This window comes from Hesperophylax consimilis, chromosome 21 (assembly GCF_061612785.1).
Source record: "Hesperophylax consimilis isolate HC1 chromosome 21, BYU_Hcon_1.0, whole genome shotgun sequence".
Taxonomy (NCBI): domain Eukaryota; kingdom Metazoa; phylum Arthropoda; class Insecta; order Trichoptera; family Limnephilidae; genus Hesperophylax; species Hesperophylax consimilis.
Window position 1 is genome coordinate 22529404 of NC_142856.1, and position 72089 is coordinate 22601492.

Genomic DNA, 72089 nt, shown 5'->3' on the forward strand with positions numbered 1-72089 from the left:
CATCCTCAAAGGAGACCTCAAAGGAGATGACGAGGAGGAAGGTGGGAGAGTACCTAGCTATTCAGATATAACCAAACACTAATTGTAAAATAGTGCAAATTAATTTTAGTAAAATTTATTTGAACCCGCGACCTTCGGATTGCTAGTCGAGAGCCACCTCAAGTAGTTTGATATGTTTGGTGACTTAGCAGGAGTGCCCGGGTTTATGGGGTGAGGTTTGTTCGGTTCTTGGCGGCGGATGCGCTTGCCTACCAAATGCGTGGTGGGCCGGATCGATTAATCCTCTTTCAACGCATCGCCTTGCAACGCAGTAGGAGACTTGGATTCTTATGTTTATCACTCGAACACACTGACCCCCAGATTACTACCCACCCATCATACCTATTTCCTTCCCAGAACTCACTCTCATTCCTTTCTTTCAAAATACCCCCAACACAGCATTCACAAAGATGACATAGGCCTTGAGGGTTACGATTTTCCTTAGGGCCTCCTGTGTGGAGACGATGTAAAAAAATACAAAAAATAAACAACTTTCTCGCTAAATCGTTGGCGGTGACTAATGGTAGGGGTATTGGTTATCTTATAAATGGTTCCCGGGGCGGCGGTACACATAATTGTAATAGTTCTCGAGGGCTCTGATGTACAGACATTATGGCTCCTGTTGATTGACGAACATATACTAAAACATCGTTGGTTGGAATCGGTGCTTGAAATGACTTTAGCCATGTTTAGTAAAAAACAAATTGGAATTAATTTTTCAGCAATTTCAATTTAAAATTTGAAAGATTAAATTCTCACCAATCTAATCGCCGCAATTTTAATAGGCACATATTATGGATATTACGCTTTGTTTCAACTTAATCATTACAAGAAACTTACGTCGGGAGAGATGGTAAAAGATACATTATAATAAAATTTGATTCAATCAATGTTCAAAACTTCTCTTATAAAATGACTTACACAAATCTCACCCCATGAACCCGGGCACCCCTGCTAAGTCACGAAACGTAGTAAATGATGCATTAAAGTTACATTTTTGTTTAATCAAGTTCAAAAGGTTTTTTAAGCATGGATTTGACGTTTGCGAAAGTTCCATTTCAATATAAATACGCGTGAGGCAGTCTATCCTCTTTAAGTACAGAGTCATTTTCATAGAATATGGATGTTCTAACGGAATCTAAAAAGTACCACAACGCGCGCGAAATTGGCGGTTACAAGTTACAACACATACAAGCGGTCAAGTTTGTCTGAAATATATAGATCAACAAAATAAATCGTGTAAAATGTATATGCGACCGAAAAATGGGCGTGGCTTACAGCTAAATCTCGATGACACAAGTTGATCTGTAGGGATTTACATATGTATGCCAGCTTGGGTAATGGATCAACATATCCGGGGTGGATCAACAAATGCAAACGGATCAACATATACCTGGCGTACCGTCGCGCGAGATCAACATAGTACGAGAGGGGATAAATATATATATATATATATATATATATGTGTATATATTATAATATTATATAAATATAATATTATTATTATTATATTGTAATATTATTATAATATATATATATATATATATAAATATATAAAAGCTTTTATGAGTGGAAGGGGGTGCATGGACCAGATCTTCTCATTGCGTATGCTCACCGAGAAGTTTCTGGCAAAAAACCTGAAACTTTTCTGTGCCTTTGTAGATCTACAAAAAGCATACGACCGAGTCGACAGGAAAAAGCTATGGAAGGTGTTGTCCAAGTATGGAGTGAATGCGAATCTGACTCAGGCAATTGCGTCTCTATATGAGGGAAGCGTTGCATGTGTTAGGGTGAACGGTGGTTTTACGGAGTGGTTTGATATCACAAAAGGTGTTAAACAAGGCTGCGTAATGTCACCGTGGTTATTCAATCTATACATGGATAATTGTATGCAAGAATTGAAAGATGTGGGATTGGGCGCGAATTTGAGTAATCTGAAAGTATGTTGCCTGTTGTATGCTGATGATGCGGTGCTGATTGCTAATAGTATGGATGATCTGCAGTCTCTCGTGTCTAGGATGAACGAAGTATGCGTGAAGAATGAGTTAATGATGAATGTAAGTAAGTCTAAAGTAATGGTGTTTGAAAGAGAAAGTACGAAAACAGTGTGCAATATAGTTGTGAATGAGAAATACTTGGAGCAGGTGGATGAATTTGTGTATTTAGGAAGCATGTTTACGAGAGATGGGAAGGCTGACAGAGATATTGAAAGAAGAGTAAATGCAGGTAACTCCATTAATGGAGGACTGAACGCAGTTTTTTTTTTTTTTTTTTTTTTTTTTATAGTGAATACCTCACAAGAGTCCCAACTGCTCCCGTCTGGAGCCAGTGAGACTATGGCATCCCCAATTGGGGAATGTTGTGAGGCTGAAGGTAAGTGGGGAAGGGAAAGAGGAAGGTGGGGAAGTACCTGGCTATTCAGATCTAGTCACTAAACACGGCTAAAGCCATTTGGAGCAACGTTTCAATTCTGAATGGTGGTCTTACACCAGGGCGATACTGGTAGTATCTTCCACTCTGGAACGTGCCGCAAATATACTATATATTATTTAAATTAATTAATTGTGAAATAACACAAATTAATCAAATAAAATTTATTTGCGCACGCCGGGTTCGAACCCGCGACCTTCGGAATGGTAGTCCAATGCGTTACCACTGGACTATGCCGGCCGTCAGTTGGCGCTAACAAAAAATTGTCCAAAGAAGCGAAGTTAGCAGTCCACAATGGAGTGCTGGTACCTACCCTGATGTATGGAAGTGAGGCATGGAACTGGCAAAGAAAGGATGAAAGTAGATTGAATGCTGTTGAAATGAGATCCCTGAGGCGTATGTGTGGTAAAACCATGTATGATCGTGTGAGGAATGTGGATATCCGCAAAGAGTGCAAGGCTGATGTAAGCGTAATGAGTAAGATCAAGAAAGGGACGCTTAGATGGTTTGGGCATGTAGAGCGAATGAGCGAAGAAAGGAGTGTAAGGAGAATATACGATGCAAATGTGAATGGTAGCAGAAGTCGGGGACGCCCGAGGAAGACATGGCACGACCAAGTGAATCAGATACTTGAGTCGGGCCATGTCAAGAGTCAGAACAATAGAAGAGTATGTATGAGACGATGTATGAATGTGAATGAGGCAAGGAGTGTGTGCCAAGACCGAGTTGTTTGGCGGTCCGTCCTCTCTGCCTACCCCTGCGGGGAAACGGCGTGATGGTTTGTTAGTTAGTTAGTTAGTTATAAATATATATATATATATTTTTTATTTTTATTTTTTTATATGCGTCATGTATTTTTTATCAGGAGATTTTTTCAATGTGGATGAGAGTTTCAGGCGAACAATTATTGCTTATAAAAATATATTTTATTTTTATTTTTTTTTATTTTTTATTACAAGATAATACATTACAAAATGATAACAAATTAATAATGTATTATTCCCAATGAGTTTATAAAACTCATTTCGGGAAAGACAACATTATAAAGGACAAGGCAAATAAATAAAATACATTAAAATAAATACATTAAAATAAATAAACGCAGGTGTTATTATGGAGTACCAGAGAAAGATTGTATTAGTCATTAATGAAACTGCTAAGGAAATATCTTTTAAGAGCTTTTGTCAATGTTTTTTTGTTAGTTGCCGGAAGTTTTAAATTACTAGGTAATGCGTTATATTGTTTGTGTGCAATGTATTGTAAGGAGTTAATTCCAAATTTGGTCGTGTAAGTAGATGATGATAAATGTATTTGATTTTGTGATCGTGTTTTGTGCTGGTGTATGTCAGAATTAAAGACTGGTTTAGTGTTGGTGTGTGAGGAGTGTTGAATTATTTGTAGAATGGCAGTTGTGATGTTATACTTTGGCAGGACTGTAAAAGGAAGTATTTGTGTCTGTGAGTATATATCTTTGACATGTGTATCCCATGGCAGATTATATATATTACGTATGGCTATATTTTGAATTACTTGTATTTCGGAACTTTTTTTTTTGGTAATGGTTCCCCAGATACTAACTAGATAACTCAGGTGGGAGTGGATCATAGCATAATATGTTGCACGCAGTAAAGATGTGGGGAGCACACCTTGGAGTCGATAAAGTACACCGGTTATCGGGGAAATTTTGGATTTTACATTCTCAACATGGGAGTTCCACGAGAGGTTAGAGTCTATGAGTAACCCCAAATATTTCGTTACTTGAACATGTTGTAGCTTTTCATTTCCAAGAATGATATTCATACCCATGTTATCTTTTTTTCCGAAAGTAAGGTAATGGGTTTTTTTAACATTGAGGCTTAATTTGTTTAATCGAAGCCATTTAGCCAGCTTTGCGAGATCTCTATTCATTAAAGCTTCAAGTTCCTTCAGATTTTTACAATGGTAGTAAATCACAGTATCATCAGCGTAAAGTTGAAGTTTTCCCGAGATGCCACATTTAGTTATATCATTGATGTATAGTAAGAAAAGTAGAGGTCCAAGAATCGAGCCCTGTGGCACTCCACATGTGATTTTTCCAACGTCGCTTAGGTTCCCTCCGTTATCGACAAGGCACAATCTATCAGCTAGGTAACTTCGGAGCAAATTTAAAGATTTCCCGACTATTCCCAAATGTTCCATTTTTTGTAGAAGTATTTCATGATCTACCGTATCAAAGGCTTTTTTCAGATCTATAAATATAGCTGCCACATATTCGCCCTGGTCTATGTACTGCTGAATGTTAGAAATGAAATCGAAGGTGGCACATTGGGTATTGGAGTTTTTCCGAAAGCCATATTGCTGTGGTGTTAGGATATCGTTGCTAGAGATGTATTTTATCAGTCTATCTTTGATAATTGACTCGAACACCTTTGAAAATACCGATAAAATCGATATTGGACGATAGTTAGAAATACACTTCTTGCAGTCTTCTTTAAAAATTGGTATAATTTTTGCTAGCTTTAACTGGTTTGGAAATATTCCCGAGTCTATGGAGAAGTTGATAAGTTGGGTTAGGTGCCCCGCTAGTTCTTCTTTACAGGTTTTAAGAATGCACGGTGTTACTCCATCGATTCCTGCCGCTGCATTTGACTTAAGTTTCGAGATGACCTTTATTACCTCATCCTTATTCGTCCTAGTCATATATAAGGATTGTCGTGCCTTTGGTTGTACATATATTGTATTACAGTCATCCGGGAATGATGGAATGGCAGCTGCCAATTTTTCTCCAACTGACAGGAAAAACTCATTAAAAGCCAACGCTATTTCACGGGGTTCCCTAATTTCACAATTATTTACGATGAGAGATTCAATTGTGTTGGTGGGTTTATGTACACGATTAGACAGAATTGAGTTAATGGTTTTCCAAGTTTTTCTTGGGTTAGTTAGGCTTTGTTGAAAGCTATTGATGTAATATTTGTTTTTCAGACTTCTCCTATAATTAGTTATCATGTTTCTTAGTTTATTTTTACGTATTGCAAGAGTAGTATTACCTGGGTCTTGTTTCCACTGCTTGTGAAGCTGGTTTCGTTCCTTGATTAGAAAATTAAGTTTAGAATCAAACCAAGGTGTATTTAGATGTTGCCGCCTTCCTGTTTTTACGTTGGGTGTAGTTTTACCTGCTTCTAATGCATTTTTGACATAATCATTAAAATCTTTGTAACCGTCTTCAGGTTTAGTTGAGTTGATAGCAAATTTGTTAGTCGCAATATAAGATTTTACCGCCATACTGTTGATGATAGGTTTAGTAAAGCTTGGTTTAGTTCTATTATTAAACCATTTTTTTAAATTATTCTTAAAGTCAACAATTAGTATATTGTGGTCACTAAGCGGGTCATCTATATTCGATATGGTTGTTAAAATGTTTTGTCTGTTTGATATAACGTGATCTATAATAGTGCTGCTTGTATCAGTGACTCTCGTGGGATATGATTTATTTTGTTTTTTCGTAGGAAGCAATCACTTTGTGGTTAGACATATTATATTAAATCAAATAAAACACTTTGTTTATTAACCACGACTTTATTATTATTACATCTACCGGTTTCGCTACGGTCGAGCTTCATCAGGATGTGAAATATAACTAAAAACTAAGACAGAGGTGATGCATATTTATAGGAAAACAGAGGGAGACAGAATATAATACATTATAAAAGTGGGAGGAGTCAAATATTACATAGGCATAGTGAATTGAAGATATATAATAACAATTAACATTTTTACATGAATTATACATATAATAATACATTTTAAAGACATAAGAAAAAGCATAAACTTATTATTTAAGAGTGGAAAGGATTCTGGGAAACAAGTTAAATATAGGACTATAGAATGTGTTTTTTTGATTAGATAAATTAACTTGTGTATTTAATAAATGGTCTGATAAGTTACTGTTTATAGATTTCCTGATTTCTAATGATTCTAAATTGTCTAACCTAATGCCTATACTATTTTTATGTAAGAGGCTAGTACCTGTTATTTTATCAAATCTATGGTCTGCTGATATTAAGTGGTTGGCGAGTTCCGAAAAACCTTTACCATTTAAACACCGTACATGTTCCTTCACTCTGGTGTTTACATTGCGCGATGTTTTACCTATGTAAAAGGCGGGACAATCACTACAGTTGAGTTTATAAATACCCGAATGGCTTAGTATGTCATCCTTGTCTTTAGTATTAATCAAAATTTTTCCTAGGGTATTGTTTGTATAAAAAGCAGGTTTAATATCTAAAGGAAGGTTCCTAACGCTTTGATTTGAAAAATTATTTATAAATAAAATCCTACGCCAGTGGTGAATAGGGGTGTTGATATTAATTGGCGGAATACTGCTATATAGAAATTTGTTTGTGGAAATATGTTTTTGTTTTTTATTAAGAATTTTATCAATTAAGGCCGAATCATAGCCATTATTTGCTGCTATTTGTTTTATTATTGATAATTCATTTGAGAAATTATTGGTAGATAGAGGGACGGAAATTAACCTATGTATCATTGAATGGAACGCTGCATGTTTATGGGAGATGGGATGATTAGAAGTATTGTGGATGGTTATGTCTGTGTAGGTCGGTTTTCGGTATATGTTAAATTCAATTCTATTATTTATCAGGGTGAGCGTGAGGTCTAGAAAATTTAGAGAAGCATTGACACCTACTTCTAGGGTAAACTGAATTTGGGTATGGAAAGAATTTAAAAGCTGGAGGAAGATATTTAACTGTCGATCCGTACCTGACCAAATACAAAATATGTCGTCAACATATCTTTTCCATATTAGCACATTTTTTAGGAGCGGCGATTTACAAGTAAAAATTTTATTTTCTAAATTATCCATAAATAAATCCGCGATCAAGGGTGAAGTTGGAGAACCCATCGCCAATCCGGTAGTCTGGTTATAGATGATGTTATTAAATTAAAAATAATTTTGATTTAAGCAGACATTAAACAAACGAGAGAGGTCATTACTAAAGTCACATGGTAATTTAGAGTTAGTCAGTAATTCACTAATTAAAGATTTACATTCTGTTGTTGGGATATTAGGGAACAAGTTCACTACATCAAAAGAAATGAGTTTACTGTTACTAGGAATAGTTAGGTCTTTTAAGTCGTTAATTAGTTCTAATGAATTTTTAATAGTATGTTTTGGGGAAAACACTTTAGAATTATTGAACACATTAGTAATAAATGATGCTAATTTAAAATTTGGTGACTCACAGGAAGAAACCACAGGTCTAATAGGGGTGTTAGCTTTATGGATTTTTAGAACTCCATATAACTTGGGGACTTTAGGGTTTTTTGTCAAAATTTTTACTTGGTTATGTGAGTTATCTATAAAGATTGGGGTTTTACATGATTTTAAAGCATTTTTAACATTATTGAGGAATTTATTTGTTGGATCTTGTGATAGGGTCTCCACATTACCATTATTAATGAAATCACCCATTTTTGAATGATAATCACATTTATTCATAATAATAACAGTATTTCCTTTATCGGCTTTAGTTAGAATTAATTGGTCTTTCTCTAACTTTTTACGAATGTTTAAATGTTTACATAACAAGTGGCGTGTTTCTGGATTAGGCATGGGTTTAAATTTCGGTATTAGATTTTTTAATAAATCAGCACTTTTATAAAAGAACGGGTTTGGACTGTTATGCAGGGCGGTCTCTATGTCGACGGCAACATTTTCAACTGCGTCGTTGAAACTGGTTTTGTTATAGTTTAAATTATATTTTAGGCCTTTCGACAGAAGGGCCAGTTCATCTGGAACAAATTGTGTAGACGACAGGTTCTGCACTCGATCAAAGAACTGGTGATTTGTATCAACAGGTATGTTATTGTGGATATTATCTACGAGGCACAAGTTTTTTAGTTTGTTTTCTAAAATTTCACGTTTTTTAAAAACTTTTAAGGATGCAAAGTATCTGACTTTATCGTCAAACATATCCCATTCCACTGGGTGAAGTACATGAACTAACTCCGTGTGCAAGACATGTAATTTTAGTTTAATGCTGTTTCGTTCTTTGTAAGCATTTTTTAAATCTTCTTTAAGCCATGCTATTTTGGCTTTTAACACTGAAGATTTCGGAGTTAATTTGATATTTATGCGGTTGAAATGACCACTTAAATAGTTAGGGAACACTTTGAATTTTAAACACTGTTTATAGAAAAATATATTAATAGACATAACTCTGTACTTAATTGTATAGTTAATATGGTTAATAAACAAAGTGTTTTATTTGATTTAATATAATATGTCTAACCACAAAGTGATTGCTTCCTACGAAAAAATAATATCAGCAAGTACAGCTAATAAAGCAACAATGTATAAAAACTATACAATTAAGTACAGAGTTATGTCTATTAATATATTTTTCTATAAACAGTGTTTAAAATTCAAAGTGTTCCCTAACTATTTAAGTGGTCATTTCAACCGCATAAATATCAAATTAACTCCGAAATCTTCAGTGTTAAAAGCCAAAATAGCATGGCTTAAAGAAGATTTAAAAAATGCTTACAAAGAACGAAACAGCATTAAACTAAAATTACATGTCTTGCACACGGAGTTAGTTCATGTACTTCACCCAGTGGAATGGGATATGTTTGACGATAAAGTCAGATACTTTGCATCCTTAAAAGTTTTTAAAAAACGTGAAATTTTAGAAAACAAACTAAAAAACTTGTGCCTCGTAGATAATATCCACAATAACATACCTGTTGATACAAATCACCAGTTCTTTGATCGAGTGCAGAACCTGTCGTCTACACAATTTGTTCCAGATGAACTGGCCCTTCTGTCGAAAGGCCTAAAATATAATTTAAACTATAACAAAACCAGTTTCAACGACGCAGTTGAAAATGTTGCCGTCGACATAGAGACCGCCCTGCATAACAGTCCAAACCCGTTCTTTTATAAAAGTGCTGATTTATTAAAAAATCTAATACCGAAATTTAAACCCATGCCTAATCCAGAAACACGCCACTTGTTATGTAAACATTTAAACATTCGTAAAAAGTTAGAGAAAGACCAATTAATTCTAACTAAAGCCGATAAAGGAAATACTGTTATTATTATGAATAAATGTGATTATCATTCAAAAATGGGTGATTTCATTAATAATGGTAATGTGGAGACCCTATCACAAGATCCAACAAATAAATTCCTCAATAATGTTAAAAATGCTTTAAAATCATGTAAAACCCCAATCTTTATAGATAACTCACATAACCAAGTAAAATTTTTGACAAAAAACCCTAAAGTCCCCAAGTTATATGGAGTTCTAAAAATCCATAAAGCTAACACCCCTATTAGACCTGTGGTTTCTTCTTGTGAGTCACCAAATTTTAAATTAGCATCATTTATTACTAATGTGTTCAATAATTCTAAAGTGTTTTCCCCAAAACATACTATTAAAAATTCATTAGAACTAATTAACGACTTAAAAGACCTAACTATTCCTAGTAACAGTAAACTCATTTCTTTTGATGTAGTGAACTTGTTCCCTAATATCCCAACAACAGAATGTAAATCTTTAATTAGTGAATTACTGACTAACTCTAAATTACCATGTGACTTTAGTAATGACCTCTCTCGTTTGTTTAATGTCTGCTTAAATCAAAATTATTTTTAATTTAATAACATCATCTATAACCAGACTACCGGATTGGCGATGGGTTCTCCAACTTCACCCTTGATCGCGGATTTATTTATGGATAATTTAGAAAATAAAATTTTTACTTGTAAATCGCCGCTCCTAAAAAATGTGCTAATATGGAAAAGATATGTTGACGACATATTTTGTATTTGGTCAGGTACGGATCGACAGTTAAATATCTTCCTCCAGCTTTTAAATTCTTTCCATACCCAAATTCAGTTTACCCTAGAAGTAGGTGTCAATGCTTCTCTAAATTTTCTAGACCTCACGCTCACCCTGATAAATAATAGAATTGAATTTAACATATACCGAAAACCGACCTACACAGACATAACCATCCACAATACTTCTAATCATCCCATCTCCCATAAACATGCAGCGTTCCATTCAATGATACATAGGTTAATTTCCGTCCCTCTATCTACCAATAATTTCTCAAATGAATTATCAATAATAAAACAAATAGCAGCAAATAATGGCTATGATTCGGCCTTAATTGATAAAATTCTTAATAAAAAACAAAAACATATTTCCACAAACAAATTTCTATATAGCAGTATTCCGCCAATTAATATCAACACCCCTATTCACCACTGGCGTAGGATTTTATTTATAAATAATTTTTCAAATCAAAGCGTTAGGAACCTTCCTTTAGATATTAAACCTGCTTTTTATACAAACAATACCCTAGGAAAAATTTTGATTAATACTAAAGACAAGGATGACATACTAAGCCATTCGGGTATTTATAAACTCAACTGTAGTGATTGTCCCGCCTTTTACATAGGTAAAACATCGCGCAATGTAAACACCAGAGTGAAGGAACATGTACGGTGTTTAAATGGTAAAGGTTTTTCGGAACTCGCCAACCACTTAATATCAGCAGACCATAGATTTGATAAAATAACAGGTACTAGCCTCTTACATAAAAATAGTATAGGCATTAGGTTAGACAATTTAGAATCATTAGAAATCAGGAAATCTATAAACAGTAACTTATCAGACCATTTATTAAATACACAAGTTAATTTATCTAATCAAAAAAACACATTCTATAGTCCTATATTTAACTTGTTTCCCAGAATCCTTTCCACTCTTAAATAATAAGTTTATGCTTTTTCTTATGTCTTTAAAATGTATTATTATATGTATAATTCATGTAAAAATGTTAATTGTTATTATATATCTTCAATTCACTATGCCTATGTAATATTTGACTCCTCCCACTTTTATAATGTATTATATTCTGTCTCCCTCTGTTTTCCTATAAATATGCATCACCTCTGTCTTAGTTTTTAGTTATATTTCACATCCTGATGAAGCTCGACCGTAGCGAAACCGGTAGATGTAATAATAATAAAGTCGTGGTTAATAAACAAAGTGTTTTATTTGATTTAATATGATTTATTTTGTATTGAGAAATTGTATGTAAATAAGGTGTTGATATAATTTAAAGAAGAAGGTGTGTTTATGGAAGTGTCAATGTTGAAATCTCCGAGTATTAATGTATCTTGTCTGCTTTTGTTCAGTATTTTTTCAAAATGTGTTAGGAAATCGTGCATGTTTTTTGGGTTAGGTTTTCGATAAATTGCATAAATGTTGACTGGTTTCCTATTACTGCTGCAAACACTAATACCTAAAAATGAATTTTCGTTGGAAAAATTTTCAATGATAGAGCACTTCATAGAATCCAGAACATATATGGCCACACCTCCTCCTCCTTCATTTGGGCGAGAAGAAAAAGCACTGTAAAAACCGTTTAAGCAAAAGAACTTTTCTTCTCCGACATCAAGCCACGTTTCAGTGATGACAAGAACATGAACAGTATCGCATAATCTTCTGACCTTTTCCTCAATTTCGTCAAACTTGTTTCGTATACTTCTGGCGTTCATATACATTATTCGCAGACAGTTCTTCATGGGAGTATAGTCATCGATAGTTAGGCACTTGTGTTCTTGTATATTACACTCCATATTCTATTGTAGCTAGGTCCTTCTTGAGGGCAGCTATGTAAGCTGGGCAGTTGTCCCTATCTCCGGTTGAATGGTCAGCAGGCTTACCAAATCTGGTGCATGTCGCGCAAACTGGTTTGATGGCTGCATTTGGGCACGACTCACGGGTGTGTTTTTCTTGAGCACAGTGTCCACATGTAGGTTTAGTATCTCTGCAATATTTGAATGAGTGTCCAAACATATGACATTTATTGCAGACAGTAAGGCCAATAAAATCTCTGACGCGGCAAACAGTCCAGTTCACAAATACTTTCTCCTGTTCAATAAGTACTTTACGCACGATAGCTGGCATTTCATAGATACGATGACAAGTGTTTCCTGTGCGAGCACCAGCTAAGTGGCTTAATTTACAGCACGCAATAGTTCCCTCAATGTCTTGAATGTTGGGAACCCCAGTTAAGGCGATCCTTAAAAATTCTTCGTCAGTCAGGTCCCGCGGTACCCCAAAAAATATTAGTCTCGGAGATCGCTTGGTCGGCAGTCGGGCCTTAATTGTGCTTGATTTGTCGAAACAGGGTGCATTTAATAGTTTTTGTTGCTCGCCTGCGGTTGCCGTGTTTATCAAGATACCTTTATTTCTTATCTTTTTTATTCCCGTGACCCGAACGCCTAGCTCAGATGGCCGAATCATGTCCTGGATAATTTTTTTGGTACCATCACTATCCTTGGTGGCGTCTACATCTGTTGGAAATACGCATACGCCTGGTCTTGGTGCTCCGACACGATGTCCATATTGGGTAAGTGGAGGGGGTTGGTGAGCATCATTAGGCTGTTTGCGGGCGATGTCGGCAAATGAGAGGCTAGCCTCCGTTGCCTCCGCTACTCTCCGCATTACAGGTCCAAGATCAGACTCTAGTTGAATATTTTTTTGTTCAAGTTGTCTTTTTTCGCTCTTCACGTGTCGTACTTTGATTTCTGTCATTCTCAGTTGGGCAGTCACTGTAGCCAGATCAGCATGCATGGTCTCGCGCTCCAACAACAGCTGAGATACGGATCTAAAAACTTCCGACACGTTTCTGGCAATTCTCAGCTGCTGGTCTTTGGAGACCTTCGACTGCTTCTCTGCCAAGACATCTTGTAGAGCTATCAGATGTGTTTGAGCTTCATTAAGGTGAAACAGATGTGACAATTCCCATACAATCTATTTTTCAGCCACATTTTAAAACTATAGATAATATTTTATTTATTTTAGTACCGAAAAATAAAACTCGTAATGAGTTTATCGCGAACGAAAATTTCACTGTTCTATCACTTATAATAACCAAGTAATTAAATTAACAAAAGTAATTATTTTATGCGGGCACCGCCAGCCGAAATGCCCGAATTCGTGTTAGAAGGAGACAAACATATGTGCGAGCCATATGTTTCACGTGCACGCTATTAGCCCATTCCTACGGTGTTAAAGTGGTCAGTAAATTTGTAGTAAAAATGTGAATTTGCGCGGCTTGATTTGTTATTCTGATAGAATGTTCGTTTTGCTTTTTTACGAATGTTCCAGTATTACTCGTCGCAAGGAACATTTGCGGTTTTGGCACGCAGTAAAAAAGGCAAAATTAACTGTATAATAATTATAGTGAGAGCGGTTGTAATTATTTAGAACTTTCTTAAATCTGTAACTATCACTAGCTAGACGCCCGCCAATTCACATTCTCTCATTCATTTGAGCGGCCGCTACACTACTCGCTTCGGCGCTTCGACGAAGTCCTCGACGAAGTTAGCCGAAGTCCGAAGTGCGTGCCCACACACTCGTGCAACTTCTCGAGTAGCTCAGTCTCTCGGAGTCCGTGCACTAGGCAACATGGACGTTCAAGTGGCAAATAAAGGATGAAAGTAGATTAAATGCTGTTGAAATGAGTCGTATAATAATAATAATAATTGGATAATTTGTAAAGCGCCGTTTTTGTGAAAAATCACCTCAAGGGCGTATGTGTGGTAAAACCATGTTTGATCGTGTGAGGAATGTGGAGATCCGCAAAGAGGGCAAGGCTGATGTAAGCGTAATGAGTAAGATTAAGAAAGGGACGCTTAGATGGTTTGGGCATGTAGAGCGAATGAGCGAAGATAGGAGTGTAAGGAGGATATATGATGCAAATGTGAATGGTAGCAGAAGTCGGGGACGCCCGAGGAAGACATGGCACGATCAAGTGAATCAGATACTCGAGTCGGGCCATGTCAAGAGTCAGAATAATAGAAGAGTATGTATGAGACGATGTATGAATGTGAATGAGGCAAGGAGTGTGTGCCAAGACCGAGTTGTTTGGCGGTCCGTCCTCTCTGCCCACCCCTGCGGGGAAACGGCGTGATGGTTATTTTTTTTTATTTTTTTTTTTATAGTGAATACCTCACAAGAGTCCCAACTGCTCCCGTCTGGAGCCAGTGAGACTATGGCATCCCCAATTGGGGGATGTTGTGAGGCTGAAGGTAAGTGGGGAAGGGAAAGAGGAAGGTGGGGAAGTACCTGGCTATTCAGATCTAGTCACTAAACACGGCTTAAGCCATTTGGAGCAACGTTTCAATTCTGAATGGTGATCTTACACCAGGGCGATACTGGTAGTATCTTCCACTCTGGAACGTGCCGCAAATATACTATATATTATTTTAATTAATTAATTGTGAAATAACACAAATCAATCAAATAAAATTTATTTGCGCACGCCGGGTTCGAACCCGCGACCTTCGGAATGGCAGTCCAATGCGTTACCACTGGACTATGCCGGCCGTCAAGTTTATTCAAGGTTAGTTAGTTAGTTAGTTATCTTTATGGTCCCTTTCAATTGGGTCCCAAATAACCGCCTCGGATTGGAGTGTTTCTAGGAACAAAAAAATTAGGTCCTGTGACCACAGTGTAGAAGCCATATTTTATTACGTATAGTCACTATGACTCTGCGCACGCACAACCACCAAACACGACGTCTCGAAGCGAACTGAAGTGAACCGAGTAGTGTGGGCAGAAACTTCGTGTTCGAACTTCGAGTCCTTTGACTCGGGCGCATTTACCGACAACAATCGGAAGTCGGGCGAAGCGAAGCGAAGATGACCGAAGCGAAGCGAAGTTCGTGCCCACACTATCGTATTCGGTCAACTTCGATCAACTTCGCGAGTAGTGTAGCTGGGCTACAACAGTCATTGTCTGCCGCGGTTTGAAGTGACTTTTTTCGATTTTGTACAGCATTGTTATTCCATAAAAATGAGGCGTGCCCTTTATAAGAATCATCAGTATTCCGGGAAAAGAGTGAATCCAAGACTAAAGCTGCTGCCACACGCAAAGCTCACATCAAAAGTTAATGTACAGCGCATCATCTTTTCTACCGACACACGACGCTATCAAATATTTCTTCCTATGGTAGGAGAGGGGGTCAGTTGAATTCGAGAGCGGCCGAGGAACATAATTTCATTTGTCAAAGTGACAACTTTACTTACTGACAGCTTGAGCACGTTTTCGAAATGGATGATACTTGTCGCCTATTGCTGGATCTGTTGGACAGCTCATCCTCAGATGAAGATGCCGCCAACTATATAGTTATAAATGCTATTTAAAAAACTTTTTAGATTTTAAACAATCTGCGCGTAAATAGCGCATTTTCACATAACCTGACATAACCTCTCCGTCGAATCAGGAAATTCGCAGTTCGCACGCCGATCGACGAAAGCGACATATAATAAATTATTGTAAAATAAGCTCAACTTTCGTCCAAGCCGTCCAACTTTATCAAAAAACCGAATGATATTACCATATAAACATACTGAGATTAAAAATATGATTAATTTTGAAAGGGCGAAAATTTGTTTACTTCAAATTCAAATATTGATTATATTTATATTTTAAATATATGTTAAGTATGTTTGCCAAATAAAGTTTTTTTTATGTTCCTAAATTTACTAGCACACATGACGATATGAGCTAACATAATAAATAAGAAATGCATTATTAGGCTCCTTATGTCATGGCTGTCAAAGGGAACACGGAACTTAGTTGGTAGCTCCGTAATTTAAAATGACCCCCTCTCCTTTTTACGGCGGAGAGGGGGACGCATAACTTTTCAAATATCGCGTCGGGAGCGGTTACGTAAAATAAATTCGGTTAGCGAAGTTCAGAACCACACTTATAGCGCGTTATATTTTTACGTGTGTCGGGTCTGTATGGGATTGTATGGCGAGCGCTATTGTGCTTTATATTATCTGTTGATGTGAGCTTTGCGTGTGGCAGCAGCTTAAGTGCGAACGGGATGAAACGTCAGCACGGCGAATCGGAATACAGGTAAGTATTATGAAATTATTTCAAAATATTTTATTATTTTTTAAATATTTTCTCGGTACCTACCTAACTAACTAACCATCACGCTTGTTATTTTATGACCCATGTCGCTCGTTTGGTATAGGGTGATTCATATTTAATGTTGCTCAAAAATTATACTCCTTTAATGCCTTTATATTATATCTTTTAGTTCCCACAAACACTGGCGCGGAAATAAAAAAAACAAGTGTTCGAATGACGAGACCCCTAAAATTAATTTTTGTGGAGAAATCCAGGACTGCTTCTCTGTGAGAAAGATGATGAATTAATTGGACAAAGTAGACCAATTCAAGCTATCGGACAAAATATTAAAACAAACATTGAAAGAAAAAGGATCTTACAAAAAAAAGAAATATGGACAGAATATGTGAAAAGAATAAAAAATAAATAAATAAGTAAATAAAAAATCTTTTACTATCGTCGTTCCCGCCAGGCATCGTGAGTTCAATTCCACAGCTGGCTAATTCCTCCATCACGACCCAGGCAACGCTTTCCGCTTACTGTGATGGCAGTTTTACAACTAGTTTATGGACACCGTGTATAAGATATTTGTACAAAAAGTTGTTTTTTTCAATCACCTTTCTGCCCTATAAAGGATTTACTATTATTTACATGACATGTTTGTCATTTGTGAAAATAAAATATACCCATTTACAAAATACAAAAAGTTTTTTAATGTGAAAAGGCGACTTCATATGCACACTGTAGGCATCGTCTTTGTGGACACTCATATATTACGACGCACGTGGCGAGCTGATTTCAAAACAATGCCTATATTATTTAGATGCTTGATATTACGAGAGCCCTTTCTGACTTATGCATATGACAAATTTGTTTCTCCGTCTGGCAATTCTAACCACTTCGTTGGTTTGATGAATGCGCCCCATAGAAATGTAAGAAAAAGTGTAACCTTTTGACTTATTCGCGAAATATTTGTGAGCAAGCAAAAGCGCGAATACATGGTTACTATGTAGGTATATACCTACATCGCTTGGTATGATTATGTTCATTTAGCAAAAGCGGCCTTTAAAAAAAAGGTCCAGTTAACGCCAGCTCCCGGCACACATACCGTTGTTCCTAGCCGGCTCCTTTTATAAATTATTTAATCTTCCCAGGCATTGATTTAGTTTAGTGAATTGAACAAACCTCTATCTCGTGTCTCTTTCATACTCATGCGAAACATCGTAAATTTTTTGAAATGGAGTCTTTTTCGCAAATGGTTTTGGTTGGGTAAATAAAAATTTCCTGTACCAACGCGCGCGGAGCTGCGTGAAATGTCTTTTGTACGTATTTTTTGCAATGAAATTGTGTATTTTTCAGCCGTTTTCTACGATTATGTAATTATAGGTACCATAAAAAATTTATACAGATTAATATTACTTATATACGTTCGCAAACCAATAATTCATCTCAATATTATAAAGCATAACGTGTTAAAAGTGTTTTATTAGACGATATTGAAAATAACACCATCTATCGGCGTAAAGTTTCGAAAAATGTTTTGAGATGGCCCTTAAGCACATCTACCCCTGAGGTGCAAGGATATTCTACTTCAGTATCATCCGAGCCTTTGGATGACGCAATCGATGAGGTTTCGTTTGCATCCTCAATTGAGACGCTATTTTCTCCAATAATCCGAGGCATCATTGTGTTCAGATGTCTTTTTTTCGGACGGTTCATTTTTTGAACACTGGATTTTTTTTAATATAATTGGTTTTGTACAATTCGTATTTTTCTTTGTGTTTATTATTTATTCGCTTCACCACTTTAGTTGATAAGTCGATGATTTGCGCCTGTTAGCTGTCATGTAGGCAATATTGCTAACTTGCCACAGTAAGTAGTTGTGGGTACTTGATGTTAATTCGTACTTTAAATCAGCGCCTTGATTTGGATGATCTGCTAAACTTTTATCTTAAATATATTATTATTTTATCTTTTATCTTTTTATTTTAAATTGTTATCCTTTGTGCTATGCATAAATAAAATCTTGTCTTTAAAACATTAATTTATCAAAAAAATAATAATTGATCTTCTCTAAAATATCTACCATAAAAAAAAACATGACGGCGTTCTTGGTCGAGGGGTAAAGCTTTTGACTAGCGATCCGGATGTTCAGAGTTCAAATCCGGGCGTGCGCAAGTAAATTTGATTTAATTAATTCATGTTATATTCACAACTTTTAAAATAATACATTTTTGACACGTTACAGAGTGGAAGATACTCTAAATATCTCCTTGGTGTAAGACAGACATTCAGAATTGAAAAGGCTTAAGCAGTATTTGGTGACCAGTTCTGAATATTTATTTATTTATTTTATTAATACAAGACTTCGAGGGTACATATGGTTTTTGTGATATTTCACCCTCCATGCTAGGGATAACCCTGTGTTATGGAGGGTGAATTTTACAGTTCTTGAGAGAATAACATTAATTAAACAAGTAAGTATGCATAGAAGATTTACAATCGTAATGGTTGTTAAATGCAATGAAAGTATGAGATTTATTTGTTTGATTTTTTTATATATTTTTTTATAGTGAATACCTCACAAGAGTCCCAACTGCTCCCGTCTGGAGCCAGTGAGACTATGGCATCCCCAATTGGGGCATGTTGTGAGGCTGAAGGTAAGTGGGGAAGGGAAAGAGGAAGGTGGGGAAGTACCTGGCTATTCAGATCTAGTCACTAAACACGGCTAAAGCCATTTGGAGCAACGTTTCAATTCTGAACGGTGGTCTTACACCAGGGCGATACTGGTAGTATCTTCCACTCTGGAACGTGCCGCAAATATACTATATATTATATATTATTTTAATTAATTAATTGTGAAATAACACAAATTAATCAAATAAAATTTATTTTCGCACGCCGGGTTCGAACCCGCGACCTTCGGAATGGCAGTCCAATGCGTTACCACTGGACTATGTAGATAATTATAATGGTGGAATGTATTACATGTATAATCAGAGTTACGCAAGTAAGGAACGTAAGCGTTGGTGTTGAGGGTAAGTGGTGTACATATGACTTGTTGTGGTTATGAGTACTGATGTGTGAGGGGTTAGTTTCACTTGAGGTTAAAGCTATGATGTTTTTGTATTTATGGATAAACCTGGTAAAATGATAGGAATTATTTGAGTAAGTGGTGTCATAGGTGTTTAAAGATGATAATGGTAGTGAATAGCAAGGTAATTTCCCACCTTCCTCTTTCCTGCCTCCTTCTACTCCCCCTACATTCAGCACCACAACATACCCCAACTGGAGATGCCAGACCCACAGTTGGGACTATTGTATGATTTTAAAATAAATAAAAATATTAAAAAATTTACCTATTTTTGACGGAGGCATAAAAATAACTTTTTTAAGATATCTTGTTATGACCACACCTAAAAAGAAACTATTTTCTTCTAGCGAAACTATTCTTAAGATTAAATGTCTAAGTGATTCTCACACGCGCTGAGCGACTGATTCTTATCAAAGCCATTTATGTTTAGGAATAAAATACACTTTCTAATAATTACTTTTATCGAACTTATTGATATTTTCAAAGAACTGATAACAAAAGATAAATGACAATGCCGAAGAATTTTTATCTGAAACTGCTTTATTTCTGCCGATAGAGCAATAAATCAATTAAGGCCATTATAATCCTAGTAATATGGTGTTTCCGAATAGGGGGTTAATAAAGATATGTGTTTTTGATTGAAATGCCAAATATATTACGTAATTTAAATATCATTTTTAATCAGCACTTATTAAAGTACCTAATTCTTAAGTACTTCTGGTTTCAAATTATAAGGAGAATCTATGCATTTTATGACACTTGAAACAAATTAATCTCCGAACTCTATAATTTTTCAATGACCTAATAAAAATGCATAGATTTTGTAACCACATGCGATTTTTGAGAAATTATTCGTCAATCTTCGTGAAACGTTCAGCTAAGTATTTTACCTGCAAAAAATGTGCGCTGAAAATCTATGAATAAGATTATTGCTTCAAAAGGAAGGGCTTAATCATAAAGCTACTTTAAAATTAACAGCTTTATAGGTTTTCTCAGCATGCTTTGTCTTTCATAGCATTTATAAGATAGTCAAACATGTCAGGTTTTGAACCTGACAATGCGACCAACTAATTATTCACATTCAAATAAGGTCAAATATATTGTACAAATGGTATTTTTTTACTATCTGGGATTTACGAAGTGCGTGTATTCCATCAAATTCTTATGACTGACCTTCACAAACTTGATCAGAATTTCCAATATCGCACAAGATTACACAAACCTCTTATAAAATACAAGTCACCAATTCCACCGCTTATCTGAAATTCTTAAAGATAATTTTCGTAATGCAAATATAAAATTCATGAAATTATTTGTGTAGCCTATTTATTGTTATCACATTTAATTTGTAGGACTCCATTATGATTTTTGGTTTTTCTTTTCAATAATCAATAATATTTTTATTAAATTTTCAAGTATTACTTCATAAACAAGTTTTGCTGTGTAATTATTAGTACGCGTGATAGTTGTTTATTTATTTTATTTATTTATATTTATTTATTTATACATTATATAAGCATTATCAATGTGTCATAGTCAATATATTTTTAAAAAATAATAAGAATACAATAGGTTTATAATTAGATAACATAAAAAATTCTAAAAAGTGTTGATAGTCAAGTAAATGAAAAAAAATAATTTTAAATATCATTATCTCTATATGTTACTAAGAAAAGAATACAATTTTTTTATGCTTCCGATTTTGTTGTCCGGGTTAAATCTTCCCCATAGGAAAAACTAAACCCTTCCACTCACTTTTCCACAAATGATCAGCTAGTCAATCAACACTATGTAAGTGCATTATATAAGTAAAATAAATACAAAACAATACAAGAACAACAACACGTCAACTCACCAGATATCAAATGGGAAAAAAAATTCACCGTCTCCAGATATTTTCATATCAGAGGGTTCGGCTCGGTAGAACTTCTAACAGGGCCTATAAATCCTACTGATCCCTCAACATAAATATTTAAAAAATCTTTTGTTATCCTACATGTATTCAAAATGACCCACTTTTGCATCTTTATATATAAATTTTTTGATAGATCTAATACGCCTAAATTTTTAATGAGAGAGCTAGGTATAATGCCAGTAGCCGAAATAACGAATGGTAATATTTTTATAGTCTGAGAATGCCAAATTCTTTTTATTTCGTTTCCTAAATCTGTGTATTTTCTATTTTTTTCATTAACAGATTTTTGAATGTTACAGGAATTTGGAATAGCGACATCAATGATATAAGTTATTTTTTTAATTTTGTCATGTAAAACTATATCGGGTCTATTATGACTAATCGTTCGGTCTGTTAGTATAGTTTTATCATAATATATTTTATAAAATTCGTTTTCTAAAAATGAATTTGGTTCGTATTCATAGTATGGTACTATATTACGGCAGTCAATCAAGTTATGTTTAATTACCAAATTTTGGTGAATTATTTTTAAAACTTGATTGTGCCTAAATGTATACTCGGACGGTGCTAATATAGAACATCCAGATATAATATGTTCTATAGTTTCCGGAAAAGCCAAACATTTTCTACACAAATCATCAATTTGATTTGTATCTTTGATTATATGCTTTCTATAATTTTTAGTATTAATGACTCTATCCTGAATGGCAAGCATAAATCCTTCTATTTCTGCGCTCAACTCTCCAATACTCAACCATTTGTTTGACGAAAATTTGTCAACATATGTTTGGTTGAGATAATTGAAGTGTTTTGCGTGTAAAATTTTATTTGACCAGGAATCTAATAATTCCTGGTTGGGATTTATAAAAATGTTGGCATTCTCATCGTATAAATTTAAAGGTGTAATATTTCTATCTGCCTTGCAAATTATTTTGTGCATTTCTGAGCTATGAGCTTTCCTATGGAAAAAAGTTCTTAGCATTTCTACCTGATTATGTTTTAAAGAAGTTTTTTTTGACTATACCTCTACCTCCTAAATTTCTAGGTAAATTAACTCGTTCTATAGCTGAATTTGGATGATGGCAATTAAACTTTGTTAGCGTAGTTCTAATTAATCTTTCTAAGTTATCTAAATCTGTATTAGACCATTTAATTATGCCAAATGAGTACGTTAATAGAGGTATTGCCCAAGTATTTATTGCTTTTACTAAATTTTTAGCAGATAGATTGCATTTTAAAATTTTCCTGATCCTAGTTTGAAATATAATCCTAATATCATTTTTAATACTAGTATGGTCTAATCTATTTGATTGTGGGTATCCTAAATATTTATAAACCTCATCCCTTTTCATACTAGTAATTTGAAAATTTCTAAATATACTCTCGTCCCCATCTACAATTTTGCCTTTCTCTATATGGATCGTTCTACATTTATCTAAACCAAAAGTCATTTTGATATCATCTGAAAAGTTTTTAACTACCTCAATCATTTTCTCTAAATTTTGTTCAGAATTCGAAAATAATTTTATGTATTATTATTATTATTATTATAAAAATAATTAAAAAAATTTTTTTTTTTAAAATAACTATCATTTAATTATTATGTTTTAAATAGCTATCTTTTAAATTATTATGTTTTAAATAGCTATCTTTTAAATTATCATGTTTTAAGTAGCTATCTTTTAAATTAGTATGTTTTACAAAGCTATAATTTAAATTAGTATGTTTTAAATTATTATGTTTTACATAGCTATATTTTAAATTAGTATCTTTAAATAACTATCTTTTAAATTATTATGTTTTATATAGCTATCATTTATTTTTTTTGTTTTTAAATAGCTATCTTTTAATTGTGTTTATTTTTTTAATTCATTTTTTTAAATAGCTATATTTTAAATTTATTTTCGTTTTGATGCTTTTAATTTTGTATTTTTATTTATTCATTTTAGTCACTCCATGATTATTTAATGTTCAATTATGGAAGTTTTTGATTTATGCATAAATTAATTAACTTACATTTTTTATGATAATTTATTTTATTTTATTTTGAATTTTTATCTTAATAATTAATTAATCACCTCTTGTGATATGTTTCTTTTATTTGTATTTATTTGTCTATTTTTAAATTGGTTACTAGCATTATCCTGACGAAGAAGCCATTGGCTTTGAAACATGTAGAATATTTAATTAAAAGTGGACTAAACAAAGTATTGCCGATAGACTAAATTTCTACAATGTACGCACCCTTGAACAGAGAAGACTAAATATTGATTTAAATTTTCTTTTCAAAATTGTTAATGCTCTAATAAACTGCCCTTTTTTACTCTATCAAATTATGTTCAACGTTCCTAGAATTGGTTGCCGACTTATATATTATATTCCGTTACATATTAAAAAATATAAAACTAAGCTGGGGTTCGACTCACCTTTACCGAGAATGTGCCGTTATTTTAAGGAGACATAAAAGTCATCCCATTGATTTGTCAATGTCATCATTGGCCACCTTCAAATCAAACGTAAACAAGACTTAAAGCTACCTATCGTGTTGATCTAAAAAATAATTACTGTTGCTGTTATGAAATGTATATGTAAGTGTATGTATGTGTGTATACATGTATGCATGTAGATGCATACATGTACATTATTTTTTACTTCCAGTGTTGTGTTCATCAATGTTGTGTGTGTCTGTAATTAGTGATAGTATCAACCAAGTATAATTAATATAACTGTATTTCGAGAGCTTTGATATGAATCACTGTTGACAAACATAATCACCAATTCTACCTACTGAGTCTAGTGTTGACATATTTTTACGTCTGCTATAATTTAATAAAAATCAACATAAAACTAAAGTGTACTAAACTCAAAGATCTAAACTATTAGAAATCAAAGACCGCGCTTCAAATCAGTGCATTTATATCTTGCGAAGTGCTATTTTTTCATGTTTTTTTGTCTTCACGAAGAAATTGCATGTTAACTGTCAAAAAAAAAAACAAATAATAAAAATAAATCTGTCATTCTGTACTAAAACGAGCCAGCTGTTAAAAAATACAAAAGTGCCTAAACTGTGTTGAAACTATCAATATTAAACATCATTCAATCAATTTTATTCACAGCGAAATCACTTTTTATAAATTTATTTCAACATGAATACACTATGCATCGTTTGCGACAAAAATATTGACAGTCCAGCCGAATTCATATCTTGTGTTGTCTGTGATAATGGCTATCATCTTGTTTATGCAGAGATTGGTGAAAACATACGTGGTGCTCGTAATTCTCAGTGGAAATGTAAAAAATGCTCTAAAGCTTTTACTAAGAAAAAGACCAGGAATATGAATTATTGTGATGAAAAAATCGATCAAGAACCATCTACCGGCAAACCTACCAAACATCTAACTCAACAGTCAACAGACGCAGAGAAATTTCCTTCATCAACCGCAGATGGCGCAAGCGGTATACTTACGTCGGATAAGTTTATTTTAGAATTAAACAATTTCAAAAAAACAATAATGGATTTTGTGGAACAAAAATATGATTCGATTATCGCACAAAACAAAGAAATCCTTGATTCATTTAAATTTTTAGCGGATCAGCAAGACCTTCTAAAAAAACGAATAACTGACATCGAATCCTCGCAAGAAAGGGTCATTACTGATATGCTAGAATTAAAAAAACAAAACGCTGTATTAGAAAATACTACTTCTCATCAGGACGACAAAATTGACCGGCTGGAGTACATTACACAGATGTGCAATATCGACATCAGAGGCATCCCTGAAGCAAACAATGAAAATATTATGGAAACTCTTAAAAAAATATCAAAAATCATAAATTACGGAGATACCACGATACCTTTACAATCTGAAATCAATAAAATGTACAGACTAGGACCAAAACTGTCCGAAAAAAATCCCAGATCTGTAATAGTGTCGTTCAATAGTATTAAATCTCGAGATGACTTCCTACTCAAAATCAAAGACTATAAAAAATCCTCTACCTCCAGTTCAAGCAAACTCAATACAGCAGATCTAGGGCTATCTCAAGAAGCAAAACGGATTTACGTGTCAGATCATCTAACGCAAAAAGGAAAATTCTTACTCTCCCAAACTAAAAAATTCGCCAGAGAAAATAACTACAAATACTCTTGGTTATCATCGGGGCGCATTTTGCTAAGACATACGGATACATCCAAAATTATTACGATTAAAAACATCACTGATCTTGATCGAGAAAAACGCCAACAACTGTGACAGATGATAAAAAGTACCTCAACATTTACTGCACTGCTAAACAAAAATAATCCGGATAATATCATATTCATCGCAAGTTTTCTCATGAGTTTTTTCTTTGTCTTTAAAAATAATAATGTTTTAATTGAAAATAATGCATTCTTACTCTTTTTAGGAGTTCTTTCATGTAGCAACAATATCAGTGTGAAAATTGTTTATATCAGTATTCACTATTTTTATTATAATTTACCTCCTTTGACTGTAACTCACGTTTCTTTAGCTCTCTCTAAAAAAAATTTATATATCTCCATAAATAATACTTTCACTACAAGTTTTTATTTGAATATTACCGCTATATATTTTTCACACACCCTAAGCATAATACCTAATATTTATCAAAATAATTCATTCTTACTTTCATTAGTAGCTTTCCCTAGTAACATCAAAATTATTATAAAAATTGCGAATCTTACAATTAAAAATTCTAACCATACTCTTCCTCTAAGCAACAAAAACCACGCTGTTTTAGTATTCTTTAAAATATCTGTTTACTGTGTAAATATTATTCTTCCTGCATGTTCTCGTAGGAATCAGAGTAGTAATATCTTATTTACTCACTATAATATGATGCTCTTATTTTCTTCAATAATCTTTTTATTTTGGCTAACTTTTATTATATTCACTTGTATTTACAGAATTTACATTAACTACAAATGCTCGAGCTCTGTCAAAATAATGCTTTTGTATTTCTCAAAAACCTTTACTACTGTTTTATTTACATATTTTATTCGCACATTTTTAATCACTTTTGCATTTTTCACATGTTACTAAATTTAATTATTGTCCTTTATCACACCTAACAATTACAATCAGAAGCATTATACACTATAGTATGCACTTTACGGTTAAAATATATTTTAAGTTGGAATACTATGTATCAACATTATCATTCATGTTATATAATGTTCTCTCATTATCTCATAATAATGCACTCTCTCTATTCTCTCTCTCTGTGCTTCAATCAAACTCATATGTACGTATCACAAGCAGCGAGAATCTTTGTAAGATTATGTTCCCAACAAATCTATGTAAATCTGGAAAAAATCTTAATTTACATAAATATGTCCTAGTATTGGTTCTTCTTTGCATTTTTCGCATGTTATGCTATTTAATTATTGTTTTTTGGCATTTTTTTTCGCATCAACTCCTCTACAGAATCAGCACATACTTTACATTTGGTCATTTTATTGATTTTATTGTTTTCATATTTATTGTATTTGCAGCCTTCATGACAGATATCTACATAATCATCAACTGCTTAGATTGCTCTATACGAAACATACCAACACCATCATCTTTTATAACATCTTTTATATCTAATATAATTAGTGGAATCAACTTTCATCTCGAAGTAAAATACGCATCATACTCGAATTATCAGAACTCACAATCTACTATACAATATATTAATAAAACACTGATTAACAACACAGTAATTTACACTTTCGTTTTTAACTTTTTGTTTGCAGACTTTTCGCAAAAGAACTACGGGTTCACCACCACACATCATAGTAAATTTAATCATAATTATGTTTCAGTTACCTTCGGATAATTACAATGATTCTGTAATTAGCATTAATATGAATATAATTCGAGATCTGGAGAATTTAAACAACTATAACTGGGACTCATATAGTCTAAAAATCATACACCAGAATATTAGAAGCATATCAAATCTCGATGACTTTACAATTTTTCTGGATCAATTTAATTCTTCTTTCGATGTTATAATATTAACCGAATGCTGGTTAAATAAATACTACACCGTAAAATCAATCCACAATTACTCTGAATATCACACCACAACCAACCTAAACAAATCTAGTGGAATTGTTATCTACATCAAGGACGGAATTAAAGTTCATGTAGAGGAAATTACTTTAGCACAATCAAACTGTATGAAAATAGTATTGAATAATAACATATGCATATTTGCCATTTACAGATCTCCTTCCTTCATCAATATTGACCCCTTCCTTTCTTCATTGCAAGCAATTTTAAACAATGCGAAAAAATTTGAACAGCAAATTATAATGGAAGATTTAAACATTAACACTATCCCTGACTACCACCGTCAATCAATCGATTATCTATGTCTACTCACGGAAAATGGTTTCACACAGACTATTAACAGCTTTACTCGTGAACAGGGCTCGAGTAAATCCTGTCTTGATCACATCAATGTAAAAAATATTAACTTTATTGACACTTTTTTTATACACTCAACTATTTCAGACCACTATACAACATCTCTTTGTCTTAAAAACAAGCCTCCCACTTCTTCGAAAATTAAATACGTTGCTAAAACTAATTTCAACAAGTTAATTGAGGACTTGAGCGCAGAAAACTGGCTAAATGTTCTAGATAAATCAGATACTGACTTAGCAATGAAAGAATTTATTATCAAACTACACGAGTATATATCAAAACACACAAGTAATATAACCGTATCTAATAAACAAATTAAATTCACACCATGGATCACCCTGGGGCTAGTTAAATCGATTCACAGAAGAAATCATCTTCATGAAAAGGCAAAAACATACCCTGAGAATTTGATATTACAATGTTATTATAAAAAATATAGGAATTTGTGTAAGAAATTAATTACATCGGCGAAAGAAAATTATTATAAAAAACTCATTTACGAAAACAACTGCAATCCAAAACGTTTTTGGGATACCTTTCGCAACATAACCAAATCCAAAATCAATAAATCTTCTGAAATAAAATCGCTTTACATTAACACATCAAACTCTGAAGTCCCCAAAGATATGGCAAACTTTGCAAACAGTTACTTTTCATCTGTGGGTGACACACTTGCGAAAAAAATTCTCGATAAGTGTAAGAAATCAGAAACCGCTCTCGCCAATTTAACTATCCCTAGGATCGGTCATAAAATAGACTCAATCACAACTTCAACTAACGAAGTCATGAAGATAATTGACGACCTTAAGTCATCAAAAGCATGTGGTCCCAATAAGATTTCATCAAATCTTCTAAAAATCATTAAAGTATACATAGCCATACCGATTGCGTTCATTGCGAATCTAAGCTTTAAATCAGGGAAATTCCCTAACCATTTAAAGCAGTCAATCGTCATTTTACTGCATAAAAGTGGGGACAAATCACTGATACATAATTACCGGCCTGTTTCCTTGCTCAACTCTGTCTCTAAAATTATGGAGAAAAAAAAAAAAAAAGTGGGTGTGTCAAGCCTACGCAAGACAGAAGTGAAACTTCTAGTATTCCTCTCTCTCTATTTTCATTTCATCAAAAATTAAATGAATTAATTAAATGAACTACAACTATAAATGTAAATGTAAACGCAACACAAAACGCGAACACAACTTATCACAGCGGGAGCACGCTGCTAACTGATTCACTGGCCGTGGTGGGCGTGGCCGCGCAAGTGCGCTACCGGCCGACCTGCTAAACCGAACTCGTATCTCGCTCGTAACTCAAAGCAAAACGTTCGTGAGCGGCTCCCCCACCTCAACAAGCGCATATGGTGAGAGAGGGACAGTGAACGGTGAGCGGTGGTGGGGGTACCCGCATTTTCGTGTCGATCCTGACTCGGTTTTACTCCGTCCCCGAAAATCCATTACGCGCCTAAAGAAGTTTCACTTCAAAAATTGTAAAGAACCGTCTCATCCTTTATCTCGAAAATAACAACATCCTTTCTAGTAGACAATTCGGCTTTCGCAAAGGTTTAAGCACTGAAAACGCCATCGCTAATTTGACAAAAATCATCTCTAATAATCTAGATAAAGGTAATAAATGCATTGCACTTTTTTTAGATCTAGCTAAAGCGTTCGACACTATCTCGCACAAAATTCTGCTGAATAAATTACAGCGAATTGGGATACAGGGTCAAATTTTTAAGTGGTTTGTTAGTTACCTAGAAAACAGGAGCCAAAGAGTGGATATTAACGGTATTCTAAGTGATCCAGCCAATATTAAATATGGCGTACCGCAAGGAAGTACACTAGGTCCCATATTGTTTAATGTTTATATAAATGACTTATGTAATACTTCATTTGCAGACCACATTATTACATGTGCTGACGATACAGTACTTTTATTCGAAGGCAAAACCTGGAATGAGTCTTGCATTAAAGCTGAATTTGGCATAAACAAAGTTAAACAGTGGCTAGATAGTAATCTCCTCACTCTAAACTCGGATAAAACGAAATTCATCTGCTTCAGTTCAACTCAAGCGGGTCAACCACAAGAAATTATTAACATTAGAATACACCATTGTTACGACACTATTACATGTAAATGCAATACCTTAGAATGTGTGGACAATATAAGATACCTAGGAATTATCATTGATAAATTTCTGAGATGGGACAAACACATAGCCTTTACTTCCACAAAGGTCAGGAAACTTACACATCTGTTTATAGCAATAAGAAATATTCTATGTCTAAATGATTTGAAACGAATTTACTTTGCAATGTGCAATTCCATACTAGACTATGCTTCCTTAGGTTGGGGAGGTTGTGCTAAAACCATACTCGATCCCTTAGCTAAATCCCAGAAATCGCTTATAAGAGTAATATTGAAAAAACCTTTCAGGTACCCCAGCGATTCATTGTTCGCAGAGTTTCGTGTTCTTGATGTAAGACAATTATATATGAGGAAAATCATATTACATACTCAAAAACAGAGGCACTACTTAGCTTCCGTAAACCACTGTCATAATACAAGACATGCAAAAAAAAACCCAACAGTTCCGCCCACCACTTCCTCATCTTTAGCACAGAGACAATTCTCATACTTAGGCCCTAAACTGCTCAATCTCATACCTGATGCATGGAAGGCAAAGAGTACTAATATTCTGCGTATGCAGGTAAACAATTGGCTTCTGGTCTTTGGGAGAGCTGAATGCGAGAATATGCTAAAAAACAGTAATTAAATTGTAAATTTTGTTTTCTTTACATTCTTCTTTACATTTTAACTTATATTGGTATTATATTAGCATTACACGAACTGTATTTTTACATAAAGAAAGTTCGAAAATTGTTCAATTCTTCGTGATATTTTTCCTTAAAGGAAAAGTTCCTTCTTTACTTTCATTTTTTATTTTTTGTTATTTTTCATTTCCTTGTCTTATCTATTAATATTTCTTTAGTTTATTATATCAGCTAAACAATAGTAAAAAAAAAAAAAAAAAAATGTCGTGGTATAACTGAAAGTATACTAGATTATGAATATACATTTGTATTACTTTACCAACAGAATTTCTTCAATTCAGTTTCATTTTCAAATTCATTTTCTTGTTTTTATCTATTAATATTTCTTTAGTTTATTATGTCAGCTAAACAATAGTAAAATATGTCGTGATATAACTGAAAGTATTCTAGAATATGAATATACATATGTATTTTTTTTTACAACAGAATAGTCAACACTATAATTTACTATAATTTTACATGTAAAAACATTATCATATTGGAATGTCCTAAAACGGGCAATCGCCTAGTTGGACATTTTAAGTTCATTAATTGTATTATGTAATATTTACAAACAAACAATAAATAAAATAAATAAATAAATAAAAACCTAAGAAAAAAAAAAAAAAAAAAAAAAACATTTTTACATTTTTATCTAATTAAAATGATACTACAAAGTAATTTTGCATCTACTGAAGAAAGGATATTCTTATTTATAATTTTTGTTTATTAAAATACTATCTTTTCCATTTTTTCGTATTAAATTTATGATAATACTTGCAAATTCTCACATTCCAGAAAAGGGCAATTATTATTTAATCATTAAAGATAATATCAACAACTCTCAAACGAAAATCGTGAAATAGAAAAATTAGAAAATGATTCAGTAGCATCTAGGAATTGAGCCCAAGACCTTACGCTGAGCTAATCCGACCCTATCCCCTTCGATCATATTTATTTGTCTGTATCAAACTTCGAATAAGAACTACTAACATTTTCTTAATTTTCTAAAAACATTTGCAATCAAATCAAAAACAATTGCAATCTAGACAGTGTCTTGGATAAATACATAAAATTTCTCTTATATTTAATATGCGACAACTATCAAATTTCTCACGAGTCTGTGATGAATATTAAATATTTTTTTTTAGTAGAATAACTTATTGAGTAAAACCGCATTGTAAAATTTAATTATTGAAGATACTCTGTGTAATATGAACACCTCTCAAACGAAAAACGTGAAACAGACACCTAAATGGGTTATGCCTGAATGAAAATTAATGCTATATGGTGCTATAATGCCGATGGAACGACTCCGAATTCAATATAATGACGCCTGTAGAATCATATTTGGATACTGAAGATACAGCAGCGAATCTACAATGTTCACGGAACTAGGACTGAATGGATTTGCCGGCCTGATGAGACACCGCAGCCTACCAGCACCAAGCGCCACTCCTGAGTGAGCGCTGGGCCCAAGCGCACTCAAGACCACGCCCTGCATAGTTGTCCTTATTTGTTAATTTATTATATCTATTATACATAAAAATATATTTGTTTTTTCAATAATAATCTCACACGTCCCATATATATATTTTTTTTAATATTTTTTTTATAGTGAATACCTCACAAGAGTCCCAACTGCTCCCGTCTGGAGCCAGTGAGACTATGGCATCCCCAATTGGAGGATGTTGTGAGGCTGAAGGTAAGTGGGGAAGGGAAAGAGGAAGGTGGGGAAGTACCTGGCTATTCAGATCTAGTCACTAAACACGGCTAAAGCCATTTGGAGCAACGTTTCAATTCTGAATGGTGGTCTTACACCAGGGCGATACTGGTAGTATCTTCCACTCTGGAACGTGCCGCAAATATACTATATATTATTTTAATTAATTAATTGTGAAATAACACAAATTAATCAAATAAAATTTATTTGCGCACGCCGGGTTCGAACCCGCGACCTTCGGAATGGAAGTCCAATGCGTTACCACTGGACTATGCCGGCCGTCAATATGGGACGTGTGGGATCGCACTAACCCCCCCCACATTTTGGAATAAAAAATAGATATTATTATTATTATAAATAATCATTTTTAGATGTTACAATACATAAACAAGTGTTCCTTAATTTCATACAAATAAGTTGTTATAATGGTTTACACTATATATAAAAAAATTATTTCTATAACTAAATAAAAATATTAATCAATCAGTCGAATATAAGTGTTGAACCCCAGGACCCCAGCCTTGACCGGTGGAGAGGTTTTACTCAATAAGTTATTCTACTATAAAAATATTGAAAATTATTATTAATTTTTTTTTACGACTGAAATAATAGGCTGTCGCACAGTACTTATCATATCATCAACGCATTTTTTATAAATTAATATCATAAAATACTTTTAATGATTTTAATAAATTGTATTTTAATCCTCATGATCATACATTTATCTCTATGAACCGTACTTTTCTTGTAGTTTCTCTCTTTGTTTTGATTTCATACTATTATAATATTACGTTTATTGGAAGAATCAATTCGAATATTAACTTTTCCTAGTAGTATTCGGAAGCAACTAAATTTCAGTATATTCCAGATAATTTTCCTGGCGAGCGTGGGTACAGATAAATAATTCATTGTTCCGAGATGCAAACCTAATCTACCATTAGTAATTCCTCTGGGAAAAATTATCAAGGTCTATAAAGACCCTTCGTCTAAAACCAACATAGCTCATAAACGTTATGTAATGATTATTTACTATGTAAATACACGCTTTAAAAATTAAGTGATATAATTATTATAGACGGAGAAAAATTACTGATAAGAAATATTGTCAATTTATTAAAAATCTCTTTTAATTATTTATTTACTAACGGATAAAATCCAATTAACATATTAAATTTTACACGAAGTTAATATAACAGAAAAGTTTCAATAAAAGATGCTATGACCAAAGGTATGATAAAAATACGGCACAAAAACAATAGATAACGTAAAGTCAACCCAGGATCAAGGATTTGATGGAGTTTACGACTTATCAATCATATCAATACAAAATATAACTTGCTTAATGACTGAATTGAGTTGACAAGTCCGAAAATTCTGGACATTGCTGAATGGTATCTATAATTTGTGGAGTGTTGATTGAGGACAAGCAAATCATTATTTTTAAGTCTAAATATGTTAAATTTTATTTGTAAAATTTGTGTTATTTCACAAATTACTCATTAAAATAATAAGGAGGTAGAGATAGAGCATAGCGCAGGTAAAAAAGATTACAAACTTTCTTTGAAAATCCAACGTTTGAAGGTAGTTTTTTGGCAAGAGAGATGAATTGTTTGTAGGGAAAACAAATATTCTTCTATGGAAATATATTTTTGTATGGGAAAAAAAGCATTGGAATTTCAACTTTTTAAAATCATGTAGAATCACACCTCGAAATAAGCGCTTTTTAACCCCGGGCACCCTGTAAAGGATATTTGCGGCACGTTTCTGATTGGAAGATACTCTCCGTATCCCCTGGTGTAAGATCACCATTCAGAATTGAAACGTTGCTCGAAGTGGCTTTGGCCGTGTTTAGTGACCAGATCTGAATAGCCAGGTACTTCCCCACCTTCCTCTTTCCTATCTCCTCCCCCCCCACTACCTTCAGCCTCACAACATACTCTAATTGGTACGACTTAAATTTATACGATCGTCTGTTATTCTGACTCCATGTCTCGATTCAATAGAACGTAGTACTTAAGCCAAAACATCCGTCTTTTATTATAACGATGTATTTGCGGGATATTAGTAACTCCAAAACCGTTTTAAATGTATTTTTTAAGAAAGAAAAACATTCCCAGTTATGAAAAACCGGACTATAATAAATACATTTTTTTTTCGACTTTATGTACGTGTTAAATCTTCCCCGCAGAAAAAACTAAACCCTTCCACAAACTTTTCCATAAATGATCATCTAGTCAATCCACATTATGCAAGTGCATTATATAAGCATAATAAATGCAAAACAATACAGAAACAACACGTTAACTCACCAGAGATCTAATGCGAAAATAATTCACCGACGCCAGATATTTTCATACCAGAGGGTTCGGCTCTGTAGAAATCCTAACTGGACCGATAAATCTTACTGATCCTTCAATATAAATATTTAAAAAATCTTTTATAATCCTACATGTATTTAAAATGATTGATTTTTTTCATTTTTATATATAAATTCTTTGACTAGATCTAATACGCCTAAATTTTGAATGAGAGAGCTAGGTATATAATTATAATATAATCGAAATATAACTATATTGGAGGGAGAGAGGCTCCTCCGATTACATCTCACACCAGAAGATAAGAAGAAAATTGAGTGGCAAACGACCAAAGTGAAAAATGCCCATCTCATACAGGACCCCACCGAGAGACAGCCTGGGTTTTCATTACCTCGCAAAACCTGGTCCTCCATCAATAGGTTAAGGTACTCCCATAGCCGTTGTGCCCACATAATGCACAGATGGGGCCTCAAAGAGTCGGTGATGTGTGAATGTGGTGCGGTGCAGACCACCGAACATGTGGTCAACGAATGCCCGCTACATTCATTCCCCGGTGGGATTGATGAGGTTCACATGGCGACGCCTGAGGCCCTAGAATGGCTCGCAGACCTAGATGTCCCCCTCTGACCCCCACACCATACGAAAGAAGAAGAAGAATAAAACCTAGGTATATAATTATATATATATATATATTTTAAATAATATATTACTATTAGGTATGAATAATAAATTATTATTGTGAAATACTCCTGCATTCATTATTACTGTAAAATGTTTATTTTGCAATGATGAAGGTCTTTTTTACGTGAACTTACGGGAACTATGTCGCCACCCACTTAGGTAGCGTTGTGAGATGGGTTAAGGCGGGGCCATTGGCTGCGTAAAGGGATTAAATTAAAGAGAAAATCGTTCCACATACGAGCCGACTTATACAAAAAAAACTATTCGAAGAAAAGTCCTGTTTTCTTAAAGCTAGTATTAACTGTGAACGGGTGTTCCGCTTGTGCAGCTCGAGATCAATAAATAAAGAAAACAATAATTTTATTTAAATTTGTCGGCTTGTAAATCTCTCTTTCACAATTTCCTTAAATATGTCGTATCATATACCAGCCACTGTGTACACATAAAATTTTAATGTTAGCATAGAACGTATTTGTTCAAACATGCAATGCTCGTACTAAGACATGTAGTAAGTACTGTCTCATCCTTAGTCTCAAGTTCATACTTTATGCAGCAAATATGTGATATTAAAACGAAACTTATTCGATGTTAGTTGAAAGGTAAATAGTCCGGCAAAGGAGACATGAATATGAAAGTTCATCAAAGAGAAGATTAAAAAACTTTCCCGTTGACTGCACCAGAACCAATTTTCGTTTTGATTTAAGTCTAAGTTTAGCTAAGCAAACTCGTTAATTTTTTTGCTTTCTAACGTGTGCTTTGGGGGCTTCTTTCGATCCAATAATCATTTTATGTAAGTCTAATTATGGATGTAAGTAAGTCTAATGTCATGGTGTTTGAAAGAGAGAGTACGAAAACAGTGTTCTATATAATAGTGAATGATGAATAATTGGAGCAGAAGGATGAGTTTTTATATCCGGGAAGATTTTTTACGAGAGTTGGAAAGGCTGACGGAGATATTGAAAGAAGGTTAAAGGCAGGTAATTATACTAACAGAGGACCGAACGCGGTTGGCGCTAGCAAAAAATGTTCAGAGAAGCGAAGCTACCGAAGTATGGTAGTGAGGCATGGAACGATGGAACTGTCAGAGAAATAATGAAAGTAGAATGAATGCTGTAGAAATGAGATCACCGAAGCGTATGTGTGGTAAAACCATGTACGATACCATGTATGAAATATAGAAATCCGCAAAGAATGCAAGGCGGATATAAGCGTAATGATTTGAATTAAGAAAGGGATGTTTAGATGGTTTGGGCGTGCAGAGCAAATGAACAAAGAATGCAGTTAAAGAAAATAGACGCAAATGTGAATGGTCGAATAATACAGAAGTTGTGGACGCTCGAGAAAGACATAGAACGTTCAAGAGAATCATATCCTCGAGTCGGGCCATGTCAAGAGTCAGAATAATAGAAGGTATGTATGAGACGATGTATAAATGTGAATTATGCAAGGAGTGTGTGCCAAGACCGAGTTGTTTGGAAGACCATTCTCTCTAACTACCGCTTCGGGCATGATGGTTAGTTAGTTATTTTAGTATGTAGATAATTTATTAAGTTGAGTTGTTTCTAGATTTTATTTATCAATTTATTGGAATAACTGTTGAAGATTATACACTATACATATCAACGTATTATTTTATCATTTTCATGATTAAATAATAAAATAAGACAAGACACAGAAAAGAAAAGATAATGGTCGCAATTTGGGATCGAAAAATGATCTCAGTCTTACCGGTACAAAGTTCTAACCACTAAATTCCGTATTTTGTATCTCAATATATCTCAATTTAAGAATTACTAATATTCGCTTGAATTAATTTACATATTTTTTTATTTTCCCCCGAAGAATTTAAGAGTTAATTCAACAATTTAAGGGTATTACGAATAAAGCGGAATAGTCAAATTTTACCAAATCGGGATTAAAAGATATACTGCAGGGCATGAAGAAAGAACGGGAAGTCATTACGAATAGGAAGCCCAGTCCAACACTTTGGCCGTACAATGGGGAAAAATATTACAGCAATTTTATAAAACGCATGAGAAAATCATACAAAAAATACCGCCACGACAGTAATGGTTATAACTGCAAGGTAAAAACTCCCAGACTTCCTACAATTTACATAATTGGATTTGTTAGTTTGTGTTTGTTCAATTAATTTAAACTTAACTTATTTATTTATTTATTTATTCAAACGTCATACAATGGCAATAACAATACGGTGATAATCGAATTACAGTGGTAAACAGGATAATAATAGCAATAAATTTAAAAAAATTAATGTTTACACAAAAACACTTTTGCAAGTGATGCAGTTATTAATATAAGTGCAGTAAGACAATGCATAATTCAAAAGAAATATATACCGGTGTAACAATAGTTGAACTAATTTATACTAGGCTTGTATAAGACCTGTCATAATTTGAAGTGTGAGGTGTCTATGATAATAGTCATTAGTGAGTTTATTGTTGCCCACAAAATTAATTTTACTTGGAATAGCTGATTAGGCATCGCAACTTGGAATTAACAATTCAGGGCTGTCAGCGATTCAATGATATTTATGGGCAAGAAATAATTTTTTTTCTCAATAAAACATAACGTCGGGTTACTGGTAGGTAGCTACATTTTTTGGTTTTTGGGTTAGCGATGATTTTAATGTTTATATTTTATTTATTATCTGTGTCTGGAATTACTTTCGGTCACCTCTTATATCGAGAAGTATGTTTTAGCTGCTGTTTTTTTAGTCTTTGTAAATTCATTATTTTATAATTTATACGCAAGAAAAATATTGTAAAAGCACTTAGAAAAATAAACAGGTTTGCTTAAAACCAAAATACTAATGATTTTGTTTTAAATGATATTAAAATTATTTTCTTAAAGCCTTACCTTAAACGTTATAATTGATTTTATTCCAAAACATGTTTTTGTAAGTTACCAACTTTTGGCAGTAACCCCATGAATATACACATCAATATGTTACAGAGAAAATTATAAATTTAAAACACGTAAAGGAAAAATGTACATACAAATTATAAATTTCATGATATTTTAACATAAACAAGTCGCAGCAATAATAAATAGTAGGTAATGTGATTAATATGTATGTTTAGTTTATGATAAAAATAATAATATTTGGATGATTTGTATAGCGCCGTTTTTGTGCAAATTCACCTCTGGGTGCTGTACAATTATATAATACGTTTTATTTAATTTTTTTTTATTTCATTATTTTAATATTACATTTAGTTACAGAAATCACCTATTGACCATCTCACTAGGTGTGAAACACCTGTGTTGAGATCGCAATTTACAGGGGGGTTGCTAGCTAGATTATTACTATATATGAAGATGATATACAGTACAATACTTACCTGGTAGATCATTTAAGATTAACACTTAATTAACATTAACTAATTGTTAACGAAATTTAGATACGAGATTTGGGACATAATTGGATATAATTGGACTTTCCCTCAGGAATGGTAAATTTAATTTTTTATAATCAATAATGTAATTATTCAATGTATAATAAACAGATACTTTATCAGGTTAAACAGGTTCAGGTGTTTCATTATTATTACGCTTGACAGCTGTTTCGCCTTCTTATATTTATATTATTTCGTCTGTAAGTAGCTTCTCCACAGTTTGATAATTCTTTCAGAAAGCGAAAATGTTGTCATGCGTAGTGATAATTGAATATGTAATTGAATAACAAATTGAATATGTAAAAAAAAAACTTTAAATTAAAATGGTGTTCTACATTATAAACTTGATGACTGTAAATGTGTGTATATTGACAATTTGAAACAATTTTTATATTAATTAATTTTTTATATTGACGATTTGAAATAATTTGTTGAGAATATTATATGAAATGAATATGCAAAAGGTGACAACATGTTAAGTAGGTTTTGGTCTCAGAAGATCATTAAACAGAGGAGTATGTTCTCTACCATACTTCACTATTAGTTATAGGTACACATATTTTGTTACATAAACTTTGTTCAATTAGAACGCGCCAATCTAGGTAGTATCAAATTTCTAGAATGTTTATGCACAAATAAACTTAGGGGTGAAAGTTCGCAACCAGGTCGTGTGTCAGTATCATAATAGTTTTTTTAGGATGGTATCTCAATGTACATAAATAAAAGGCGGTGCATGGATTGATATTACATGTATTGGAAACCTTTTGGACATTTTGCTGATGAGCCCTAGCTCAACAGATCAACAGAATTATATAATTTTGACTTACCCCAAGGACCGACCAGTTTTTAGCTATCTGTATCTAAACTACGGGAGCCGAACATCGCGTTTTCTAATGCCGAACAGTGCTTTTCTTGGTGGAAGAAGCGACGGAACGTCCCGCACACCCATTCGGCGGCTGACGTAACTCCGTAGAAGCGTGATCCGTCTTCTAAAAAGGTGGATAAACTTCTCCCGGCCGCATCCATAAACCCCAGCTATCTATAAGCGCGTAGCCGTTCCTGGGGATGCTGCAACCCATACAAATGGGCTCTTTTTCGGCCCGCCGAACACGTGCGATGTCGGGATTCAAACTCCAAAAATCAAGAAGAACGAGGTTCCCGCTTGACAGCCATGCGTGGCACGAAATATTAATTGCGTATGATCCAATCCTACGCAGGATTGACCGTTACTTTACGGATTACGTTCAATCGAATAACGCCGGTCGCATGGTTCGTACGTAACAACTTCCGTCCAGCGAAATCACTCTTATCCACTTTGGGAATGGTTAATTTTCGGTCACAAAACGTTTCCCGCCGTGCCCGTAAGCAAAACTCGCACTCATCGGCGACAAAAAATGGAATTACATTCCGTACAATTAATTATTCAAAAAAGAAAAGCACTGCGACCATCATCTGTACAGTCCACGAACCCACCCGTTGACTGTCCAGACAAGAAGTGGTTTTTTCACAGACATAGGAATTAATAGACGAGAAGATAATGGCGAGGGGTAAAATCAACTGTTGAAGAACGAAGGGAGTGAAGCTGACTGTGATTCGTCAATAAATCAATCTGACAGTAAATAGGCATCTCGCATTATAATATCACCATTTACTTCTTAAAAGTAAAATCTGCTTTTGAATGAATAGACATTTTTACATGGGAGCGCAAATTACTCGCCACGTTATGAACAAATTTGCGAAGTCCAAATTCGGCAAAAAAATTCGGTTCTATTTTCAGAGTCGAATATTTCGTTTAAGTATTTAGTTAAGACACTTTTATAAATGTTCATAATTTACTTCCCAGCAACCAACCAGCTTTGTGTTTCGCGTTCATACGTTTCTCGATGTGATAGTAACAACTGATCTATATTATACGATGTGAATATGCTTAAAATAAAGTAAAATAATGCTTATATATGGAATGTCATACGACAATTGGGTTTATTCTCTTTTTCACATCTATTTTTACAAGTTTTCATAGTACAAGTCAACATTTTGCCGTGTTATTTCGTAAAATGAACCGATGATGCCTCGACCATAGTTCGCACAAGAATGATGACGTCACGTTTTCAAATTTCAGTTGAGGCCATACGCGAGCACAACCGGCTCCAATGGAACCGGTATGGGGAGTGGGGATAATACGCTTTTAATCACTTAGGGCAGGTCTACTAATATTCATATGTCTATGGGTTTTTTATTTCCGCCCGGTTCAGATGTCGCTCTCGGCGACCATACGCGAAATTTAACCAAAACCAATACCAGCGACAATCGCCCAGTTCCTTACTAGGTTAGAGAATTGGCGGGGATAAATGTGATGATGCAGAACAAATTAATGAATAAAATATTAAAACAAAAGGAATCTAGCCCTGCATCATAACAAACATTGTGTTATGTTAAATTGGAACTACAAAGGATTGATAGGAAATAAAGCTAAGTAAAGTATTAAAAAAAATCAACCCGTATTAAAAAAGTGTTTTTAACTATATATTACACCTATTTTTATTTTATTTTTATTTTTTTTTTTGTTTGTCTGAGAATTGAACTTTTCTCCCCACGGACTGGCTCTTAACTGGTGTGAACTTTTAAAATGGTCTGACTGAAGATTAAACCATCCTCCCCAGGGACTGATTCCTAACTTGTGTGAAGTTTTAAAATGATCTGACCGAGGATTGAACCTTCCTTCACAGGGACTGACTCTTAACTGGTGTAAACTTTTAAAATGGTCTGACTCAGGATTGAACCTCACTCCCCAGCAACTGGCTCTTAACTGGTATGAAGTTTTAAAATGGTCTGACCGAGGATTGAACCTTCCTTCCCAGGGACAGACTCTTAACTGGTGTGAACTTTTAAAATGGTCTAACTCAGGATTGAACCTCACTCCCCAGCAACTGGCTCTTAACTGGTGTGAAGTTTTAAAATGGTCTGACCGAGGATTGAACCTTCCTTCCCAGGGACTAACTCTTAACTGGTGTGAACTTTTAAAATGGTCTGACTCAGGATTGAACCTCACTCCCCAGCAACTGGCTCTTAACTGGTGTGAAGTTTTAAAATGGTCTGACCGAGAATTGAACCTTCCTTCCCAAGGACTAACTCTTAACTGGTGTGAACTTTTAAAATGGTCTGACTGAGGATTGAAACTTCCTCCCCAGGGACTGGCTCCCGGTGTGAACACTGAACTGAGGATTGATGAATTAATCAATTAAATAATTAATGAAACTTTATTAATTCACTCATTTGCTTATAATTTATTCATTCCTTCAAGTAAACTAATTTTGGTTTACAATGTTAAAAATATTATTTTCAATAGAATGTGTCCAATTATTCTCGGACAGCTCGCGTCTTTTTAATTTGGAGCAATCAAATATCCCAAACGCAGCAGAAATTGGCTGAAATTCGCTGAGAAGTGAAAGAAGACTTTTAGACTAGAGAGATTTAGTGCGGAGATAATAATATCACGTGACCACCGCAGCTTTTGAACAAAGACGAACAGACCGTAGAACATAAATCATGACGTAATGCATTTGACTGCACTTAAGTGCCTGCAGAGTGGAGAGACTACAAATAAATTAAATTATTTTAACATTTTGATTTTTTTGTACCTGTGCGCTTAAAATCAATTATTTTGCTCTAAATTCATATGAAAAATATTAAAAAAGTTAAAATCGTAAACATATTTTTTAAGTTGATCAATTTTCCAGGCCTGTTTGGGGTCTAGGATTTACAAGGTCTTTTGTAAATGAACAGCATCAGTTTTCGATAGAATCTGTGTAGATGAAAGAAAATAATTTCTTAGACATTATTGTTAATTGTTTTAAAAGAACTGAAAAAAATGAAATGCTGGAGAGTGTGAAATTTTTAGCTAAATTAAATAATTCATACGTAATGTACGGAAAATTTGCTCATCTCTACTTCTATATTGTAAACTATGTTAACAATTAAATATGAGTCTTCAGGATTTTCCTCTCTTCCTCTTTCTTCTATCTCTTTATTTTTTTATAAATATATAACAGAAACTCTAAAATCATTAAATCACATCAATCTATCTATGGGCACTGTGTTTTTTTTTTAATTAACCACCACTGTTTTATATACCTACATGTACCATAATACCCATGTACAGGATTCGCGTTTTTGTTTTTTTTGTTACTGTCTTATATTTTATGTTATTTTGTATCAAAAAAACTTTGCCATTTAAAAAAATTGTAAAAAAAAAATACACCCCACTAAATAGAGATACTAACAAGAAATGTGATCTTCGAAAGTTTTAGTTACCCTCTCAAAAGCAACCTTCAGAAAGAAGGACTGTTTCCAACACCATCAAAGCGGACGCTCAAAAAGACGATGCACCACGTCGTCTAACATTTGGAATCGGGCGGTTAACAATAGCACTCATTACGTAGACGGCTATGAGGTTTAAATTTCTGCTTAACACCAGCCGCCAGTTTTGATTTTCGAACATCGCCAAAAAGTGTGTCTCATTTGATTTTGCTAAGTTAAACCATCTATATGTTTGTCCATCATTTTCTAAAGAACTTAATTGGTCACATTATGAAAAAAAAACCATATCCCAGAAGGGATTCCAAAAAAGGAGATTTTGAACTTTAAAGCCATTTTAAGGCTTCATACTTTATTTTTTCCAGGTTCCTAAAAAAACGTATCAAATAATTCTCAGGCACTATGTGCTCTACTTACAGTACTTAATTAAAGCACCTACAATATTTGTAACCAAATTTTCCAACAAAAAAAATGCAATTTTTTGAGCTTTGCATTAAAGTAAAATTTTATCCCCACAAATAAGGGGTAAATAAGGGGTTTTCAGGTCTTCAGTCTGCACGGAGAATAGTGCCCTTATAAGAGCCAACCTCCGACAGGAGAACTCAGGGCTCGTCTTTATTTATTATTCTTTAGGAAATAAACTGTAAAGTTTATTTTTTTATATTATAAAAAAAGACGATGAATTTACAAAAAAATAACCATTTCCTCCTTCTGGTGGATAAATGGATAGAACTAACAAAACAAAATTATGTAAAAGTAAAACAAAAATCGTAATAATTTTTATAATATATAACAGCCAGGAAGTAAAACAAATTAAATTCATAAAAGAAAACAACATCACAGAACTTACTCATGACATGTCAGAAAAACGCTGTTTAATGAACTTTTTATATTTATTCAGCTCGTAATTTAATATTTCCGCTTTGAAATTATAGTCTGTTAAAGCAGGAATTGTGTTAATAGTTTGTTTTCCCAGTTCAAAAGGGACAGAAAATTATAATTGTCTGACCTTTCATTCATAATAAAATTGTGCAAATAAAATTAATCAAAATTTGTGGGTACAATAAACAATATTTTAGTTTCTCATGATCAGATGTCTTAAGCTGTTTGTCGATGTTATGGTAGGTATACGTTTGCGAAACGAAACGCGAACCAAGCCACGAATTGCGAGAAAGTAACGAAGCGACTGCAAGCGGCGTTTCGCGCCATTGCGGTTGCCTCGATCGTTTCCCATAAGTTGAGGTTCAGTTCGTCAATTCGGCTCGCGTATGTATACGTAACATTAAACACTGCAAGGTTGTGCGAAGCGCCGACTAAAGAGGAATGATTATTTTCGAATGTATATTCATTCACCCCATTTTACTGTTTGAAAAGACGGACTCCTGATATTGTCCGGTTGCATTTTTAGTCGTTATTCCAGAACTGGATTGCGAATATAATATCTTTTACTAACCATTGGAACGAGTATATACGACTTATTTGTAACACATATGTAAAGCTCAAACAGATATTGTAAAGGAAAATTATATTTTCATCCATTTTTTATTAAATTTTTACAAAAATTTAAAATTTTTACATTTTTTCATAAACACAAAGGAAAATGAAAATAGCATTTCCTCACTATAAAGAGACAAGGCTCTTGTGTTTGTTGAGGGGGTTCTCTCTCAATTATAAAAGTTAAAAAATATTTTAAATAAAAGAAAGGTAACTTAGAAAAATGCAAGATTTATCAATAATAATATTTTTTCCTCTCTTATACTAAGTTTTGGATAATTTTTCAATTTCTTCTGAAATTCAAGAACATTTTCGATATTTTTAGATTTAATGGGAAGATTTTAAAGTAAGTTTCACCTAGATAGAGATAGGTATTTGAGTTCTAATAAGAGGTAGTTAAAGTATGTTATACCTATATAGAGATAGAGAGAGGTACTTAAGATTTAATGGGAGTTTGTTAAAGTAAGTTATACCTAGATAGAGATAGAGATAGGTATTTGAGATTTAATTTGAGGTTTTTAAAGTATGTTATACCTAGATGGGGATAGATATATAGGTATTTTAGATTTAATAGAAGGTTATTTAAGTAAGTTATACCTAGATAGAGAGAGAGAGAGAGAGAGAGGAAGAGAGAGATAGGTATTTTAGATTGTTTGGTATTAATTTAGGGATTTTAATATTATTTGATTTCTTGCTAATTTATTACATTGTAATTTAATCAACTGTATTTCCTTAAGAAACGTTCAAACTAGATTTCTTTAATAACTTTACTTACAACCAAACACTTGCTTTAGCTTCATTCTTTGTTGACTGTTTTGTTCCTAGCATTGATATCAGAATGTCAGACACAAGTAACGCCTAGCGCTTGCCTCGAGCTTAAACTATTTTGAACCTTAAAAGATGTTCCTCGCATAATAAATTTATTTTATTCCCTTAGCAAGGATGTATCATAATCTTATTTTAATTTTTCGTTTTGTCACTTGCAAACATGTTTATTTTATATCTGAAAAAACGCATCGCAAAATTCCGTATCAAATATCAATATTTCGAATTTCAAAAATCACAGTACTGTATTAATGTTCAGGAAATCCTAATATGACTTATTTTTATTTAAGATCGCGTATTTATCTAGAAAATACAATAAAACTCAATAATAATGTTTAAGTATTCATTAAAAATATTTTTTTTACCATTAAAGTGAAAAAAAATTATTATTTAATTTTAAACTACATAGGATAGATATATAACTATGTAAAAATAATAAAGTTATTACAAAAATAGTGTCAGATGGCGTACGGCGGGTGAATGGAATTTTATTTTATTTTTTTTTTATTTTTTTTTTTTTATTGATTTATTGTGAAAAACAGTATAATCCATTTACATTTCACAAATAACAGTTTATAAATTACAGTTTAGTAAGTACATACATTTATTTGCATGGGTAAATACATCAATACTATCTGATTAACCAGATTTGTTAAATAGTATGCTTATTGCCGTCTTAAATTCTCTTTGGTTCGAATTGAAAATGTCAATCACAGAAGAAATGTGATTTAACAAAGTAGTTATTCTCCCCAAAGGCATGATCATTATTGCTAGCATTCCCAGGGTTACACCCTCCGGATGTATTTATAATTAGGGGGTCAAGGTTCTAAAACTGCACAAATCTCTAAATAGACACATGAGCTTAAAATAGCCTGACCATGTGGTAACTGGTAACAGATTGTAATTATAGACCACGTCCGGCGTATTATAGCTAGCGCGGAAATATTCGCGTGGGCGTGACGTATCTACTCGTGACGTCATTAGGTCTGAGTGAACAACCCCTAACAAACCCCGTAATTACCGTGATGAATTTTTGGGTTTTTATGCCACGTCGCGCTTCCGCTTTCTTTAGCCAACTTTTTAGACAGCATAACAGAGTCCATCATCAGGGCAGATGTGTTGACTGTGGTGAAGTATGTATTTATGAATGTAAAACGTCATTAGGTCTAAGTGAACAACCCTTAACAAACCCCGTAATTACAGTGATTAATTTTTGGGTTTTTATGCCACGTCGCGCTTCCGCTTTCTTTAGCCAACTTTTCGGACAGCATAACAGAGTCCATCATCAGGGCAAATGTGTTGACTGTGGTGAAGTATGTATTTATGAATGTAAAACGTCATTAGGGCTAAGTGAACAACCCTTAACAACCCCCATAATTACTGCGATTATTTGTTGGGTTATTATGCCACGTCACGCTTCCGCTTTCTTTAGCCAACATTTCGGACAGCATAACAGAGTCCATCATTAGGGCAGATGTGTTGACTGTGGTGAAGTATGTATTTATGAATGTAAAACGTCATTAGGTCTAAGTGAACAACCCTTAAAAAACCTATTAATTACCGTGATTATTTGTTAGGTTATTATGCCGCGTCGCGATTCCGCTTTCCTTAGCCAACTTTTTGGAGAGCATAACAGAGTCCATCATCAGGATAGATTTGTTGACTGTGGTGAAGTATGCATGTAAAAGTGATTTCATATAATTAGTATAATAATTACTTAAATGTGTATTACTTTATATTATTTTTTTAGGTTTAATCTTGACAAATAAAGTTAGATTCATGATTTTTAAATGGTCTGCGCTTTTTTACTAACATACAATAAATTATGAAACGTAAAATTTTAATATCAAGTAATTTTTCACGGATCCTAATCTAGTGTTAATATATTTAAAGTATTAATTATATTAAAACAAAAAAATTTTCAAAACTTGAACAAAATGTGATTATATTCATATTATTTGATTGATTCTTCTTCTTCTTCTGGTAGTGACGGAAATTTTAAATTTTTTCTATTTTTTATTTAAAAAAATCAAGTTCTTTTCATCCTGCATTGTTTGTATTGTATTACTTGAAGTAGTAACCAAATTCATAGGTTATAAAAATAATTATTTTAGTATTTATTTTTTGTGATATCTCTTCCGCTTTAAATATTGTATTATAATAAAACAAAGTTATTTTTGTTTTATTCTAATAAATAATGACATCACAAAGTGATAAGCTTTCAGAAGAAATTTTCTTCGAAAAATTAAATATTGTATCATCCCTTATTTCCTTCATATTAGATTATTAAAGAATATTTTTTAAATAACTTTATTATCAAAAATAAGAAAATACTAATAAATCTACGAAGCAAGAAATACAAAAAGACAAAGAAAAATACGAAAAGATAACTATCACAACTAGGAATCGAACCCAGGATCTAGTCTTAAGCCAATCGACCATGGGACCTATTTATTAAACGTCATATTTGTCGATTTCATATTTCAAATTCAGAATTAACATCACCATCTTACCTTCAAAATAAGTTGAAGAAAACACCAAATTAATTTTAAGATACTAAAACTTCATTTCTAATGCACTTTCACATAAGAAACTTATATGGCTTGACTTCAGTTAACTTGTATATTTATCTCGTATATTATATAAAAGCTGTTTGTTCTTACAAAATAAATAAATATTGCAATGATCGGCACTTTCAATGGCGTTATAAAAAGCAAGCTGAAGTCGAAGTGGAAGTGGACTCCGCATTAAACTAAATATGTAAGTATTCTTGAATAAATCTAAAAAAAATCCTCAGTTATAGGTTATAGACAGCACGCATGGAACTTATCCAAGATTTGTGCCCCATACTGACTAAATTGAGGCAACAAACAAGAAACCAGATGTATATAAGTCTTCAAATTTAATAGAATGACAGATATAATTTTTGTCGTCTAGGCATCATTTTGGCATCACTTTTAGATGTGCACCATTTATGAAAGTATTTTTTGCGGTAATCGCCCAAAATGCCCGGTCCTTATTTTAAATTAATTCACAGATACTTAAGCAATTTATTACCGCTTCGTTTGAGATAATTTTTGTCTTTTAAGAAGTACTCCGCGCAATTTCATTTTTGATGGCAGCTTTAATTGGAACTCTCATTTGATTTGAAACCTTTCTTGCGAAATGAAAATCTTTGATTTTCCCATTCTCCTTACATGGTTAGTTATTTTCATTTCAGGTCTTTAGGGATGGGGAGGATCAATTCAAGACTGAACATAACATTTCTACACAGTTGATGATTTCGATAAAGTGCTAATGTCAATATATCTGGTAGGTTGATAGTATGGAGGATTTTGAATTATACCCAATTTAAATGGATTGTTGGATGAATGATTCTGTCGCTCTCCAATCCGCAGAACCCAAGGTTGAGTGGTTACTCTCGGTGTGTAAAATCAGAATTCGAATATTTTAAATTAATTTTTATTTTAACAAACTCAAGTCACAATAATTTTATGAACAAAAATAGATCGCGTACGTTAGAGGGGATTTAAGGATTAAACCGGCGGCTGAGACCACTGGAGAGAGAATGAAATATTTGCCGCGCGAGGCATCGCGATACCAGTCTCACATAAATGTAGGGAAAAGTAAACGTTGTTACTTTTTTCGGGAGATTTAAACTCCTTATAATTTACCCTACAATAGTTTCTCAGTCTTATAGTAGTATTCTAATTTGTGTGTACCTTTGAAGGCGTCCAAAGGTACACGCAAGGCGCTCTCCATAGGTCCAACAACCCATGGGTTTACAAAGTACAAAGCTATTCCTACAAGAAAACTTTAATAACTTTGTTTCTGAACAGCTTATGAGCTTCATATTACATTAACGCATTTAGTAGAAAACATAATGTTAAATAACTGTTAGACTGTTATTTACAGACTTGGTGGGAACACAATAATAGAACGCGTGTTCCAATATAATGATTTATTAACAATTAAGTGCGGATTGTCTACGTCTTATCTCTGAGCTGTCGGTTTGGTAAAGAGAGCGAGCAGATGCATCCGTCATCTTTTATACCCCTATCAGTCATCTCGCTCTTACGCATTCAACAAGCAGGCGTACCACCAAAAACCTTTCTTACATCCTCCCCTACTAAAATTGAATGCCCTATCTATATATATCATACCCTATTACTACATATTTCATTTACAATTTTATTTTATATGTTTCATTTACTAAACAATTAACACAACATATTTTTTTTTATAAAATTAACTATCATATGCCGCGTTTCTTTCTGCTTCCCTTCTCTTGTCTCGTCGCCCGTCCACTCCTCCTCCTGGACTGCGAGGTCCTCATCTTGGCCGAAGTCTTCCCTGCCATGGGTTAGACCTGAAACATGGAGAAACAGTATTAGAGTCACTTCTATTACGTAACATACCTGAGAGATTAACTTCATCCATCGACAGTTCCCTAGTGTCAGACGTACCGACTTCCGGCTTATCTCCCTCCTGCCATGAAACATGTAATTTCTTTATCTGGTCTAAATGTCTTTTCCACACCATATTAGACTTGTTAATTTTTATGATATATATTTTTCTACCTTTTTTTTCAACAATAACCCCAGGGACCCATAACCTATTACCCTGAGCTCTGAAATCTCTAGTCATCACTTTCTGACCTATATTCAAATCTGACTTATTTCTACCCTTATATTGTCTTTTCTGATTGACTTGACTCTGAATAACCTTTCTTATTACTTTTTGTTGACGAGTAGAACTTGAAGTATTCGTTCTTTCCTCAACCTTCCTAGGAATCAGAGAGTCAAATACTGTTCTAATTTTTCTTCCCATTAATAATACAGATGGTTCACACCCTGTTGTTGCATGAACGGTATTTCTATAGTCAGTTAAAAAGTTACCTAACTTTTCTTTATAATCTGAAGGAAATCTATTATTTTTACAAATTTTTTTAAGAAAATTTTTACAGGTTTTAACAGCATTCTCAGCTTGCCCATTGCTACTCGGGTGGTTAACTGGACTAGTAATATGTTTCATACCATTTTTCTTACAAAAATTTTCAAAATCCTCAGAACAAAAACACGTACCATTATCACTAACTAAAGTTGCTGGAAAACCAAATTGTGAAAATAATCTATGAAGTACTTCAACATTTTCTTTTGAAGACAGACTGTTCACTTCCAGACACTCGATCCACTTCGAAGAAGAGTCTATCACAATTAAAAAGTTTTTATTATGTAAGCTACCATGATCAATATGCACCCTGAACCATACTTCAGGTTCATAAGGCCATACTGCTAATGAACTCTTTTGTGATTCTGGTTTAATTTCTAAACAATCTCTACAATTTTCTGTTATTTTCTCCAAATCTAGATTAATTTTTGGCCACCAGACAAAGCTTTTCGCAATGCCTTTAGTCTTAAAAACCCCTAAATGAGATCTGTGTAACATCTTTAAAACTTCTTGTCTTAAAGACTCAGGAATAACAACTCTATGTTGATATAAAATACACCCATTTATCAATGACAATTCCAACCTTTTTTCCCAAAAAACTCTAATAAAATTAACATTTTGTGCCTTTTTTACTGATGCTGGCCAACCCTCGATAAGAAATTGTTTTACTTGACTTAAAATTTCGTCCTTTTCGGTCTCACTTCTTATCACGTCTAAAGACAAATTAAACCCGTTATTTTCAAAATAATTAATGTAACCAGACTCTATATTATCTTCACAGCTAACCTTTTCAATTGGAAACCTGCTCAGAAAGTCTGAACAATTATTTTTCGACTTTACGTATTCAATCGTAAAATTGAACGATCCTAACATAACTGCATAACGCTGTAATCTTGACGCCGCAATCTTAGGAATTTCTCTATTCTGACCGAAAATTCTGACCAAAGGCTGGTTATCTACAGCTAAAATAAATTCTCTGCCATACAAATATTGATAAAACTTCTTAATCCCAAAAATTATAGCTGTTGCTTCAATATCCAAAATCGAATAATTTTTTTCCGCTTTATTTAAAGTTCTGCTTGCGAACCCTATTGGTCTTTCTACGCCGTTTTTAAATACATGGATTAACGTTGCTCCGATCCCATTCAAACTTCCATCCGTGACAAGTTTCACAGGAATATTCTCGTCGAAATGCGTTAAAATCCTATCCGAAGTTAATATTTTTTTTATTATCGCAAAACTGTTTTCTTGTTCTGTATCCCATTGAAACTTAACATCTTTTTTAAGTAAATCGTATAATGGTGACAATATATCTGCCATGTTTGGAATAAAAATACGATAATAACTAACCATACCTAACAAACTTCTCAATTTATTTAAATCACTAGGCGCTGACGCGTTTAAAATGGCTTCTTTATTCCGCTGACACGGTTGAATTCCTTGCTCACTTATTTTATAACCTAAAAATTCAATAACTTTTAAATTGAATTCACACTTTTCACTATTCACCGTTAAATTACAACTTTTTAACCTATCTAAAACGAGACACACGTTTTTTTCTAAGTCGACTTCATCTTTTCCTATAACAATAATATCATCCAAGTAGAACGTCATGTTCCGTAATCCTGATAAACAATTTGCCATTGCTTTAGCAAAAACTGCTGGCGCTGGTGCTAACCCAAACACTAAACGTTTATATTGAAACAATCCCAAGTGGGTATTTATTGTTGTGAAACGTCTACACTCCTTTTTCAAAACAAACTGATTATATGCGGATTTTAAATCAATTTTAGCAAAAACCTTGCCTCCATTCACTTTGGTTAATAATTCCTCAATTCTAGGTAACGGATACTTGTCAATTAATAACTGATTATTCACTGTAGATTTATAATCACCACATAATCTAATGCTACCATCTTTCTTAATCACAGGTACGATTGGACTCGCGAAATCACTATACTGAACTTGTTCTATAATACCGTTAGAAAGTAAATTACTTAATTCTTTTTCAACTTTATCCTTCAAAGCAAACGGCATTATTCTGTGATTACGAAATATCGGTACAGCACAATCTTTTAAGGTTAAATTCACTTCGAACTTGTTAAACTTTCCTATTTTATCCGTAAAAACTTCTGGAAATTTTTTCACTAATCGCTCTTTTAATGTATTTTGTTTTACACAATTAACGATCCCCGCTATTCCCACGTTAAAGAGATTCATGAAATCACGTCCTAAAATCGAAAGTGACGAACTACGCACGACAATAATTTTTAGTCGGTGTTGTAGACCATTATACTCTAGTATCGGTGTGAAAGTACCTACCACACCAATGAGCGTATTGTCAAAACTCCGTAAGCTCACGTTTTCGTGCAATAACTCAATACTGCTGAATTTATGGAGATAACATTCTTCCGGAATTACGCTACAAGATGCTCCAGAATCTACCATGAATTTATTATTTATTCCGTCGAGTGAAACTTCTATATAATATGGCTCAATACTTAGTACATCACCAACCATTCCATCCGATAACAAAATATTCACGTTTTTACGTGTTGTCACCTGTTTACACTGTTTTGCTAAATGACCTTTAGTACCACAAATTTTACATACATAATTTTTGAATCTACATTCTACCGCCGTGTGATTATTATAACCACAAACCGTACAATTACGCTTTGTAACATGATGAATCGGCGAACGAGTCCGATTACAGCTACTGCTTCGCTTGAAACTATATTCATCTCTCTTTTTCACATGCGTATTAGGTGAGACACGACCTCCGCCGACTGTTAAATTAGCTAAAACTCTGTTATCAGCTGATTGAGATTGGGTTGATGCTACAAGTTCAATACACACTGCTACTTGCACACATTTTTCGAAAGTATATGATTCACTATCGAGAAATAATTTTTCTCTAATCTTACCGGGTTTACAACCTAATACAAAGAAATCTCTTAATTTCTCTGATAAACTATTCCCGAATTTGCAATTGCTAGAAAGAGATTTTAAACGAACAGCAAAATCGCGAGCTGATTCGTCATTCCTTTGTTTAGCTGAATAGAACTGTGACCTTTCTTCAAAGAAACATTTTGTCGTACAACAATATTCATTGAGCTTAGATATTAAATCTTTTAAATCAACCTCTGTTACTTTTTTTGGAATACACAAATTTACCAGTAAAGAAAAACAATCATCTTGCAAAGCATTTAGGAAAATAGCTCTTTTTTTAACATCCGATGCGTACTTTTCATCATTCACAAGGAGGTACTGCTCGAGACGGACCTTGAAGTTCTCCCAGTTACCGTCACGCAAACTGAAGGACCCCAATCCTGACTCCATGCTTCCTCCACCCAGAAGGTACCCACAAGACAAGAAAAGAAAAACAGAAAAAAACTTCCCAAAGATTTCTCCGCTCTCCAATCTGCTCCTTGGACCCTCTCAGGAAACCGCTCCTTGACCCTTGTTGCTGGATGGCTCTTCCCAGACCGCTCTGAGACCTGGCAACACCGATCCTTGACCCTGGTGCTGCTGATGGCTGCCCCCAGACCACTCTTGTGGCCCGGACCCCTCCGATCCTTTGACCCTTGGAGATGCTGCCGCTTGACGCCCTGGACCCTTCCGTGCTTCCCCCTTCCGAGAAGCTGGTTGGCTCCAGTGGCTTCGTCTTCTTCACTCCTTTCAGTGAAGAATAATTTCGGTCCGGCCTTTTTTACCGACCCGAATAATATGTTGCAATCCGAACTTTTTCGACAATATCGCGTATATTTTTCCTTGCGAAATCTTGCGCGTCGATTCTTTTAATCGTTGTTTTACAATTTCCGTAGGCTGCGCCACTGTTAAATAACTGTTAGACTGTTATTTACAGACTTGGTGGGAACACAATAATAGAACGCGTGTTCCAATATAATGATTTATTAACAATTAAGTGCGGATTGTCTACGTCTTATCTCTGAGCTGTCGGTTTGGTAAAGAGAGCGAGCAGATGCATCCGTCATCTTTTATACCCCTATCAGTCATCTCGCTCTTACGCATTCAACAAGCAGGCGTACCACCAAAAACCTTTCTTACACATAATAACATCTCCACGATAACATAAACTGAAATTTTTTACTTGTTTGTGCGAAAAATATTAAAATCATATAAAAAATTACAATAAACGCATTTTTTTACGATTTTACACATCCATATTGCTAGTTTGTAAGTATGCTATCTCTACTATTTTTAAAATTAATTTGCAACCATGTCTTGTCATAGAAATCATTAGTGCCCAGAGGTACAAGCGTCCATAGGAACAATACTTGACCTACAAGTCCTACAACACATTTTGGCACATGTGGGTGTATATAGATTATGATAAAGTTTTGGAAGTGTAGCATCATTCACATACCAAGGAATCTCTTAATCGAGGGTAGACCTTACAAACCGAACATTACCAGTCTATTTGTAAGGTTTTGTCCCTTGGCGGTTACAGGCGACTGTATCTTGCTGGTCCAAAGATTACTATGAATTTAAAGGATAAAAGATCTTCATTATAATCTGATGGTCAGATTTGGGATTAGTACCTTGAGATTTTATAAAGCGATTAGAAACTAACCTATAAATCTAACCCACATAACCTATTAAACTTAGTTTTTGTTTCATCACTTTTCATGACTTTATATCACTTTTAACCTTTTACCCGCTAAAAAATTATACCTAAGCGGTTGCGCCCACGCGGCACATTTTTTGTTTATGAATTTTTTGTCGAATGTTATTTTCATATCGACCATTTTATGTAAACAAAATCATAATCTGAATTATTAACTATCATAAAATCTTCCTCCAACATCGAAGTATCAATAAACATTCACTTGAGATAAACTGAAATAAAGATAATGCCATAATTGTGTTAATATAAACACACTTAGTGATTTCAACCGAAACAAAGAATCCCTCTCATGGCCGACTGTAGCGACGTACGATGTAACATATAGGTACCTACCTACTTGTGTAGAGAAATACGAGTCCTTAGGATGGCCACTGCGCCGACGCTCTGCTTTTAGTTTATATTTCTTTTTTCACTGACTTCACTTAGTTTTTCTTTAGTTGACATTTTATTGACGTTTATGCTGTGAAATTATTATATATTGTTTTCACTGCGATAAATTTGCAATAATATGAAGGTACACTCACGACAATAGTAAAAAATATATACAAAAATACACTTATAATTTTTAAAAAGGTTAGTAGTTTTTTTTTTCGTGGTAAATACGGAAACATGGGTAAACACATAATGTCACATTACACTCTGAGCACATATATCTTGAATATTTTTTTACTTTAGTTTTCAGTTTGGAGTTGGTACATACACGACACAGCCGACATGGGTTTGCACGTTTTGCCGTTGAGGGTATTATGTCTGGCATGTGTTTCGCTAGTCTTTTGGCTGACAAACGGAGTGGATCATCAGAAAAACGTGACGTAAATTGAGATGGTTCACTGTATTTTTCTATTAATTGTCTTATAACTTTCAATTGAAAATCTGCTAATGTAGTATTTTTTCCGGTAACCTTGTTGAAGAGCGTGTGCGAATTTAATAAATAAAGATCTATTATATGGAAAACCACTTTTTTGTACCATTTTATTGACTTCCTCATGCATTTAAAACTGCTCAACATCATGTCGGTTTTGTCGACTGCGCCCATATGTAAATTGTAATCCAAGATACATTTTGGTTTAAATATTGGTTCATTTGTTTCCCTGTTAACTCTTCCTATTGGAGATGGAGAGCTGTCGTGTATAGTTGTGATCATATGAATTTCACGCTTATCTTGCCATTTTAATGCTAACGGTGGTCCACGGTGTTTTGCCTCTATTTCCCCCTTTTTTAATTTTTTGAAACTTGGCATGGTCTTTCTATTTTTGCGCACTGTTCCACAAGCATTAGTTTTCTTGCTATGAAGAAAATCAAATAGTTTTGGGCTGCTATACCAGTTGTCGACCCAAAGATTATGTCCTTTACCTAAATAATTTTCGAGCAATGTCGTTACGACAGCTCCCGAAACGCCAAGGCACTGATTGTCTGTTATGTCCGTACCTTCACCAACGTAAATAATAAAGTCTAAAACAAAACCAGTCTTACAATCGCACATGACAAACATTTTTATTCCGAAACGGTGACGTTTAGAAGGTAAATATTGTTTAAAAGCTAACCTACCCTTAAAAAGAATCATGCTTTCGTCGATGCACAAGTTTTCTTCGGGTACCAATGTCTCTTTGAAGATTTTTCTGGTGTGATCAACTAACATTTTAATTTTATGCAATTTGTCACCAGGGATTTGTGTTCTAGAATCACAGAAGTGTAACATTCTATGTAAAATCTCGTACCGATCCCTTGGCATGGTTTTTCCAAATATGTTATTCGACATCAAAGGATCGGTAGACCAATGCTCTTCTATCGTCAGATGACGATTTCTGGTCATTAACATAGTCAAAGCAAAGTAAATATACATTTCTTTAACCGATGTCTCCACCCATCTGTTGAGGCGAGAATGTTTGGATGGTGGTCCCTTTTCAAGAACAGCCAGATAAAATTTATTAGTCTCTTCAACAATTTTCTCCATTAACTCATTATTTAAAAAATATTCAAAATATGCAACTTCTTCTGAATTATCTGAAAGTAATGTAGACGGATTAACTCCAGACAAGAAGTCATCAAATTCATAAACAATTGGTATAAAAGGACCTGTACTCCAATTGTTAACTATTTCTTCAGGAATAACATTTGATGTCTGTTCTGATGAAGTACTGGGGTGAGATGGCAAAGTCAAAGGTTCAGCAGAAGAAGTTGATGGCTGAACTGACGGTATTGAGGTATCACTTTCATATTGCTCATCAATAACAATATCTGTGTCGTCATCATTTATTTCAAAATCACTATCCGCATCTAACATTGTTTCATATATTTCAATATCAGATAGGCCACGTTTCGACATTTTGAGGGTTGTTAAAAAAAGTTTTTTAAATTCATACGCAACAGGAACGTAATACAAAACACAAACACAAAACAAAATATTTTTAAATCGAATTAGTCACTTTAAAATAATTATGTACACAACAAAATAAAATAAAATTCAAAGTGGATATCGACGCACAAGTCTTATTACGATTGGTACGGGGTTCACGACAGAGACACTAGCTTCATTGCGCGCGTGTTTCAAAACTGTGACTGACGGCAATCGCCGGGCTCTCGGTTTTATTAATTTTATAAGATAAACAATGAAGTAGTATATACAAATTCTCAGAGATGTCGCAACACAAATGAATATTCTTATTTTTAAAATAAATTTCGAACGAATACGGTATACATGTGCTTGGAAAACGAAGTCGAAACTTGAAAATGACTAAAGTCAGCCGCCGCGTGGTGCGATCGATTTGAAGAAATGACTAAAGTCAGCCGCCGCGGGGAAAAGATTAAAAGGTGTGTAGAGTTATCATTTTGATGGATTTTCCGGTCTCCGATTACAAAACTTAAAACTTAAACTGATCTCGAGAAGTAGATATTACAACAGAAAATCACAGTGTAAAATAATCTTTAATTTAGAAATTTTATACTTAATATAACATAATGCTTCATCGATTTTTTTTTTGCTTTTGTAATGATAATGGTCTTTGTAGCGACAAAGCGATGAGCTCATTACTTAAGAGTTAATGGTATTAAGACTTCAAATATCCAACATATAATTTCTGACGGCCAAAATAAAAATCTTGATTATTTTCGGGTTATTAACTATTTTAGAAACTATTAACTTTACCTCTACCATAATAGGAGTAAAAACTTCTACCCTGATGATGCACACTGTAAAGATCTCTGAAACGTTGGCTAGTGAAGGAGGAAGAGGAACGTGTAATACACCCAAATAACGCAATATTTTTATTTTTTTTAAAGAAAGACAAACATTCCCGGGTTATGAATATTCTGGCAATATTTGAAAATCTCCTGGTACTATCACCACAGTAAGCGGAAAATGTTGCTTGTGTTGTGATGGAGGACTTAATCACACGAATAATTAAGCACACTACGCCTGAATGGGTCCCAAACGCGATGTCAACTCAGCCGTCGACTGATATATGTAACCTAAAAATGTATCACGATAAATAATACGATTTTTCCAAAAACAGTTCTCCAGTTCTGAGATCTTCATTCAGAATATAGCTTTAAATTCCATTCACACTGACCAGCTCCAAATAACTAAGGTCTCCCAACCCTTCTTCTACTGCTTCCCTTCCCCTAATTTCATCACCAGCCTTCACCCTCTCAGCCTTCAAATATCAGTACTGCATCCCAACTGTGATCATTACATGAGAAGAAAATCAATTTAAAAGTCATGAATTTACAAATAATAAACATCATTAAATTTCATAAATTTTTTTTCACTGTGATAATATATGAAACAATGTTTTTTTTTATCAAAATTAAAGTAGCCAAAGTCAAAATCACGGGAAATTGTATTGTAGGATTTGCTCAGCTAAAAATTTATATAAAGAACATATCAGAACCAGGACAATTCCTGTCGAATGATCAAAAAATATTGACAGCAACGAGTCTTTAATAAAACAATATTTTTCTTTAGTTATTTAATTTATCAAATTATCTCTGAATTCTTGACATATTACTTCCAGTTTCTAAAATGATAATTAAGGGTGATAATTATGAAAAAAACGTTTTTTGCAGTTTGCTTTAAAATATTAAGACGAATTATTTCTTTGCGCCCGTACATGAGCAATATGAAAAGGAATACCTAGTTTTTGAAAAACAATATTTTTTTAAATCATTGTTTTTTGAACCACAATCATAACATCACAATCATAATCAAAACATAATCACCACAGTCAATTTTTTTCGGGGGGTGATTCTACGTGACCTTACAAGTAAAAAAGGTCATTAACTTTTTCTAAATTCTAATGTTTTGAGGTACTTTTCAGATAAAGTAGATGAATTTTTTGTATGGGAAAATAAATATTCTTTTATAGAAAAAATATTTTGTGTTAGAAAATTTATATTTTTGTATGGATAATGGAATTTCAAAACCAATTATTTTTCTTTTTTACTTCTACTGTCATGTAGAATCACCTACCGGAGTTAGAGCACTTTACCCCCGGACACCCAGTATAATCTGTAGGTAAGTCAATTCTCATGTCGATTTGTAGACTTTTACTGTAAGTTTTGGATTTCAAATATTTATTATTTTCAAATAGCTGTAATTTTCTGTTTTTGTTTCTTGTGTTTGTATGACTTGTTGCATAGCTTTTATCAAATGTAATTTTATTCTTATTTTTTTATGTTTCAAAGTACCTATCTGTCAAATTAAAATTATACTACCAACCATGTAAAAGCCCTCTGGGCGTTAAATAAATAAATAAATAAATAAATTTCCAATATTTATCTCTTTCTTGAAATTGTTGAACGAGTATTTATTTGTTCCTATCTTATTTGTAATATTATATTGTTTGTTATAGTGCCAATAAGGATAACTTGAATTAAAACAATACTTATTTTTACTATGTAAATTTTAATACAAATACGACTTAATTATGACTTGTTCTATTTTACATCAAATCACTGAGGGCTTAAATAAAAAATACAACGTATTTTAAAAAACCCCTTAGGCAAGCTAGTTATTCTCTTGCGAATTTCCTTTGTAATGATTGAAGTGCATTTGAAACGGATGAATATTCAATTCAGAAATGTTTCAGAATGTGGGAGGTAATCCAAAAGTTTTCCATAAGCTGTCTCAGTTAGCTAGCAAAAATATATAACAATATAGCGTTACCACAGATACATAAAGATCTAAGTAACAATATAATATAAAGCATATGATGCTCAGAACTTAATACTAATTTTAGAAATAACACCAATAGATGGCGGACGGTACCACATTTAATAATAATATTTGGATGAATTGTATGGCGCCGTTTTTGTGCAAAATCACCTCACGCGTTGTACAAACATATGACACATTTCTACAATTATTACTAACTATAGACTAGTCAAACTATTATCAATTTATGGCTATCAGATATCATCCACCGATTCGTCGATCAGCAATACGAAGCCATATGTACAATGCATTTGATTTACGTACAGCAGCAATCCAACATCATGTTGTATGTAAAGGTATAAAATTGTTCAATGATCTTCCTATGGACCGCCGATGAACAGAAAAAAAATCAACAAAAAGCTTAAAATATTGTTAAAACACCCAACCGAATTCATTGAATTGTGCTACTACGCCCTGTTTCGCTACCTCCTTCTTTAGCCAACGTTTCGGACAGAATTGCAGTGTCCATCGTCAGGGCAGACGTGAGATGTGAAAATCTCAAATCATATCTATTACTATACTTTGTTGAAATGTGTGACATAACTACTATTTTTAGCTGGTTTTATACCTAATCATAATTGGTTTATTATACCTCATGCACAGATGAAATATAACTATGCACGTAAGATTTCAATTGAGGTATTTTATATCGTGCATGTAAATAGTGCTAACAACACACCTATTTTATTATTTACGTGAATTTGCAATTTTTTAATTTGTTTTAGTGTCCCTGTTTACTTATATTTATTTTTTTATAACACTCCATTTAACTCACTTCACTTTTTCTTTTTTTCATATTTTATTATCAGCTGAAGTACAGATATTTTTTTCATATTAACGAGTACTCTTTTCCCAAAACACAAGCACCAGTTTGCATCAGGAAAGACTATAATAATACAAAAAATTGCACAGCAAAATCACGTAAAATATATAAATTTAAAAATATAATGCTACATAGTTAAGTAAAAAAAAATAATAATTAAAAGTTCTGTGTGCCTACTGACTTGTATTTACACTAGAACTTCTCCAGCATACGTTGATGGATTAGCTTGATGAAAAATACTTGTATTATTTTCATATCCATCATGTTCATTGAAAAATGATGATTCCAATTAATTTGCCAAATAATTTCAATATTAGCTGAAAGTTTAGAAGTATTTTCAAGGTTCTTAAGGAAGAGTAAATATTTCACAAACTTGGTATTCTAAAAATTAACCGTTTGCACGTTATAGTTCTCAGCTAAGATGTTTTACTTAATACATTTATGATTTAATATACAGAGTATTATGTGACGTAATTATTGAGTGAATCTCGATGATTTGAAAAATTAAAAAATAGCATTAACACTTTTAGCTGTTTTTCCGTTTTTATTAAAAAAAAGAAAAAAATCATAGGAGACCCAAATTTCATCTACATTGTTTACTCCGAATAAGCTCAGAAAACACTGTTTAAAGTATGTTAGGTACGTTCCCTGCACCTTGGTTTTCAATAACGCGAAAAAAAAAATTTAATTTGGGCTCCAAAGAATGTTTAATTTTGTTTGGGTTTTTTTAATATTAATTTAATAATTTTGTTCATTCTTATAAAAGCTAAAAGTAATATTTTCGGTATTTTCATAATTAATTGCGTATTAAAGAGAGAAAATAGTAGCTGACGGAATATGCGAATATCTTGATTCCAATCCGTTAGAGAACACAAGTTTAACAAGATATATCAATTGTTCCTCTGCAGTAATTAATTTAATTTTCAAGTACCTATTAATTTTTTAAAGAAAAAAAACAGAATTCATAACATTCTTGTTGGGGTGTAAGTTTATTTTTGAATCTCTTAGTCGGAAATACTAAATTAGAAAGATTATTTCGATTATGTTCACATTCCTACAAGAAAAAAATGTTGAGTAATATTTTTAATTAATTAAATAAGAAACGCGGATGTCTTTCGAACAAAATTTCTTAAGTAGGTTTATTCCTAAGTGGGTAATTTTTTTCGGAATCACTTTGCAATTGTTTAAAATAATCATCATCTATCTATCTACTTATGAAGAGTGTCTGTCGCGGGCGGGTGGTCCCGTGGCAAACATCTTGGATAATCCATAATATAGCGAATTTGTTGAGAAATATCATCTGAATGGCGTTAGTTGCTTGAGCGTAGTGTCCTGTATTAACTCGACCTTTTGGCATTTCATTTGTCGAAGAACGTTTGAATAAAGAATTGTTTTTGAGAATGTAAAATTTCTTTAGACAAAGTTTATAATTCCTTGTAAGAAATAAAAAAAATGATGTATAAAATATATAAGGGTTAAGAAATATTTAATTACCTACCTACATTTAAGATTAAATTTTGCTTTTTTGCGTACTTACATTCTTACATACACAGTAATTATCATGTATTGTTCGTCAAGTTCTTACTGTGGTAACACGATTATATTTGAGACAGGACGTTTTCAATATTAACCAAGTCTTTTTTCAAGTTTTAGACTATATACCTACTCGCGTTATATTAATGTAGGTGGACGCCTTCAAAAAGTTTCAGCGAGAAAGAAAAATACAAGCCCTCAGCAAATTACCAAGAGTGCAGAAAGAATTCTCCTTTCTTAAAGCTCTGTAGTTTGTTCAACATATGTTACACTTTTCTTACAACACTCCATATAAAATAATATTCTAATGCATTGCTAGTAGTTACCACGTGGTTACGCATAGTTATAAAACAACATTTATTTGATTTGAACTTTGTTTAAGTGAATATTGCACAAGAACCACAACTACCCCGAGGCACGGGAACTGTGGTATCCTCACCAGGAATCTGTTAGGTGGCAAGAGGAGGCAGAGAGGAAGATGATGCATGGAAGAGGCAAGTTAGGAAGTACTATACTATTTAGTATTTAATCACTTAACGCAGCTAAAACCAACAACAATTTATCATAATATCAAACATGTGAAAAATGTAAAAGAAAACGTCAAACACGGTCCTGTAACATTAAAATATCCGAAAAACATCAAAAACGTGAAACACGGTTTTGTAACTTCAATAAATGTGAAAAACTTAAAAAATGTCAAAACGGTCCTGTAACTTCAAAACATGTGAAAAACGTCAAAACTGTCCTGTAACTTTAAAACATGTGAAAAACGTAAAACACGGTCTTGTTACTTCAAAACATTTGAAAAACATCAAAAAACGTCAAAACGGTCCTGTAACTTCAAAACATGTGAAAAACGTCAAAACTGTCCTGTAACTTTAAAACATGTGAAAAACGTAAAACACGGTCTTGTAACTTCAAAACATGTGAAAAACATCAAAAAACGTCAAAACGATCCTGTAACTTCAAAAAACGGTCAAGCTCTTGAATTTTGTATTACCCAAATATGATTTAAGATTTTCACGGCCAAAAGTATTTTTGTTATTTGTTTTTGGGGTGTTATGCCGTGTTGCGCTAACTCCTTTTTTTGTATCACCCATTTAAAAAGATAGAAAAATCGTGTGGCGTATTGTCTTAGTTTTTGACAGTATTTCGAACGCAGTAATTCCCTTTCAATACTGAAACTGCTGTGTTGACCTAGAAAATCATGCAAGGTATTCATATTTCACTAGGCTAGAGCTCACAGAAAACAGAATCATGTCCTCTAGATGAGAACTCTTACAATTTTCTTTTCAATCGCACTTAAATAAAAATTATACACGCCTTCCAAACCGCTCCTTTTACATATGTGTCCATATAATTGTAAAGCTTTTATAAATATTATATCCAATATTCATTTCCACATAACTCATTTTAACTTCAGAGACAGCTGACTGCATGTTTTTACCATTTTCTTAATTGATTTTCAAATAAGGGTAAGTGATAACTACTAGGCTTGTCTTTGTTCAATAATTTTTTTTTAATTATAGAGAATTACTCAATTCAAAAAGATTTTGTTGGGGGAGACAGTTTTGAAATATGAATTTATATTTAGTGTTAAACAAATAGCCTTTTAGATGCTATTGGGCTAATTTAATTAATGCCCATATGTAAGTACGATCGAGTCTCCATGTCTGTTTATTTTATAAATTATAAAAATCGAAAAAAATATTCATTTGTACAATTTTCTGACTGAATCGTTATGATAAATTCTTTGAATAAATACAGTTTTTAATCAAATGCGTTATAAAATAACTGTAGAAAATACAAAATTGACTTAATATTTGATTGCTGAAATCTGAAATGACGTATTTAGCTGAAAATATATCCAGACAGAGAAAGCTTTGTAAATGTCATGAAGTCGTAGCAAACCGTCCGAGAGATTTTGCTGCTTCGTACAAGCAGATATCGTAGACATAGATAAACCTTGTATTTTAATTAAAAGGTCCCTTGTTTTCGAATATTTTTTAGTTGTAAAATCTTCTTATATCTTTATCACAGCTTTTTATGATACCAAATTCAAGTTGAACCCATTTTCTGATTAACTCAATAAAAAGCAGTTTCATCCCAGTCGAAAACAATGCAAATATCGGGAAACTATGTATTTCACTTAAAGTCTGGACTAATTGCACTTTTTGCGGGAAATTGGCAGCCACCCCCTGGACCAATGGGAGAGCGGCGCAACAACTCGCCCCGCCCCCCCTACACCCTCCCCATCATTCGGGGGTATAAGTAGGCCGCCTCGGCCGACAGACCTCAGTGGTATAACCTCCCTCGCGCCGGCAACACCACCCAACACTACCCATCAACCAACCCAAAGAACATCCCTTCAAGAGAGGAATTGCTGAAAGTTCGCGAGATTTGAATACTACAAATTTTTGTTTCGAAATTTTCCACGCTCTTTCCGGCACCAACTTCACATCGCTCAGCAACTAAGGTAGGTTTTTTTAATTACTTATTAAAACACATTTGATTAGAAAAAGTTACACTAAAGACTACAACCTCGAATCCTCCCTTAATTTCAAACAACCATTTTTTTGCATAATCACTTTCAAACTTTTTAGCGAATGCATAATGTATGTCTAATATGCAACAGAAAAAAGCACTGAACAATTAGATAATGTTATCCGTCGTGGGTCTACAAAGACAACTTATCTAGGGACTTTGCTACCTTAAGAAAAAAGTTTTAGCGAAATAAATTATTCAACAATGTTATCAATGTGACGGAAAATAAGTTATTCCTCTTCCATAATTTAAAAGTAAGGGTTGAACATTAAAACTTGTTGATAAAAAGTTTTATGCGACCTACTTTTTCCTTTTTGAAAGGAGTTGATGTCAGCTATATTTTTTATATTTTTCCGTAAAATAATGATTTTCCTACTCATATTTATCGTAAATCATTCTTTTTCGACAAGTTGCAATTTTTTAATTTAATTTTTTTATAATATTTAATTAAGATTTTTTTTAATCAAGTCTTTATCATCAAAATAACTAAATTCTCATGTCTATTTTGTGCGTTAGTCCTGCGTGAAATCTGGTTCAACGAACTAAGATATGCTCTGGATTTAGGTGTCATTTTCAATATTCGAACAGCATTTTCAAGAATTCCGACTATCCCTTGATTTTCAGGTGCAAGTATTCATAATAAATAATAACGAACATAATTTGAGATTTACGCTTTTTATTACAAATGTGATTTATTTAAAAACTAAGCAATTACTCTGGAAAAAATTCTCACAATGTTAAATTTTACAATTATAATGAGAAAAACCGCCAGCAGTTAATGATAAACAATCAACCCCAGAAAATTTTACTTTCGACGACATAAAACTATACATAATGTAAAAATAATACTTTTAAATTCATTAATCATCAACTCCACTGAAAAGATATTTTGTTAAATATACTGTAGCAATTATTTTTACAAAATTCATACGAGAATGTTAAAATATTTAAACTAATTAAGCTTATATGAAACAAAAGTTCTGTTTGTTTTACAACGCAGTTGAAAAGCTTCTCCTAGAAATATTATTACGCGTTAACATTACATACTTACTTTAATGAAGTAATATTTTGCACTTTTGTGAAATATCGCAATAAAACAAGTACTCAACGTTTTTAACTCAGCGATTCAAAAAGAAAACATATTCCATTAGACATAATAACCAACCTCATTATTAATGCATAATATTATATTGTAGGGACTCTACAGTGGTTTAAATTTCCTAAAATGCACTGATATTAAAAATATTCGAGGATCTTTTTATCTTTGGGTCACCTAGTACGAATTTAATCTCCCAATTTGGAATATATTTTTTCAAGTATAAAATTTTGTAAATAACACCCTTAAGAAATTTCTTGAACAATCTAACCTTATGAAATGTATAAGATTAATTAAATAAAAGTTAATCTGTGAAGTCTAAATAAATTTAACATATTTTATATTTATCATATTATGATTGTTTTTACTTCCGCTGGAAAGTTTATCATAAGTTCGTCACTCATTTATCAAATCGATCATTAAATTTTTCACAACAAATAAGTGTTTTTTATGCAAATATCTGCTTTTACCTCACAAATAATTTTCATTACTTAAAACCAAACTGTTATGTACAAATTAATAACATATTTAATAATGCAAATTGGATTCGTTTCAATTTCAACATTTTTTAATGTGATTTCTCCGATACCGATGATCTTTCAACGTCATTGAATCAAATAAATTTTAGTAGTTATTACGAAACACATTAAACATATTATGTTCGGTTGTATGTATGCTGCACGTTAGTCCTGCTTGAAGTCTAGTTTCATTGAACTCAATTGTGCTTTGAATTTATCAATTTGTATTTTTCTAAATTAGATGTGATTGTGTTCAGATTTCAAACAAGCAATAAAGTACATACCTATAGTATAATATTTCAACAAAAAATTATTTTCACTGCCATTTTCAAAATAAAACTTATTATCAAGAAACGGACAATTCTGTGTTATTTCGAAGGTCTTCGCTAGTTATTCAATAACATGTAATTATAATAATGCGCTTAAAAGGGCGGATAATCAATTCAAAGAAATGTTAAACGTACATGGCATTTGTCATATGGTTGTTGAATTCTGTGTAAAACAGACAGAGACCATATTTACTGAAAAAAACAGGTCTCAACGCGATCGGAATATTTCGTTATTTGTATGGCAGGCCATTTGCAATCTCCAGGGAAGAACTACCCCACAGATAATATACGTAGATATAACTGAATATTTTTTGCGCTCGTTGAATCTCAGCTCACTTTTCGTAGGTTAGATTTCGACAAAAGTTATCCAAAAACCAAAATAATCATAAAAATGGCTCAGGGTTTTGCAAAAAAACATCTTTATAAAACTAACTTTGACGGCCTGAAATTATATGAAATTTTTTATTCTTCATTTTACCAATTCGCGTAGATAAAACTGCTTACACACAATATTGATAAATTATCTCTGATTAACATGCAGGTGTTTGTTAATTGTTTGTTTAATGTTCTGATCTTCCAAAAAATCAAAAGATAAAATGTAGTAACTGCAACGTATTATTGTGAAATTACGAAGGATCAGGAAATTCACAGCTTAAATTAGAATTAAATCATAATAATGAGCTTAGTTTTATGTGTAAATGGACAAGTATAGGAATATGCTGAATTAATAATTTCAATCATAAAATGTAATTATAAAATTTTGAACGGTATCGAGACATCAATTATCCAATGGCTGAATTTAAATAATTTTTCAAAGCTTTTGTGATTAGAAAGTTTGAGCAGAAAAATATATTTTTTTCATTTTCTTCTTCCTTAAATAGTGCAAAACTTGACGATCTGAATTGTATTCTTAAGCTTGTACCACTACCAATGTATCTGTAATCAGACTTTCGTTGATCCTTTTCCCGGATGAATATTTTTCTTCAACCTTTCATAAATCACTACAATACGTGCGTTTTTATGAACAGCCAATCAAGTTACCAGATTGCACGATTTGTTTAGTTTGCCACCTTAATAATATTAAAAAATACCGAAAACGATCCATAAACAGAAGAATTTGTGTAGCATGTCTGCGTTTTTTTTTTAATTTTAGCATGGGTACATTTATTATTTCAGAAAGCAAACTAAAAAATCCATTTACAATTTTAATGAAACGAAGATAAATTCAATAATTATTTGTAAGGGTGCGTATTTTAATAAAATAATTCAAAGATTCTGATTTAACTTTTTGACCAGAGTCCATTTTTTGCCCGCACCATACGACACATAACTTTGCTCGAATCGCACCGGATGAATTCGCACAAACGATAAATGATTTAAAATTTTGAACAATATATATATTTCTTAAAATATTCAGAAACTGGGTTTCATTCTTCCTCTCCGTGGGTTCCCTATGCCAATATCTATCTTAAAATAATCTAGTACTGTTATAGTCCACATTAAATAAATCACCCCTTATGTGACAAAAACTTCAGCCCAGCACGTAAATCGGGACAGATCTGAATAGATAATATGAAATCACTTTAAAAAACAAACGCAAACAAATATTATTCACAGAGAAAACACATTAGCCCTTTTCAGGCAATATCTGCGCGCAATAGAAACTTTATTGTTACATTATTGTACAAAAAAAGTAAAATTTATTATACAATCAAGAATTTCCTGGAAAAAGACGTACCGGCGATGGACGAACTAGAACTATTCGTTAAGGCGATGCCATACGTAGTAATGCAAAATCATGTGTTTTTGGTTTGAAAATTTTGTCGCCTAGAAATGTTCCAGATGCTTAAGTTAAATACTGCGAATAGAATACATCTTGGCCTTTGAAATAATCGAGTATTTTTTAGATAAGCCTTTTTATAAGCCTAGAAAAAAATAATATAAAGGCCTATGAAAACTGCTTTAAAGTTCAAAATCTCCTACTTACGAACCTATTTTCGGTTATGATTTTATTGTATAATGTGGCAAATTAAGTTATTTATGAAATGATCGAAAAAAAAAATTATACCTGAACATCCACAAAATAAAATAAAAGGCACTTTTTGGTCATGTTTTTTTCATGCATAAATCAAAACAGGCAGATGGTGTTAAGCAGGAATTGAAACCTTATCGCCATCTACGTAAGGGTTGTTATTGATAGCGGCTCCATTTAAAATACTACACGACGTAGTGCATCGCCTTAATTAACATTCATATTAGCTGTCTTACAGCTATTATATTATTGCTATTCCGTCTTTTTTCTCAAACTTCCGTGGCAGAGCAGTAAATTACTTTTACTGTGTGCTCTGAAGATATGGTTTTCAATCCGGTGTGGGATCTTTATATTTTAATTCTAAGTTTGTTCTTTATCAGCTATCCAAATTTTTTTATTAAGGTTAAACGCAACGCTCGTTGTATTCTACGTGTTCACAGATGGCGTTAATTAATTAATTTTGTTTAAATACGCTTTTGCAAGGTATTGCTTTACAGTATTAAGACAAATTATTTGTTTGCGCCCTCATATACGCAATATGAATATGAATAAATAGTTTTGTCCATATAAAAACTCAATTCTATCGAGAAAGGCATACAAATACAATATTGGATTGAATCATCGGTAAAATATTGTATTTGTGTGCCTTTCTCGAAAGAATTAAGTCTTTAAACGAACGAAACTATTGATTCATATTCATATTGGGTATATACGGGCGCAAACAAATGATTTGTCTTAATATTGTAAAGCAATACCTTGCAAAAGCGTATTTAAACAAAATTAATTAATTAACGCCATCTGTGAACACGTAGAATACAACGAGCGTTGCGTTTAACCTTAATACTACTTCTGTTATCAGATTTGCCTGAGATTCAATGTGTTTTTTTTTCACGGCCCAGTAATAATAATTTAAATAAATGGATCAAATAGTATTTAAAAATTCATGATCCAATAAAGACCTCACTGTTAAAGTGATATTGCCAATTGAAAACATTTGCGTTAACCTAGAAATTAGAGGAAACGTAGGATGCCAAATACACCGCTCGAGAGATATTAATTATTCAGATAATTAACTTCTATTTAATAATAATAGATTTTATGTGCCGGAAAATATTCAAGAATTTAAATCAGTTCGAAAAAATTCTTGAGAAAAGGTCCCAGTTGCTTCCAACCGTCTGGAGCCAGTGGGGCTAAGGCATCCCCAATTGGGGTATGTGTTGAGGCGGAAGGTTAGGGAGAGGGGTAGGAGATGGGGAAGAGGAAGGTGGAGAATTACCTGCACACTCAGAAATGGTCACCAAACACGGCAAAAGCCATTTCAAGCAACTTTTCAATTTTAAATGGTGGACTTACACCATGGCGATACTGAGATTATTCTCCACTCTGGAAAGTGCCGCAAGTATAAAATATATTTTATTAAATGATTAAATTGTAAAATAACACAAATGTAATCAAATAAAACTTACTTGCTCACGCCGGGATTTGAACCCGCAACTTCTAGCTTGCTAGTCGAGAGCCTTTTGGCTTTTTTTCTAAATATTTGTTTTAGTTTTTTTTTCTAAATATTTGAATTCAAAGGCACATTTACATTTTATAAATATTTCCTAACCTCAATTCCGTTATTAACATACTTTGATCTCTCGTTATAACTTAAATTATAGGTAACAAACGACGGTATCGTCCAGATAAAAAGTTAGTTTAATTTAAGCATTTAAGTTGGTAAAATTTTACAGTTTTGATTTGTGAAGAAATCACATTGATTCCAAATTTTATTTTTATGTAGGTAAAATATGACACTGAATTTTTTTAATATATTTTGAAGTTTAAAATTCCACAAAAATAAAACATCATTAAATTTTGGTAACTTTCTTTTTAATTAATTATTTATTAATTTTTTTCTTTTTTATTATTTTGTTTTAAAAAACTCGAAAGGCATCATTTTAATAATTCGATAAAATTTGCAAAACCACTTTAGTTATAACTTTAAAGTTTTATCTAGAAAAAATACTTTTTAATATACCATTGAACTATATTAACATTTGATACGCAAACTATAAATACAAATAATTTAGGTTAATGCTTTAACGAAGTAATAGGGTGATAGGGGTAAGCAAGTTAATTTTATTTGAATTTGTGGTGTAAGACGAGCTTTTAGAATTCAAACGTTGCTATAAATGGTTTTAGACGTGTTCGATGAACAGATCTGAATAGCCAGGTACTTTCCCAACTTTGTCTTCCTGAACCTCTTCTTCTCTCCACTACCATCAGCCGCGCAACATACTCCTATTGGAGATGTTATATTCTCACTGGCTTCAGACGGTTGGGAGCAGTGAGAACTCTTATGCGGTATTCACATTAAAAAAACTTTTGCATTCAAATTTAAATTCTTAAAAACGTTTTCTTAAAAAACTTCAGTTTTACTAAAACATAATCTTTTCAAAAAAAAGAAATAAGTAACCTGTGACCTGGATGAACTTAAAATAAAATTACAATTCTTGAAAGTTCTTGCAGATTTTGACATTTGATTACAAAAACTTTTTACATTAAGTTTTTTTTTGTAAAACAGACTTTTTATGATAACGACCCATTTCCGAAACTCAAAAATACCGTAATGCGTTGACGCTAACCCCCTTTGACGATTTATCACATTAACTTTAAAAACAAATAACAAACTTCAATTAATTTGCATATTAGATTTATTAAGCACATAATATTCGATCTCTGCTTGCTTTGAATTTCGACTCTAAATAAGCTTATCGCTACAACCGTGCTTTATAAGGTTCATTAATATTTTACATCAAATTCATATAATTATATTGAATTAATACGTTGTTATTTTTGAATCAGTTATACCAAACACCCATTTATATTAATAATACCTACCCGCAGAAAATTCCTTATAAAAAATATTGATAATTTATTAAGAATCTCTTCAAATTATTCGTTT

General features: G+C 33.1%; 1 protein-coding gene across 1 annotated transcript; it reads right to left on the reverse strand.

Annotated features, from left to right (window-relative positions):
• Nucleotides 1-12116: 12116 nt before the first annotated feature.
• On the reverse strand, nucleotides 12117-51722 carry LOC149413747 (uncharacterized). The gene is made up of 3 exons (XM_089644457.1): nucleotides 49921-51722; nucleotides 49680-49823; nucleotides 12117-13267 (listed from the first exon to the last, which is right to left on the reverse strand). Exons 1-3 carry the CDS (start codon nucleotides 51275-51277, stop codon nucleotides 12117-12119), a joined length of 2652 nt encoding a protein of 883 aa, XP_089500583.1. The 5' UTR covers nucleotides 51278-51722.
• Nucleotides 51723-72089: the final 20367 nt, after the last annotated feature.

Coding starts and splice junctions, on each gene's coding strand:
- LOC149413747 (XM_089644457.1), bottom strand. CDS start 51,277: ATGTTAGGATCGTTCAATTTTACGATTGAATACGTAAAGTCGAAAAAT. Junction 49,824..49,920: donor GGGAGATAAGCCGGAAGTCG/GTACGTCTGACA, acceptor TCCATGTTTCAG/GTCTAACCCATGGCAGGGAA. Junction 13,268..49,679: donor TATAAAAAAAAATATGTTGT/GTTAATTGTTTA, acceptor ACCTTAATGAAG/CTCAAACACATCTGATAGCT.